Here is a 70,271-nt window from a genome sequence, read left to right as displayed (position 1 = left end):
TACCTTCATACAGGTCTACAGTCTGAAACACGTCAGTTGTTGTCACTCCATAGTTTTCCGCTGCTTTGAGGAACAATGCTATTTGTTCCATCTGCTTAAACGCCGTGCTGGAGGGCTTGGCGCTGCGGATCGGCTTGTTGGATGCATGCAGGCTGTTGATGAGCTCACACAGCACCTAAACACAGAGGAAAGGCAGGTCCCTCTAAATACACTCTACACAATGTGAATTACAATGTTGTACCTACGTGTACGCAAGCCCAACACTCACACGTCCATCCTTGAGCCAGTTTTGGATTCCAGTCTTGCCTGGCTCAGGCTGGCCGACGCCGGGGCCGCACTGGGCGATGATCCACTCCACCAGCCTTTCCTCCAGTTCCGGGTCGTATTTCTTTTCAATCTTACTCTGTACCTCGCGGGTCAGGCCGTAGGCAGGACCTCTGTTTGCCATGCTGATCCTGTTGGGGGGTAAAGTTAGTGTTAGATAGGCGGGTGGCAAAGCAAACTTTCCTTTTTGGCAGCATATTGTGTCCTTTTCAATATGGATATTTAACAGATGTGACAGCGTTCACATTCAAGCGCCTGGCCTGCAGTCAAGACAAACAGGGTGTTAATCACTCTCTTCCTCATGCGTGCATGTGTGCGGGAATGTGTTTCTGTTGTGTGCTCTGCTTTTTGTAAGAAATGTAAATTCTTACAAAGATTTGCTTCATAATGAAGACATTTTTCAAAAGTGACAAAGTGTTGGCTTGTGCATACTCAGCTGGCTGGTTTATTGCCCAGAATTTGGTAAGTTAAAATAAAAACCGGTTTAAGTGTTAAACAGTCATCTAGTGCTGATGACTGTAACACGTAAACCTGAAAGTAGAAGTAACACATCTTATCTGGTTTGTTTAATCACTGTAAAAACCCAAAGTGTAAAAATAGCAAAACATCTCATTTGTCCACAGTGGTGTGTAGCACAAAACATATGCGTGAACACAGCTTCACTGTGCTTGATGGCGTGGTGCTGGAATCGATGAGTGGCGAAGAGCCCGATGACAAACAGTGCGGAATGACTTTTGGAGTGACGAGGCAGCAGAGAGAGAAGCGGAAGGTTTTGCACCGTGTGTGTTCAGTTGTTTCCTACCGCAGCTTTAATTAGTGAGCTTTGGACCTGCAAGCCCTTTCGTTACCTTCGGACAGAACCAGGCTAGCTGTTTCCCTCCGTTTCCAGTCTTTATGCTAAGCTAAGCTAAGCAGCTGCTGGCTGTAGCCTTTCATTAATAGACAGATATGAGAGTGGTATCTACCTTCTCATCCAACTCTCCACCAGAAATTGAATAAAAATTAATAGAAATTGAACTATTCCTTTAAGGCTAGAGTTAGACAATGGGAAAATAAGTCAATGAAGAGTTGAGGAGAGAAGTGTGTATACTGTACATATGTGTCTACTTTTCTATAGTACAACATGTGCTCACATCTTAAATTACTAACTAGAGTATTAAACAACCGGCGATTGAGGCTTTGTATTTCCACTATCCAGACCATGTGCGTGTCAAAGGACATTTTGAGATTTTATACAGTGGAAGTTGAAAATGCGAAATGTCTTCAGGAATTACAACCCTGCCATTCTCTGCAAGTAATTATGGTTGGCCTGTTTCACTTATTAATGCAGTATGAGCTTCCTGTTGGTTTCAGCAGAACCGCCCCGCTCCCTGCATCCTGTTTGCTCATTCATCTGTCACTTCCTTCCTTCCTCCCTCACAAAGGTAGCTATGTGTATACAGGACTCGAAACAAAACAACACCACTGCTCACCATGGGAATGGCCTTAAAGTAAAAAACAAAGGAACCCTCCATCAGGCCTGTTAAGTCATGAAAGATGGTGCGTGTTAACCGCCACGCTGCAGTTCTTGCTCTCACAGATCTGAATGTGAGTTACACAACGCAGTGGCATTTCTGAATTTCCAGGAAAGCAGATAACATATGGAGATGTTTATAGCTGATAGGAAAATCCTCTTGCTCTTACTTTTCTTTACCTCCTGCTCAAATACATGTGCACAAATGTATGGTGTGAACATGTTTTGCTGCTTTTCAAAAAGGCTGCAGATGCCGTGTTGGATTGTGTGCATCTGTGCGAGATCTGTGTTGTATTTTTGCAGGCAAACCGGATCATCATAAACCACATGTATCCCTCGAGGGCACAGCGGCATACCTATTACATCCCTTGCGAAGGAGAGGCTTGTCAGTTTAACACAATACGTGTTGATAGTTTGACGAATCATCTTTGTGTCTAACAGCCCCACACTGGAGCCCGAGCAGCTACATATCACACTTGCGCCTCTGTTCATTGTCTGAGGTCGCAGTAGTTACAAGGGCATGTGGAGGGGAAGTGTCTTCCTGTCCGCTGAGTTATTCCAAAACCAGCAACAAGTCTGCAGTAAATACCTAAGCATCCGAACTCCTGAGCAGTTTCTTTCTCAATCGCACGAGCTCCATCTGTCGTGTCAGGGCTTGCCCGGAGAGCACCCAGCTGCTGCTGAAAACATCAAGACTCTGCACGCAGTGAACAATGAGGGACGATGAAGTCAGGGAGTCTACCTTCTCAGATTAACCCTCAGCTGAACATGCACTTTGATCTCTGAACCACACACGTCAACCCACCGATTGGATGTCAAAAGATTAGGTCATGCCACTCTGCACTGTGCCTTTCAAGCATATCGACCATTTGCAGGACTTGACTGTGATCGCAACTGTAAAGTAGACTGAAAACTAGTATAATAGCCGTTAAAGCAGAGTGTGTGTACAGAAATCATCTGATTGGTAGTCGCAGGGATTACATCTTGTAATCATAGAGTCACAGCTACAACCCCCTACAAAAATCAAGATCTCAGTAAACAGCTGTGAGGTTTCTGGAGATTTCCAAATATAGAAAATAAATGTCATAAACTGGTTGATGCATTGCTGATACATGCCTCGCCAAAGGAATGTTCAATTACTATATTTGTAAATGAGCGATAGAACTGAGCGTGTTTGTAATGTGTCTAAATCTGTGGCAATGAGATTATCTTTGTACAGCTTTTATGAATGAGCCTTTGCTGCGTGTATGTCAGTGCTCAACATGTCACCATGCATCATATTAGCTTTCTGGCCTCTATAATGTGACTGTGTGACTCTTGCCATGTCATGTCAAACATGAATTTTGCTAAATTTTCATATCTGAGCACATGTGAGCTTGCCCATTAACCTTTGTGATGTAAGCACAATGGATCTAAACTGATCTAACGAGATCTCAAACTAGTTCACAGGATTATTCCTTCCTGTTTTTTAACCTGCTGTTGACTGACTGACAGACTGGTAGTTCAGCTGTATCACTGAAGACACAGAAACAGCCCAAACACCACGTGCAGTCTTTAAGTTATCTCACAGTTCAAAGTGCTTGCAGGCACACAAAACACACCGCGGTCCACATATGTGACGAACACATGCATGAGGTTTACTGCCATATCCTGAACTCAGAGCACATATTAACCTAGAAAATGACATATTATTAGAAAGCACCGGCTAAATGTTGATGAGAGTTTGTCAGAGATTGGACCTGTAACCCCTGCCCCACCCTTCCCCCTAAAGTTGACCTGAAAGGTAGATAAGAAACAGGATTTCATAACACAGGAATTTAGAGACTGCTGGGTCATCCTGAAGACATCTAATTTACACAGAAACTAAACATTAACCCAGCGTTTAGTCTGTGTGTCAAACATGAGCAAGAGGGAAGGAGACCGAGAGCGAGGGTGGGGTGCACGATCCATTACACTTCTTTTTTTCATGCTTCCTGCAGTGAGTTAACCACAAGCTTAAAGCAGCAAAGAAATCTTTTGACCGACAAACCTGAAAAGTGAGACGTATGAATGAGGCCAAGAGAAAACAAGAGGAACAGTGTTTACTTACTTTGTGTGGGAGCTTTCAGGTGAGCACAGGTGGGTTTCGGGCTCGTGTTGCTGTATTCCCGCTCTTCTTCTTCCTTACAACACAGTGCAGAGTGCACTGTACAGGATTGCCAACATAAATACAGCAAACACCCTTGTCTGTAATATATGACTTCACCGCATTCAACTGAAACAAGGAGAGAGAGGGCGGGGGCAGGGGGAAAGACACGCCTTCAGGTCCTCGTATTTCACTCTCCCCTTTGCTCGTTCCCTTTTTCCTCACTGAAATTGTAATTCCTTATTTAGGAGAAGGACGGGAAGGAAAAAGAGGACATGTGACCGGAGAGTTTGGTGTGGTCACTGAAAAGAATTCTCCAAATTTCTCCCTCCACCACTAAAGAACGAGACAGGATTAGGAGGGAGGGATGATAAAATCCTCGAGAACAGTGCAGTTTGAGGGAGCACAGGAAGGGAGTAACAGTAATTACAGAGCAGTGGGGCACATGTAGGAGATTATTTATTGCCTTAATTCAAACTGGTGGTGTTTGTATCTGAAAGTGAAACAGGCAGCAAGCAGCTGTGGAATGTAAATCTCCTCCTCCCTGCTCAGTTTCGTGTCAAGAGACAATAAAGAGGAGGTAGAGGAGCAGTTCATGACGTGTCGTTTTTTTTCATAGGTGAACATGCATATAAATTCTGACAGCTGGAAGAAGGCTTTTGTCCTTGTGCACAGGATCTGATTTTCAGCACAGAAGCTGCAATCCGTGACCTCAGAGGCGTTCCTGCCATGTCAGCCTCATCAAGAGGAGCAAGACAGGATCTGGAGCGGCCTTGAGATCGAACAATGACGTCAAAAGTGATAACACTGTGAGTTGGCAGCGTGTGAAGTCATCGACTGAGCCCATTGGTCATGAATACGTAGGCGTTAAGAAATGCTGGGACATGCTCTCCTCAGCTACGTTTTATGCCATTTCAACTGCAGGACAATCACTTAGGAGTCTGATCTTTAACCACCATGACATCTGGGTTAATGATTGTCTCAACTTCAACGTAGTTTCGCTGCAGTAGAGTACTTCCTCTTTCCTGCGCACAAGCTGTACCTGCACGTAGTGCCAGGAGCAGCCAGATGCCAACAGTGTCACCAGATTTTTTATTCATTATGTGAGCTTGTTTTTATTTGCATTACAAGTAAATAATATGCCATACAATCAGTCAAAATAGCACTAAATGGAGAAGAACAGTAATCCTAATAATTATCCATTATTTTCTTGACAGAACTGTTTGCTTTACATGTCAGAAAAAAGCTGAAAAATGTTTCTTCACTCCAGGGCAAAAGTTGATATTCACAATGCTTGTTTTGTCTGACCAAGAGTCCCAAAGATATTCAATTTACTATCATAGAAGCCAGAGAAATCATGGCATATATTCAAAGGTGAGGAGCTGGAACCAGAGAATTTTCGTCATTTTTGCTAAATTTGTAAATTAAAATGTTCTGCTGATCGGATATCCATTAACTGTTCTCTGTTTTGCAATGAACAGCAGACCCTTTAATTGGACTGAGACTCATCCTTTGGTTCTTACACTGATGCTTCTATCATATACATTACAGCCGTGAATCCTGTAAATAATCATACAAATGACCCCTGTTCCTCTTAATCTTCTGTGATTATCTTTCAAAATGTATCCAATTCAAGTTCGCAAAAGTGTATTTTATACTTCTCCTCCGCTACACTTCAGTAGTTGTACTGTCATTGTACTTGTGTCTTCTCTAGTTTTATTCAAGTAAAGAATCTGACGGCTTCTTCCACTACTGGCAACAACGCACTTCTATGAGTGAACTTGTTGACACGCTGGGAGGATTAGAAGGGTGTAACATGTAGGACTGCTCATGTTCAACCAGATGACAGATTACTGTGTGTGTATGTTTGTGTGTGTGTGGGTGTGTGTGTGTGTGAGAGAGAGACAGAGAGAGAGAGAGAGAGAGTTAACATAATCCAGCAAACATGTCAATGGCGAAAATACACACAGATGAGAAATTCCACATGTGGTTGAACTCTGCGAGAGGGGAAAACACACCCAACTTTTCTTTTTCCACCCTGAGAATTTTCTTTAGCCAAAGTAGCAGTAAGCATTAATCCATTTTCTCACTGGAGCCAGCTGTATCACCTATCCTGCACCCGATGGTGTCATGTCCCCCCTAACATCAGTTAAACTGGTTCTTGTCATCAGGTTTGGCATCTCCTCCTCTCCAAGTGCTACGTTCGTAGGAAGTAAGAAATATGGCCTGTTTGCAGCTTTTTTATTCCAGATGCTGATCAGCCTCCCTGTGAGTCTCTACAGGCTGTTCCTGCACCACAGCAGCATCTGGTGGCGCAGGGGGGCAGATGGCATGTGACATCCACTATTTGCGTCTGCTGTGGTGTAGCTGTAACAGCTAAAAGCAGAATAATTTTCCACACTCAGCGTGCAACCTGATTTTGTTCAACAGGAGGACAATTTGACATATTTTCCTCACTGTCCTTCTGAGCCAACCTCGTCCCGAGAACAGACTTTACAGATTTCATTTTATTTTCAGACGCACACTGGTGGGTGTTGATGACTGAGCGGAGAGCTGCTAATTGAAAAAGAGCTGCCTGGTGGACAAAACACTGTGATGTCACCAGGGTGTAAAATCTGAAGCTGTTACACAGCAAAATAAACTTAACAGATGGAGAAGAGTAACTGAGCATGAAGGGGGACATCAGAGAAAAGTGGTGCAGGTTTTTGTTGTTTTCAGCCTCTGGATGAGGTTGAAAACTGAATAATTAAAGTACAAACCTATTTTGGGTCTCAAAACCAAACCAATATCCATAAAATCCATCTCAGTGGTTTCTGACTTTTAGTGAGTTATAAATACACAAAGTAGAGTGGGCTGTCTTTGGTTAAGATAAATAAATGTCAAAAAAGATTTCAGTATGTCTTTCAGTGTGACACAGCACAGAGCATTTACAGTCATTAAGTCACTTTATTGTGTTTTTAGCCATTTTAGCTTGCGGCTCCAAGGATGGCAACGTCTGGACAATACACATGATCTGTCAGTCGGTCAGTCCACCACTTTGATCCAGACTGAAATGATCTCTGTTGGCTGGATTACCATGAAATTTGGCAGGCCTGCAAACATTCATGTCCCCCTCAGGAATGAATTACATTAGACACTGTATTTTTTTTTAGCATTTTTTTATACTCTTTGTATATAATGTACACAGCCTTCTACAGTTGATTTTATTTTGTATCTTTTTATCCATTGTCTTCTTCTGTTTTCTACCCCTACTTTTTATTTTGCTGTTGTAACAAGATCATTTCTCCGGTGTGGGATCAATAAAGTCTTATTAGTGGCACGAGGCAACGCATTAGCCACTCGCCTCTATAGCTCAAAGAGCTATAGAAGGCGAGTGGCTCGAGCTCTTCCTATTGTGTTCCCGCGCGTTTTTTCTTCCCATTTTTCATCTTCCGCCAAAATTTCGGCGCGTAACTAGTCCCACAGCTTTGAGAAAACTCTCGCAAACCATATATCAAAATGTGCGGCTCGATCGGGAATGGTGTGCTACGACTTTTATAGCTCTTTCGTCGATAATTCGCAAAGTTATACGCAAAAAACTGCGAAGAATTTCCCAAAAGAAGTGAATGGGAAATTTCCTCAAATTTCATCCTTTTTCAATTGTCCGCTGCTTCACCATACTTTCTCCTAGAGACTTCATTCAAACTTTAAAACGTAGATAATTTTGTCGGCTCAAAATGAACCTTGGCACATTTTTTGATATCTCTTACAGTTTTCGAGCTATGACCATCTGAAGACCATAAAGTTTCTCAAAAAATGCTCAGAATTTCTCCCTCTAGAGTGGATGACATCATCACTTAGAGTGAACAAGCCAGTGAGAAATTGCCTGAAATTTTTTTCTAAAATTGCTGTAAAATCCAAACAGTGAATAGGAGACACATAATTTTTTAAAGGGTTAGCCCCCACCAGATTTAAATAAAGAGGGATCTTGCACCAGCTGTCCTGCTCTGCTGCTCCATTTAAACCCATACGATCTCCTGTTTTCTGAGTCTCAGCCTGCCGGAGTGTGTCTTTTTAAATCAACCCTTTAGTCATTTTTCTAAAGAATATCTGGACATAAAACACACGTACATCTGGCCCAGACTTGTCCGCATCTCACAGTGTAATCGTTTTTTGATAGCAGCTACGGTTTTGTCACAATCACAAGTTGTTCGGAAGAAACCGACAGCGAAAAAGTAGCTGTTCAGGAACAGGTAAAAAGTGGGAGAGGTAGAGAGGTAATTATCAGCAGGTGGGGCAGAAGTTACACACGCACACACTTACACGTTCAGACACACATATACCAGACACATCTCCATGTCGGAACTGGTTGGGCTGCTTGTTCAAAATACTTGGGACAATTTGATAAATGTGTAGTTCAAGCAGACACACACATACGCAGTCACACACAACGACAGATACATACACACAGACACAGTCACACACAAATACAGTTAAATATACACAGACAGCCTCATATACATAGACAGGCACAATACCGTTAGCTCTATTAGCGCCGTTAGCTCTGCTAGCTCTATTAGAAATGTTAGCACTGTTAGCTCTGTTAGCACCGTTAGCTCTGTTAGCACCGTTAGCTCTGTTAGCATTAGCACTGTTAGCTCTATTAGCACCGCTAGCTGTTAGCTCCATTAGTGTTAGCTCTGTTAGCATTATCTCTGTTAGCTCTGTTAGTAAAAGGAAACTTTGGATGATAATAGAGATGGTTCATTTCCATTAAATTCATTCATGTTTATTGATTCAGTTAATAAGACCAGATGCCCCCTGGCGCCACTGTCAAAATTTTGGCGGTGCCGGAATTGTCTAGTCTTATCTCATCTTATCTTATTTTATTAAATCTGATGAACCCTTAACTTCCATCTAGCACCATAATCAGGTAAAAGTTCAAATGTGTCCTAGACTTTGGTTTATGACCAAGTATCTGCAGAACTTGTGAGATTCCCATCATCTCAGATGCACTTTTTGTTTCATGTTGATGAAACTAGCTAAGTTGGTGAACATGGTTCAGCATAGCTGCTAACTTCAGTATGTTAGAAGTGTCATAGTGAGCTCTTTTGCATACTGATGTGAACGTTTTGCTCTGTTTTGTTTGGTACGAACGAAACAATTAGTAAATGAAATTCAAATCTTCTATTGAAGATTGGACCCCTGTGGTAGATGTCACTTTAGAACATCAGATGCAAAGATAATTATGTACATAAAAAGTGCCTTACATGTGATAAAAGAAAGAAGAAAAGGCAATTTGGCTTTGTCCTTCAACTTAAAATGCCATGATGCTAATATTATAAAAAAGAGAACATGTATGTACACGTTTTACTCTAGTTGAAGCTTTGCCCACTTTATGATTATCAAGAGAATAAAAACATTAAATCTTAATTTTTTGGACCCGAGCCAGCACAAAGATGCTGCTGCTCCTTTTAACCTTTGAGAACGTATTGCCTTCATTCATTTGGCATTTGACTGAGGTCCTGATTGTGTTTGCATATTTCTATAATGGCTCCTGTGGCCGAATGCCAGCTTGAAACTAAATGCTAATGTTATTGTGTGTGCCGCAGGTCCTTGAAACTAGGTCTCTACATACTGAGTAGTGTATAGCAGAATTATTTTATTTACTTTGTTCCAAACCTTTCATGCATATAACACATCCTTCCACAATCTTGTCTGATGGAAAAGCAACAATCGGGAAATGATAGATAGAAAGAAAGGATCTCTGACACTGTCTGAAGCTAACACAACATGTACGATGTTGTATTAATAAAAAGCCAATGCCTAGAGCCAGTGTGCAGGTTCATCTCTTTATCTAGACATTTCATGCACACAGCCACATCATACTGGTGAACTGTGGGAGGTGTGATAATGAGATATATGTGGCTGAATAAAGAAGTCTGGATTAAGACCACAGGTGGTCCAGCAGTGCCTGATCATTTGGGACAAAATACAAGTTAGACACAGCAGGGAACTTCTGCTCAAATTTCTCTTTTATTCACAACCTTCTTTCAACCTTCCAGTGTATAGAATTGTTTACACTTTTTTCATTTTAGCCAAGGAAATGACTACTGATCCCTAATGTAGAGAAGAAACATTGTAGACATGATTTGATGACTTGATGACAGTCTGATGATTGCTAACCAACATCAGGGTGATTTGCATGGCTTGTTTTCTTAAATGGGAGCTGTGGTGTGTAGTTTGGTCCTCTTAGAGGCGCTGAGTCGCAGTGTGACCCTAACCACTAAACAGACAATTCACTCTGCTGACACTCAGCCTCTAAACTGTGACCCCTGAATGTCCATATAAATCTTCTGCTGTACGCCTTCCCCCATCTAATAATGCTATGAGACGAGGACCAGCTGTGCAGAAAAAAAGCTTCTGCCCTGCAGTGGACATGTTCAAGGTGGAGAAGGCGTGTGTGAGTCACTCGGGACAGTAATGACGTAACTTCTCGGTTACATTCAAGCATTTCTTCTTCAGAAATGTGACTGCATGCCTAGGTTTTTGTAAAACGCTGCATTTTAAAGCAAAGTCACACCTGCAGTGGGAACATCCGCATCCTCAGCTATTCTGCCACTTGACTTCATTGCACACAGCTGATGGATGCCAACTACATGCAATCTGGTGCAATTACAAAATAAGATTAGGCTTCCACTTAATTTATGTGACCTCTGTTTATTGATCTGGGAGGCAGAGGTGCATATGGGGGATGGGTGTAGACGGAGAGACTGTGAGCTGGAGGTATATGGGCAGATGTGTGTTTTTAGGTGTGTTTATATGGACAGATTGTGCTGCACAGGAGACATTTGTCCGTATGATTGTTTTGAGCATAATATAGGGCATGCAGTATGTGCATTCCTGTTGATTGCATGCAGCTCTACGTCTGGTCTGTCCTTGTGTTTCTAATTCAGCATTGCACCGGCAAAAATGATAATATGAGCATCTGTCTTCTGTGTGTTATCTTTGGCCATAGGGAGAAAGTGCTCTATTAACAGCAGGTGTTAAACCTGATTGTGCCATTTTTACTATAAATCGCAACCTCAAGAGATGGGTTACGAGATGAATGCAGACACCTCCTCTGCTCAGGTAGAGGAGCTTGAGTCTATACAGAGTGGGTAGGAAGTACAGTACCGTAATGATATAATGAGACCAAGGTGGGATCACTTACAAGCATTACTTCCAGAGCTGTTAAACTGTCTGTATCTACCAACTAAAAGGATGTTAGCGCTCTAGTAAAATTAGATTCACAAACCCTGTTTGCATTACAGCAGTTTGACAGAAGAATTCACAGCCGTGCAGGAATGGGAAAACAAAATCAGCATCAAATGAGCCACGACTTCTCACATCATCAACCCTTTGAAAGCACCAGGCAAGTAATGAAGTAGTGTCATGTGATGTCAGGATTGATGGTACACAAACAGAGACTGTGGTGCGTCTGTGATTGGTGCGCGGCTACTTTGGGCTTCCAGTGGATGACTAGGTGTTCTTAAGCGGGATCTTTAAAGATATGTGGGATACGGTTGTTTCCACCTCTCATGAAACTAACTTGGCCTCGGTTGAATTATGAGAATAAAAGTATTAGAGGCAGATTTGAGCAGCTGAGTTTGTTGCAGTGTTGGCTGTTGGTGGGGGTATTTTTGAGACATGTACACCCCAAATCTGTCTGGTACACAGCAAGTTTCCAAAGATGAATTAATCCAGTAAAATGGCACAATAGTCATGAGTGGATCTAAGAGTGGACACTAAAGAAGTCCCAGCTTTAAACGCTAATATCAGCAGACAAAACTCGCACATTGTCTGCTCCATATATATCATATTTCCAGGATTATCAGCCGGGGAGAGTGAGCTGTCAAGGCAGCATCAGCGGAGCTATAGAAGGAGATAATAAAAAGCTGGTGAGCTGTTGACAGAAGATGTCAGGTTTCTGTCAGCACTCTCTTTGAAAAAGGCAACAAAATCCTTTGTGGTGAGAGAAAAGGGAGGAATTGGGGTCAAAGTCAGTTTAGGAGAGAGAAGAGGGTGGAGAAGGGCTTTGAGCTTCTGGATTTTAACTTCAGCTGCTTTGGCAGATATAAACAAGGAGGAAAGGCAGCACTGAAAACAAAAAGGATCAGTGTGAAATTCAAGCGAGATCCAGGTGGAAAAGCCAGTGCAGGTCCTACATGAGTGCGGACAGAGAAGGTCAGAGGAAGGCAGGAGGGCAGAATGAAATGTGGAGGTGGAGGAAGCAGTGGAAAGAGAGAGGAGTGAGTCAGGTGGAGAGGGCCAGATGGAGACTGAGAGAGAGTAAGGGCAGAGAGACTGTGCCAAACAGGGCTATCACATCAGGAGACCAAGTTACTTGCGGAGAGCAGAATGGAGACTGACACAGATTGATGGCCCGAGACATTAAGAGGCTAGAAGTGGAGCAGGCTTCAGAGAGGAATAAGCCACCTCCAATTTCAGCTTTGTGAATGAGTGAAGAGGCAGAGAGCGAAATATCCGAGGAGCACGGGAGAGGAATAATGAAATGATTCTTCTCCTATTGTGCTGTCTTATTACTGGGATGGTAGTGAATCAGCTCTGGAGAGTAGGTCACAGAGCAGATGAAAATTTGATGAGGAGGCAAGGGTGAATGCCTGTGAATAGCCAGTCAATGCCAATCAATCTGGAGACACTGATTCACCCTTACAGAGGTAAAGTAGTGTGCATATTCTTTTCTAGATTAGATCTATTTACAGGAGGGTGAAGGTCAGACAAAGATGGAGCGTTACAGAAAGACTCTCACAATGATGATATTACAGAAACAGAGTACAAATCTGCTGCACATGTTGCTGTTGTACAGTAAAAGCTGCACTGGAGTCAGTTTAATAGAGATGCTTGATTGTGCTGCTGGCTTAGGGACAATAAACCAAAACAAAAGTCACATCTGGTTGGTCAGAATGACAAAACAATCTCTTAAACCAAACTGTGATGGAAAAAGACACTGATGGTGCAGAGAGTGTCTCGGCTAAAAGGAATCCACATGTAAGGGGGTCTGACATCACCCGCCTCTATTGATAATGAAAACATTTTCTAAAAATATGTCAGTCAATTTGATTTTTATGTTGGAAGCAAGCATCAGCGGCAGATGACAAAATGATGCAGACACTGATATGCAGTCGTCAGGATAGCGGGGTGTCTGCTGAGCAGCACAGCGCTCTGTTTGTGGAGAGCATGAGGAAGGGATCTACTGACTGTGAGTCATAATACTGCAGGGCCAGCAGTTTGGATACTGACTGACTGGAGCAAAGGAGCTCAGCTAAACACAGGTACAGCAAAGGAAGAAAGTGTAGAGGGGATGGTTAAAAACTGCTTATTTTACGGCTCATAAACAGCTTAAATATTTATATTTTCTCCTCCACTCCAGTGGAAATTATTTGAGTGGAAGCCAGCATATGGCTCATCTGTTGGGTTGCACCAGCTTGTCCATCCATATTCCAGTGGACAGCGTGTGCTCACCTGCTTTAAAATACTTTGCACGGCAGGGCGCTACATGTCTGTGTTCCCTCTTCGGGAGGGGGGCATCTCGTTAATGTTGTTCATTTGTTGTTGTAGTCTGTCAGCCCCATACTAATGTACAATTTTTTTGTCTTTAATTCAAAATTCATAAATCTGCAGTTCCCCTAACCATCCCTGTGATTACACAGTGCGGTTAACCATCTAATCTGCAATGCTTTTATGCACGAGTGAGCCAGTGAGTGAGTGGCTGGAGTTATGCATTTGTCCAAAACTTAATGGACTGTACTGAGTGCACAAATGTGGAGGTATGAGAGTGTTGAGTGAAAGCTCGGTTTATAACTTTGACCTGAGCTCTATGACCTGAGCATGTAGAAACACCTTGATATCTCCTCTTGTAGGTGGTGCAGTCAGGGTATCAGTGCACAACCCCGACAGATCAGATAGAAGAGCATGAAGTCCATAAACTGAATGTGAGTGCTGTAAAAAACAAGCCCCTCGTACTGTGTGTGACGGGAACATTTTCCACTGCACTAAATGAACTCTGACTTGATCGAGATGATTTTCACTTCATAATGTTCGTTAAAAATATTCGGGTTTGTACTTTCGATAAAGTAATCTGAGCGTGGAAAGTACAGTGCTAACAGTGATTTCAACTTATGTTTTTTATTGAATGGCATGTATTCATTGGAAATAAATAGTATAATTTATCAAATACAAATGCTAAAACTTCATACTAGACCAATAGTTCCTGCTGTATTATTTATTCTTTACATCTAATTATTGTGAGTCGTCGCTATAGCTCAAGATATCTCTTTAATTATACTTAACCTGTCATTTAGCTCGGCGTTGCGTTGTAGCTGCAGCGCTGCAGCGTAAAGCGCAGCACAGCATGTTTCTAACTTTCTCTAACCGAGTGTGTTCTGCAGGCTGACGTGCTGCTGTGGAGCGACAGCGGGAGAGATGGTGCAGTGCTGTTTCTGCCCTTCACTACTGTAGCCTCTGTGGTGCTTAACATCATTAATGCCCTCCTGTCACCACAGCAACCGGCCTGGCTGCATCCTCAGAAATGCTTTTGTTTAGACATTTATTGACTCTGTGTGTAAGTGAGTGTGTGTGCATGTGCGGTTGTTGGAAGCTGGTTGATGTGAATGTGCAGAGAGTCAATCATGGCTACCCACATGTCAATAAGAACATAGTGTGGCCTTTAAGTGAATGAATAACCACAAAATTCATTACTCTACATCCTATCACACAATCAACTTTATGAACACACCTCTCCATCATCCCTGTCCCTCTTCCTCTGGTCCCACTCTGCTTTCAGTGTTCCCCAGGACACGGCCGCATGACGCCTGCACCGACTGAAGGTTTAATAACACTAAAAGGTTCACCGCCCCCACACATCTCCGTCAGTAACCTCGCTCATTACTGGAATTATCAGGTCCGCTCTAATAACTTACCTGCCTGTGAGTCACGTTGAGCCTGATAAACAGAGTGTGAGTGTCAGAAGTATTTTGCTGTAAACACTCTGTAGAAACAGAGTTTTCAGTTTTCAGCATCAATGAGCAAATATTCTTGCATAGTTTTCATGATAACTTTACGTTGGTCGGTAGTTTTATGACATGGAAGTGAACAGGTTAGATATCTATAATTCATCAACAGAAAGTCAGAGAGCGCATTAATGTATCTCTCAGAGATGTATCATTTCTCACTGTTGAATAATACATATAAAAGCCAGCTTTGAATCTGTGCAGCTGACACCACTGCATTGTACTCTGCAGACTGTGTTGTGTATACTGATGTATTCTATACTGCACATAAAAGCTACTGTGTGCTTTCTGCTGCAGTAATACCACACTGCCATCTACACCGTGAGCTGCGGAAAGTAAAGAAATACATTTACTCAAGTTCTGCACTTCAAGGTCCAGCGTGTAGGATTCAAAGGGGTCTAGCAGTGAGGTTGCAGATTTCAACCAACTGCTCACCTCACTTTTCCTTTCTCTGGCTGCTAAAACATGCAAAATTTCCTCTCTCGAGCCAGTGTATGGTTTGTCTGTTCTGGGCTACTGTAGAACCATGGCAGACTCGATGGAAGTATATTTAAAGGGCTCATTCCAAAGTAACAAAAACACAAGGATCCTTATTTTCAGATCTAATGAAGACATAATTGTAAATATTATATTCAATTTCTGCCAATAGATCCCTCTAAATCCTGCACACTGGACCTTTAAGTACATTTTTGAAGTACTTGTACTTTACTTGAGTATTTCCATTCCCTGCTACTTCATACCTTCACTCCATTTTGGTGTGAAGTATTTGCTACCCAACTGTATGTAAAGTAGATCAAAGTAGTTCCACATTTGAACAGCTAAAACTGTAAAATGCTACCTACACGTGCATTACTATTAACAATCCAGCTATAAATAATATACCATAATGCAACACTCACAGGGGAAATTTTTCTGAATAACAAGCACTTTTACTTTTGATACTTTCAGTGCATTTTACTGATGGTATTTCAGTACTCTTCTCTCTGCATTTTGAATGCAGGACCTTCACTTGTATTTTCACATTGTGATGTTGTGCATAGAGTGCAGTGGCAGGGGTGGGAGGCTTGCTTTAGTTTGTGTAACTGTGATACAGCTATTTAACACTTGCCTCACGGCATCCTGATGAAAGTCAAGTGGCAGCAGTACGTAGTAATTATCACTTGTTTGTTAAACACAGCACAGGCAAAATCTGTTTGCATAATAATTTATTCACATATATTTTTCACATACTATATATTATTATTGCTTCAGTTCTGGAGCCTTTCGGGTATTCACTTTCAATATTCCCACAGTGGGATTCTATCTTCTTATCTCTTTATATTTTTCATCTTCATGCATGCTAAGGATTACATTTCACAGGAGCAGGATGCAAATAAATAAAACAGTCTCTTTTTAAGTTACATGTCATAATCTATCCATTCTATTAATGCTTCAGTAACATGCCTTTTTCAAAGTCCATAGGGGGGGAAACACTTTTCGGAACATATAGTCTCCATTAGAGGGTGAAGGCTTAACAAAGAGCACATTAATAATACATATTGTTAAAGCTGGCAATCTATGATTAATCTTCATTACCACCCAAACCCATGTTCCCCCATCCATGTGAAGCCCATCTATACAGTACAACATAGGGAAAAGGCTTAGTGTAATTATTACATCTCATCTATGTACAGTAACTTTGAAATATGGCACCAAATCTGCTTGTGAAAAAAGGCTTGAGGTTACACGTTAAAATATTTGTGACTACAATACAGTTTCCTGTTTATCTGAAAAACATCTTGATACAAGTCCATTCAGCCCCTTAAACAGCGATCACACTTAACAAAGTGGAAACAGTGGCACAGTTTTCTTGACTGTTTTCAGCGGCTTATGAGAGTAAACAGCATGCCCTGCAGGCATCGGGAGCATTGCGGTGCGTAACACAGTGTTGGAAAGTAAATCTAGCTCATCCTCAATGCACCATGTATCGCGCTTTGAACAAAAGCTCCCTGGCAATGTCAGTCTGAGTGGCACCTAATGCAACGTAGAATATAAAGAAGAGTGACAATTTTTAAGAAAAAGCTTGGTACGCTGACACTGTGTTCCAGTTTATGCTAATAGTTTTAGTGCTGTTGGTTTTTGGGTTTGACTCGATGTAAGTTTCTTAGAACATGTTTAAAAAGGTGCTTGTTTGTCCGCCGAGTGACTTTACTCGAAGATTATGGACAAGGAGTAATAACATTATCTCTCTTTCTCAGTAGCTCAGATTAGCTTAGCATTCAATTTTTTGACTCAAGTCAGAGATTGGCTTTTTTTTCCCACACACATGCGTATGCATGCACACGCTTAAGCTCTTGCATATGCACACATAATTGGAAAATAAGGGGATTATTTCTGACCTACAGCAAAGGCAAATAATGAAGAACTTCAGATAATTCAACCTCAGACTATCTTTACAGTATTTTAATATTATTAGTAATTGCTCAGTATTATCTGTTGGGTTCTTTGAAGGCAGCTAGTGTCACCTAGGCAGAGCAGAACTCTCCATCATGTAAGCTTTAGGTGTAAGCTTTGTTGCAGCAACACAGTTGCCTTTTTACGAAGGTGATTCTTGTCTCTTGAAGTGTCAAAGACTCTACTTTGTGACTTGATGCTTCATCATGACTACACAGAGTCTGTCTGTGCTCCTGAATAATAATGCAGTGGTGAGTTTTGTGCCCTAATGATTGGGGGTCCTGGGCCAGGGAAAAGCTCTTCTCCAAAATGTAAGAGGTCCTCGAGCCCCCAGGCAGAGAAGCCTCTGTCAGACGTAGGCTGACTCACTGGACTGGGTCCTGCCCAGGTTTGGGGCCTGGGACAGGTGTGAAACATCCTTCTTGCGCACTTCGCAGATGGACTTCCTTCGGGCCTGCACCCCTCGGATGGCCGTCTTTATCTTCCTCCAGCCAAGGTGGTTGAGCTCAGCCAGGTTGAGCAGCACACATATGCCACTCACTGCAAACATAAAGACCAGAAACACGGTCTTTTCTGTGGGACGAGACACATAACACTCCACTTCCTTCACACATGGGTAGCGGTCACACTCAAACATCCCTGGCACGTTGAAGCCGTACAGGAAGTACTGCCCGGCCAGGAAGCCGATCTCCAGCGCGTTGCGGAACACCACCTGGATGACGTAGAAGCGGGATATGCCTTCCTGCCGTCGCACTTTTGCGCTCTTGTGTGTTTGAGGGAGTCCCCGGGGTCCGTTGGGGATCTCCTTTACCTCCAGGCAGTCGTGATCCTCCTTACTGCTGTCAGGGTGCACCAGGATGCCGTTGATGTTGCGAGAGTGGAGCTTGCGAGCGTGATGGTCATGATGGCGACCGTGGTGACCGTGACCATGGTGATCCATGTAAGGATGCAGGAGAGAGTAGCTTCGGTCACGTGCTTTGGCAGACTGGTGAACAGAATATGTGATAAAGCACAGGCTCGGCGTGCACACCAAGATGATCTGAAAGACCCAGTAGCGGATGTGCGAGATGGGAAAGGCCTTGTCATAACAGGCCTGGTTGCAGCCGGGCTGCATGGTGTTACAGATGAACATGATTTGCTCATCCTCGTACACCTTCTCGCCCACTATGCCTACTATTAGAATACGGAAAATCACCACCACCGTCAGCAGGATCCTGCAGAGAGACAGAAGGAGAAGGAAAGGGCAGGAAGGGGAGGGGGTGAAAAGGAGACAGAGAGCATCAGTTAATGAGGAGCGCATGTACAGAGATTCAGGAGATATTTGGTATGATTTATTGTAAATTGATTGTAAGTCTTGGTTCAACATAATCTAACTGGTGACTAACTGGTGAAGGCGTTAGCCCCTTCCCTTCCTAAGTGCCTAAGTATGCATTTTGTGTGTATGGACATGTTCATGCATGAATGTAAGTGTCTGCACATGTTATCACTCAGCTGCTGTGACAAACAACACCGTAGGATGGTGGTATTGCGCTCTAGATGGCATGCACACATGAGCTCAGCGATCATAAGAGACTGAAACAGGTGATTTCACACTCATCTTCACTGCAGAGCTGAAATGGAACAAGGATGTACATGGACAGTGTGTGTGTGACTGCACGTACATGCTTAAACAGTGATTGCTATGCATTGAGTTAAGGAACAGTGTTGTAAAATTCACTGTTTCCGATAACATTAATTCTTGCCTTTCATCGTCTTCTGTCATAAATCTTTTTATTGTTGCCTGATTAAACTACTGTGCATATGACCTCAGCATTAGGCACCATATTATGGGTCAGACAGTGCTGCAGTTGAAGAGCTTTAAGGAATGTGTCTGTTTAAAGAGCAAGGGTCATATAATGAGTGCTGATCATTAGAAATTGGGTGCTGGACCATATATGCTGAACTATACAGGTGGAGTCCTCTACAAACTGTGGGAGCTCCCACTGAGCATCATTAGCACATTACTGCAGTTAGAGAGAGTGGTGTCCAGGGGCTGGAGGATCTAGAGAGTAGTGCTGCTGCTTTTCAAGGCCTCTGAGAGTCTGGTGTGCTGTACTGTCATCTTCTGGTGTCGATCCAGCATGGGCACTGCAGAGGAGGACTGGGGCTTTAGGGCTGCACTGTCAGCTCTTTTTAATGAGCAAGGAAAGCCTGCACATCATGGGGCTCCCTGGTATTTATGCCACAGTGCAAAAGATGTGCATGCTCCCTGCATGGAGGAGCCAATTACTTAAAAATAAAACTTTTTTTCCAAGCAAGCAAGAGGGCCACCCAAGGCAACTAAAGGGACAGAGATAGATGGGAGCTGGCCCCAAGTGGGTTAGGACAATTGGGATGGATTGCAGTATGACAGCAGCCTTTAGTTCAGGTGATGTAAGGTAATATAATTCCTGTGGATTTAAAAGTTGCTTTTTGTTCTGCTGTTTTTATCCTCATATGAAATGAGACTCCACGGTGCATCTTTTAATGAGGACTCCACACCCGCCTTACATGGCGAGTAACCACAGCAACCAGCAAAAGGTGAGGATCTAGAAATGAGTGCAGGGTGAGAAGAGGGGTGTGGACACTGAGGTACAGCGGAAAACACAGCCTAACATAATGAGAGACATCTGAAAAGTTACATTTGTGTTTCCTTGGGGACAGGAAAAATAAATGTCTTTGAATGAGGCGATGAAGGTGACAGCTCATGAAAGCAGAGGTGAAGGTAAGAGGCCTACATGTGTTCACGTGCAACAGACTCAAAATAGAGCAGCGCGCCGCTGCAGGACTGTTCCTGCTCCACCTGCGAGTGCATGCCTGTGTGTGATTTTGTGTGAGAAAGACAGACATGAGGACACAGAGACAAAGAGGGAGAGTCATCCATGTGTATGACTTGTGCAAAATGGCAAACATGTCCGGCCGTCAGTGCTCGGAGCAGCTGCGAACACATACGCTACACTGACTTTCAGTATGTTCGGAAATACAACGGAATAAAGCTTCTCTGCACCTTTCGGTCTTCCAGAAGTTCAATGCAGGTTGTGTTTGTAAATTATGTTAAGACGTTCAGTCACTTTCTGATCCTTTGCTGTGAGCTGGATGTATCTGTCTTCACGGACAGCAGTGGATTTGACTGAAGGGCTGATATTGATGGCTCTTTGCACCGCAAGGAGTCATTTGACGCATGCTGCTCACTGGGATAGAAATCTGTGGTGGACGCGGCTCATTTATATGCAAATATTTGTTTAAATAACATAAATATCAAACTAGCTCACGTTGAGTGTCAGTGTGAGAATCTGGATGCTGATTTAAAGCGACGGAAACAGCACATCTGCATTCACTCTCTGTTTCTATTCAAGGTCTCCTTCTTCTCATGCCAGTGATAATTACTCCATCGTAACAGCATTTACTAAATGTCACTAAGTCTGCATTGTATCCACATTTCTCCATAGTGACGCAAGCTCACCTCTGTATAAATGGTTTGTGATCGACAGGAAACAGGCTCTTCATTGGCAGCATGCACTTTCAGGAGTCCAGGTGCATTTTGCTTTATTTCTGCAGACTTTCTATGCATTCATTCATGCTCTCTATTTACATGTAACCTCTTTCACTGAAAATATTATAATTTACAGTTTCTTTTAAAAATGTTTTTTGGTCGACGGACCTGAAAGAGACAGTGTGTGATGTGAAAGCCCCACATCAGCACTTTCAATTGGTTTGCTCAGCTTGTCTCTACATGACGTATAAAGAAAGTAAAGTTGCTATAAATAAACTCGCTTGGACACAACGGAGGGTAAGGGGACTGAACCTGAATCTCCTCCCAACATGAGCCCACTGGATTCACTGTGGAATCACCCTGCGTGATGCATCGCTTCACACAGACCAAATCTATCCGGACGCTCATCATCAACTCAAGTCCAAAATGTGACGTTCTACTTCAACATATGAGATACATAAATCCAATTTCTCTAATCTAATTTGTGTAAATGATTGTGACAGAGGGGATTAACAACAAATCCAGACTGCTAATGAGAATGAGCAAGCAGCTTGTTGCTTGTACAGGTTCGTTTCATGCCATGTATTTACATCCACCTGAATGCAAAGGTCTGTTATGTAGACCTGGCTTTGTGCTAATATTCTTAACGTCATGTTGTTGATATGGACTCAAAGGATCAACCTTTGATGTCGTTCTGAAATGGGACACATCTTGCAGTTTTCTCAGTGCAGCTTTGTTCACCTCAGTAAGACATTTCAGAGTCAGTACTTAAGGGAAATTACTGGAAAGTACTGTACTGCAGGTATTCGGTATGACTTGTTTGTTGGGCATTTTTGTGTTGTTAAGAAAATTCCAAGACATTGCAAGTATTGAGTGTTGTGCTGTGTGTGTTTGCAGGTCTGCATGTGTGTGTGTGTGTGTGTGTACTCCACTGCTGGATAACAGGATAATCAGCACGGGGCAGATTGCTGCATTAGCAGAATGCGGTGGACGAGGGTTATCTGCAAACATCAGTGTTTTAAGTCCTGCAGAGTAACGAGCCAATACTGTACGTTAGAGCAGATTGGGCAGGACAGCTCAGATGCCTGAACCTGCAGAATATTCAATATCCACCATAAATGATGAAAAAGGTTTTACATTTTTTCAGTGACTCTAACCTGAGGACAGAATAAAAATGAGGCCACTTGCTGAGTTGCTTCCAAATGAAATACATGAAAAAAGATGTAGGCACTACATTGCATTTTCAGTCAATGGTGTCTTCAACCCAAAGTTCCTCACCAGTCATCCTTCATCACCTGATTTAGCTGCTCCCATCCCAGAGGACCTTCCCTCAGCTAAAACTACTCATTACATGTGTGGAGACTTTCTAAATCCGAAACCCTGTGCCGGAGATGTAATAAAGACTTAATAAGACTGAATCTGTCTGTATCCCTGGATCAGGCTCACGTGTGGAAGTTCTCTCATTTTCATTTTTTTTTTTTATCACTGACAGCTGGTTTTCTCATGAAGTGCACAGACCAGCTAATATGAAGGACATTAAGGACTTGATACTTCACTGCAGGCGAACTATACAAACTGATCTGCAGGCAGCTGATCGACCTGTAAGACTGTGTGTATAGTATAGCCGCTCGTCAGCTGGTTTGTCTGGGGTCTGTCTTTCCCAGAGGCTTTCACACACACACACACACACACACACACACACAGACACACACACAAACACATACATACGTTCATTCATACAGCAGCTGCTGCCGCCAGCCCCCAGGGACAACAATTGCCTTGAGCGCAACAGCAGATGGATTGGTAAACACACACACACTTAACTCTCACACACACACATTGCGAATATAAATGACCCTTTACTGTATATGAGTCAAGAGCACCAAAATGTACAAATGTGTATATGTGCACGAATACTGTCGGTACACAGACAGTCCTGGGTAAGTGCAGTGTTATCTGCAAAGGGGCCCTGAGTAAAAATATTCTTCCTGCCCATACGCCCTCAATAATAAGCTCCACTGATTCCTGATGGCAGCACATAATGAATAAAGACCTTACCAGGCATAGAAATTAGGCAGCTTAATTATCAGAGTGCAGACATTTCTCTCCTCCCGCCCGTCATCCACTGTTCCCCTCTCAAGCTGTTTTAATAGTTTTAGGTCTTGCCCACATATCAGGCAGACGTGCCTGAGGTACCACTAAGAGTCGGTGTGACGAACACGTTAATATAAGCTAAACTCTTATACATATCGGAAATATTTTACTGAGAGTATAACGCATAAATGCCTTGTGATTTCAGCCCAAAATCATAAAGGCCTTTTCCTTTGTTTCCTTTGCGCCACAGCACAGAGTCGACATGCAGACGCATCATTATCTCACTCGCAACTTCCAGCCTCCAGCTGCTTTTCATGAATTGAGGAGGAAACAGAGAAAGGTAATTGGGGGAGACTCTACAGGTAACTGCTTCAATTATACCTCGGCTGAGAGAGACTTTAACTGGATTTGAATCAAGATAATACCTTCAGATTAAAATGGCAGAAATTGGCTGTGCTAAAATCTTCATCTGCAAAAGGTTCCTCTAGTGTCTTTTTTTACTGAAGCAGAACTCCTTTGCTGAAACAAATGGGAAACACAACAACGGCCCAAAGCTGGAGGATATTGTGTTTGAAGACACTCCACACACAACTTTTCCATTAAGTCACTGCACAGCCTAACCATGCGTGGTGATGATGCAGCGTACACCAGATGCAGCCTTCCTCCATCCCGTTTGTCTTTAATAAGCCATCCAGAATTACCCTTTCATCTAAAAAAGATCTTTTCATCTCAAGTTAAGCTAAGGGAGGTGAACATTATGCAAAATTATCTCTCTCAGATAATTTGAAAGTTGAAACCCTTCAGATGAACGGTATCAGCATTTCCCTTTGGTTCCAGCAGATTTTGCTGAATGCATCGATATGTGATGTAAGAATATTTCATATATCACACTGCGGCTGTTTGGAGCAACGACAGGTTCTGCATAATCAAAACAAATATAAAAATAAAACCAGGGGATGAGTTTAAATTCAAAGTCTAATACAAAGTATGATACAAACCGTGTTTGCAGGCAGCCTTGTGTTAGGTGGAGCTGCAGGAAATACATTTTTAAGTGAATCACCTCTTTTGGCTGCACTGCATTCTGGTCTTTTGAGGACAAGTGTCAGCCGCATCTCTGCCAGCCCCGTTATGAGGACAGTTAATGCTGAGACTAGAGAAAACCCTTTCTCTTTGATTCTAATGGACTGAGCTGACATTTTTCTAAGATTAACTGGAGCTGTGTTCTACTGTACCTTTACAGCATATTTGCTAATTATCTGTTAGAAAACAAAAGACCAACACCAAAGGACCCAAAATTCAAGGTGCACCATTTTTGCAGGGGTTTTAGGGTACATTTTCCGTAATGCCTTTTATATTTTTCCTTCTAAACAATTTCTGTCATAGTGGCAGCTCAGCAAACTGAGCACAGATTTGTCTGAATGTTTATTGTCAGTGGAAGCCTCCTGAATTTGGGAGAATACACATTCATGTTGTTTCATGTTGCTCAGCTCTCTGGCAGATGTGCTACAAACCTTATAGAAAGCATCTGCATCTTCCAGTTGTGGTTAGCTGGAATCACATGGCTAACCTCACATTGTTATGTCTGCTAGAGTTGTTGTGGATTTATTAAGATGTGAACAAATCACATAATGTGGGCTTTTAAGAGCTGTTGTTAACATTGTGTGGAGTGGATGTGATGCAAAGCTGTGCTCATAAATCTAATTTGATTACAAAAGAAACAAGTGTCTCAGCGTTCTTGTGCAGTTTTCACGTTTCTTAGTGTATTCATATAGCTAACAGTTAACCAGAAGCACGTGGGGCTGACACGGCTTCACCTCCTCAGTCATAATGGTCACTGACTCGGCTGACTAGGCATTGCCCCACTTGGCCAGCTTGTGTAAAACACAGAGTGAAAGACGGAGGGTTCAAGGATGTAGAAAGAAATCTGATGTGACGCGAACATGAAATGTTTAAAGTTGTTTTTGTTCTGAATGAAGCTTCTGTCAGTAAAATTAAAATTACACTATTGAGAATAAGTGTAATTAATCTAAGTAATAAGTCTTTAATGTGAGCAGTAAATAAAGTATGTCTTTACTAAGGAATTAACCACGGCAGCTACAATTTCACATATTGGTGTTTTCATTTCACAGTTGAAAAGTTTATCCGCAGGTCAGTTCCCTAATTTTTCAGTCAATATCAATGTTCTGCGCTAAATACAACATGTTTACCTTCAGTTGTACATACTGACGTTATAACCGAATGCATCATTGTGGAAGACACATGGAATTTAACTTATAACTACTTATACCTAAGGCAAGTGGCCAATGAGTGATGGTGCAACAGGCTGCAGGAGCTTGTGTGCATACAAAAGCTGATTAGACTGTGATTGGTTTGTGAGGGAGTGCAGTTTTCAATAAAACTGTGCAGCAGTACATTTATTTGTGTAGCTTTGAAGCAGTATGAATTGTTTTTTGCAGGCGGGCTACTAGGGGGCAGGCTGTAAACATAAAACTGACATATAATCACCCTATAAAGATGATATGTCCTTTACACATTCAGCAAACACAGAGCAGCGTTAGCATTAACTGGGCTTCTGTTTCATGACACACAACAAATGTAGCTCCGACATTCACTTTCCTTTTAGCTCAGTTTTTGGACTCGACCGATTGAGTTAAACTGTGTTCACCAGCTAACCGTTAACTTTGTCTTTCTGTCGCTTGGGTCTGGACGTCAAGTGTACAGAACAGCTTCAAAGCAGAAAAGCCGCTGTGGGTTCATTGCTACATGTGACCCCTTTCACGTTACACTTCGTTTGTTGATCCATTTTTAAGAGAAAAACGCTGATTTGTGCAGTTTTAGAAATGATTATTTTTACAACATGACCCACTGTAGACGAAAGGTAAGCTGTGTTGCTGCTGCTGTCATAACATGCAGGGATTCATGCAAGAACATCCAGATCTGACTGACGCTTGTCTTAATCCAAGAGTGAAGAGCTCTTAAGACCACCAGCTCTATTTAACACCTGCTTGTCCTCGTGGTTTTTGCATTCCTGCAGATTATTCGTATTTCTGCCAACGTGACGCAGCCTGGCTGTCACTGATAATTGTTCCTAAAACTTCCTTCCTGGCTGTGAGTTGCTGTGTTGCACCATAAACTGAGTTTGACAGGTTTAATTCCATTTGATTTGCCATCCATCCTGCTTTTTTCTCTTCATCTGGAGTGACACAATGTAAATTTTAATCAGGGATATTTTAAAAGTACACTATAAACCGCACTAGAAAGAAAACATGTCAACAACTATACTGCACTTTCCTAATGCATGAGCTTACTGTAGTCATGTACTAACATTATGAGCATAACTCATTGCAATTAAAAACGCCCTCTGAACATTAACAAACCACTAAGGCAATTTAAAATAGATTTTTTTTTATTTGAATAAAAAATTAAGGAAAATGTAATGCAAAGAAGGTGACATGCATAGCTGGACATTCTCTTTATTTTTTAAATCAATTTTTATTTAATCTGAATCAAATAAATGTTTACATGAATTAGTGCATTTGATTCTCTGATACATGGATCTATTTGTCCATTACAACAAACCCACAGATGATCAAAAAGTTTGACTATACTATATCTGAACCACTCCATAACTCAATATGCAGACAGGATTATAATAGATTTCTAAGACTGACATATTCATATTTGTTGGATACATCTTTACTGCAAAATACACCAATCACCAGTTTACAATCAAATCCCTGTGTAGTCTACTTGTAGCTGCCTTTATGATCTAAAAAAAACCTGCCAAAATTGATACCCCTTCATATAAATACTGAGGAACATAACAATGGTCACACTTCTGGGTTTAGTAGAGTTTTGGTACTAACAATCGGCTCACAGGCCATAACAAGTACTGAAATCCTGCCTCAGCCCAATTAAGGGATTCTAACTCGTTTGGGAAAATCACTGAAATAAAGAACATTTAGGCTATGTATAGGGAGACATTACACGCCCGGTAAAGCTCATACACACACCATCGATGTGTTGCTGAAATGAATAATAGCCTGCGCTGAATGGAAGCTGAGCTCAGCTTTACTGGCAAAATCCCCCTGTCGAACAGTGTAATCGATTGCATTCAACATCGGGGATTGCTGCACAAATAAACTAATGACAACTCTAGATGTGCAGAAAAATGGTTTAATTTGAAAGACATTCCCGCTCCTCGCCACAGGATGATGGATTACTAATCCTGTCCAACGCTGAAATATTGCTTCCACTGTTTTTCTTTGCAGCACAATCTTCCCAGACGGTATGGATTTTATCCCGGGCCCCTATTATCAATGATACATGAAATATATCCTGGTTAGCTGTTAGACAGGACGATGCCCTCAATTAGCTTTCCTACATCTCAAATTATTTTGGGAGAAGTAGGGTGCCCTTCTCAAAGTAGGGTACCTCCTTCCTGTGGATATCCTGACCTATTTAGACAAAGAGAACAAAAATAAGTGCACCAAAACTACAGGAGTGCAGAATTTAGGGGTAAAGAGGCAGACCCTATTTTGCTTTTAGAGACGACGAAGGATGAAGATATATTTGGTTTCATCAAACCTTTCAAGACCATCCACTGAAGTGCTGCTTTTTTTTACCATATAAACAGAGTTACAGAGCAACAAGGTATTTTATACACCACTTTGTCCATTACATTAAAAGGCTGGTAAAATCTGCATCAATTTTTAATGAATGACTTGACATCCGGTGCAACTTGCAACAAAGGCCACATAACAAGTATTTATAGTGGGGAGTGATGATGTTAAATAATAGCTAAAAAAGCAAATAAAAGGTAAATGGATATAGATGTTTTCTATAGAGTATATATGAACAAAATTCTCTTCTTAAAATAACTTTTATTCAGATTCAAATGCAATGTATGAAATGTAATGCAAAATACAGAGTGGTTCCACTTGCTTCAAAAACAAGAGATCTTCTGCCTCTTATTAACGGTGCTGTTTATTCAACCAAACTTGCATCGCTGTGTTTGCATAGATGGTGAAAATTGCATGTAATTTCCCTCTGGATTGCAGAGAGAAATTACTTGTTACGAGTGCTACAGTGAGAATGTTACGTTCAGACAAATGTGAAATTAAGAAACACAAAGGTTTGAGTGTTTTTACAAATCCTCATCAATGCAAAGGACACATACTGAGTTTGTGTGTGCAGACTGTTTCCTCAGCAGCACGGTCAGTCAGCAGCTCTGACACAGATTCTCAACACTGAACCTCTGCAGAGGGAAAACTTCTCTTCCTTCCTCTGTCCCCCCACCCCACCCTGCTGGCACCCTTTTTGTTCTGCCTCTGCAGCTCACATCCTCTCCTCCATCCGGCAACCTTTATTATTTTATCTTCCTTAGATCACTCTAGCCGCTTCATTATCTCTGCCTGTTTTTCCCTCCGCCTGTCTTTGGCACTGACCTCACTACAGCATTGCAGTGCAGGGGAAGATTCATCAACACATTTCCTCTCTCTCTTCCTTCCTACCTGCAAGGTGTATAACTCAAACCCAAAAGCTTCATCCTTTCACGGTAGAACACATCTTTTTACAAGACACACATAGAGTACACGTACACCTGAGGTGAGGTTTTATTGTCCTTAACTAGAAGCATGCATCATAGACTTATGTTTAAATGTCACATAAAGTGTAGATAGCAGAATATTTGGGGTTTTATATATTGAGAAGTTCAATGGAAATGTATGTAACTTTATCTAGGGAAAAGAAAAGTGACATCTCACATGGAACAACCTGGTCTAGACCAGCAAATAAACACAATGGAATGGCCATGTTAGACAAATACCGCCCCCCAACATTCAACTGTTTGCAGTGTTGTGTGGACAAATCTTTGTTTTTGTCAGATCGGCAAAGTCTACACGCTGCTGTTTGTCCCACTGGATTAAACATGTCCTATTTGCATGAGAATGTACATATTGTGAAGCTGTTTAAATGTCAGTCTGATAAGCAAGAATAATAAAAAGAGTGAAAGGAAAAATAAATTAATAACTGATATGACATTTTAAATTGCAGAAACTTGGCTATTTGTACATGATCCTGTTGTGCAGTGCTACACCAGACCTGCCAGCAGATCTCTGTCTGTCAGTTGAACATCAGTCGACATTTTATGATCTACAAAAATGTGTAAATGCATGTCTGTGTAAATTAATCATTGTGTGTACAACATTTTGAGAGATACATAAACAACTGCAAACATTATCAAGGCTGCTGCTGTTATATTTTACACAAACACACCAGTGTATCGTCAGCATATCAACACAGAAACATCTTATTAATTTTTAGAAGTCTATAGTTAGCATGATCATCTGTCGTTGCTGTGTACCAATACGCTGCTTTGAAAGTCAGTCAACAAAGTCTCTGCAAAGACATATTTGTAGAAGTGTTGTCTTCAAGTACACAAGTGCAGGTAATTGCACAACAAAATGTAATCGAATTAGCCCAAAACCCTTTGCAAGGATATTATATCTATCAAGTATACCTATAGCCCTGGTTGTGTCTTCACTGTTTGCAGGCTATATCTGCCCATCAAGAACAGAAATGTAATTAATTTCCTTAATTAACACACTGAGTGAGATACACTGAGACACTTAACGGCTATACACAAAATGTCAGTTATCTAATGCTGAAAGCCCCAGGGTCATTATAACTGTGAATATACAGTAAATTTGGTTTGGGCGAGAGAATGAGGTCAATGCAGCCTTGACAATGATTTCTTTCACTGTGTAATCATGATAACAGTCATTGGTTATCCATGCACACACTGTACATTGCCCAGTTAGAAGTCAGGCATATGGAAATCACAATACACAACATTAATCTTTGAATGAGTCATATTATGCAAGCCACCTGTGGTTAGTCAGAGGCACAGAAGCAACTCTCAATTGTCTGTCTCTTTCAAAGACCATAATTAAGCTAACCTATGCCACTGCGTAGAGTTGGTCCTTTACTATTTTTAACACTGTTACGTATGCCTAGGCTAATTATCTATCCTATGCCAGGGCATAGGTTAGCTTAAAACCTACAATTAAGAAACAGCTTAATTGTAGCTGGATTAGACAGTCTAGACATCCGACAATGCTATCTGACAGTGTCTCATGGTGGAACTACATCCTCACTTTGCAAGAGAGAGGGCTGGCACTCAAACAGATGACTGACATGCAACCATGTTCCAAAGTTTTGATGCAGGGGAGACTTTTCAGCCTTGGGGAGACATCACTGTTCTGTTCTTTGGAACCGCATCCTAGGAACTGCAAGCGCACACATGCAAACTCTGTCAAATAAAAACTACACACAGGCTGAACATCCTAAATGTGATGCCATCTAGCAGTTGCTGCATGCTCCGGGCCACACCCTGTGAAGTGCAGGACTTCACAATGCACAACAGTGCAACGCTATATCACAGTTGGTTGTGTTCACAAGTGCAACAGACCACACCGGACCACACCCAACTGTGCTGTTGGGTGTGGTCAGTGGTGCAACAGACTTGAACCTTTCAACCCATAGAGGTCAGTGCAACAATTTTGACTCCAGACATGATTTAGTGTGGAGTTGCTCATTAACAATCTAGGAGGCATCTTTACTGCACAAAATTGTGCCAGTGGTGAACAATTCTCCAACTTGCTGGTACATCCAAAAACATCATTCTGATCATTTAAATGTTAAGTGTCATTAATTTCCTGACCATGCAGACACATGCTTAGGATTACGAATCAAGACTTTATCTTTAATAGTTTTTGTGTTATTGCTAACGTTACCTAGGAATTTCTAATATCTAAAAATGCCTGTGAGTCTGTAAAAAGCCAAGATCCAGACCAAAAAGTTGCTACACCCTAACCCAGGGTCCCTCTGTCCACCAAACTGTATACGCATTCTTCAATAAATTTTATCCTGCAAACAAGCTACGTAACAGGGACAACACTAAACTCGACTTGGCATGGATAAAAAGAAATTCAGGGACCTACAGCCTAAAAACTCACAAAATACTGCACAACGTGATTCCAAGGACAATGTCTCCTGACTCGCATAGTATAGACAAGCAGAGTAGAAGGAGGGAACCTCATTGGAAAGCAGCTAATGTTACAGCTAATGCCCTGGGGTCAACTAGAGAGCCTTGTAGGACAAACACAGTCTGAGGGAAGCCATAACACATATAGGGATCATTTACAGAGCATTTCACTGTATTCAGCACAGTAGCACATGGCTGATGGGTATCACACAAACTACTCAGGGCCTACTGTACAAGGGATTTTTGTTTTTACTTACTCATATTATTTAACTCTCAAATTTTATGTCATTTTGGGTGTTTTAACACAACGGGTAATTCTATCTAAGAGATTCTACCACATGAAGAGCAAAAACTGGTGCATATAGGACTATTCTAAATTGAGAAAGCGCTGCTCATTTTACTTAACGTATTTTAAGTATTCAGGGAACCCTTATTAATGTTCAACCAGTGAAGTGCATGATCAACAAATAGCTCAAATTAAGCAAAGGAAGCCATTACATCATCAGTGTTCGCTATAACTTTTGAAAGAGGTAGCAGACAAATTGAGAGTTGCTTCTGTGCCTCTGAAAAACTGTAGGTGGCTTACAGTCAATGAATCATCCAAAGATTAATTTCCAGCATTCTTTGTCCCCTGTGCTCACAGGGCATCGCTGATTCAGCTGCCAGGACTGGATTTTAAAGCTGCATTAAGTGATTTTTTGACCACTAGGGGGCGGAAAGACTCCAGAACAAGTTCACAACAGTTAGCAATTAGCTTATGAAGTTGTTATGGCTAACATGTTAGCAAACAGTTGCCTACTTACAAATCCAGCAGAAACAGAGCAACACGGACATCCCTTTGGTCTCCTTTGTCTGGCCACCTGTTGAATGTAATCCCAGTATTCACTGGCGTTTAGCCCTTGTTTGATCTTCCAGCTCACGAAAAAAATGCTTGTCTCTTTCTGGCTCGCTAAACGTTCAAGTTTCTTCAAGAGTTACTTCGGCTCTTTGCCATTTAACGCTGGACAGCTAGCATACAGTTAGCTTGTTTTAGCTTCTGCGCTGGGAGCGGCTGCCCGCGGTCATACGTGAGCCGACATTGTTTTGGTGTTGCTGCTCCCGAAGCCAAAACAATGAGCTGAAAATGGCTGAAAGCTGTATAGAGCTTCAAAGTGAGATTCTCAGTGATACCAGCAATACTACCAATCCCATAAGCAGGAGGGAGTCGTAATTAAATGGCACAAATTATTGCTTAATGCATCTTTAAATCAAGTCAACATGCTCGACTGTGCAGGTTTTCATTCCATCTGAGGACTAGACCAGGTGATTTCACTGATGAAGGCAGAGGAAGAGCTCACTGAAATGACTTGGTGTAGTGTTTGGTTGGAAGGAAAATCTCCATCGCACATGGTTTCAGATCCCTGATCAATAGAAATTGTGGTACAATGCGGCTCACATCATCTCTGTCGTTCTGATGCGGTTGGTGTCGCTGATTTTGAAGGATAATGGCTCTGTGCATGGTGCACTAAAGGCACGAGCCAATTTTCACTCCTTTTACTTGCACCCAGAGCAAGACACAAACATCCACACACACTTGGAAAAAGCCACTGGAGCAGAGAGAAGGTGAGGCCATGCCCTTGATGCGGACTGCCTGAGGTCCGGGTTAATGAGCACAGCAGTGCAAGTCAAATTCATAGTCTTTGTGGCTTTGCTTTTTTTTTTTCTTGAAAGTTAATTTTCAAATCACAAATCCAGGTTTCCAGGCTAAACCACTTTGACTCGTCACTTCTCCAAATGAGAATCCCAGCGTGACATTTGGATTGTGTTTAATGGGTGGAAAACTCCACTTTTGCATTTAATTAATCCCACACAGAGATGATGTGGAGCACATTTTTCACACGGATTTTACAGCATGTCTCCATGGCATGTCTCCACTGCTAATCAAACTAAAAGCTCATCTGTTCAACCCTCCACCACGAACCATTCTCACACAAAGCATGAGAAGTGGTCCGATCAGACTCTCACTACGGTGTGTCTGCCGAAAAGAACAAACTGCATGAACTTGCTTTATTTTTTCATTTTCTGTCTCAAGTTCACACAGAGTTCAGAGCCATTTGCTCCCCCTTTGATTCTACCTTCCACACCTGCTTGCTCACCATCCTTTCATCTTCCGCACCTCTGCTCTCCTCTCACTCCCACTCCCCTCTCCTCCTTCTGTCCTATTGGTCTGTGGCCAACAGCATCAAGCGTTATCTATCAATAACTGAGCTATTAGGTAGTATCAACACAGGAACCTCTCTGAATTAACCATAATGCCCAGTAAAGCCTGCTATTGATTATGTGCAATTAGTTTATCCCTTAACTCATGGTGAGTGTGGAGGATAAGGGTGAGGAGAGCAGGGAGGAGGAACGGACGGGGGAGGCAGTGATGACTGTGGGGGACTGTAGAACAGAGGAGAGCACTGGGACAAGCCTGAGGAGGGGGGTGTCTATAGGGATGCCATCAACGGATATAAACAGAATAACATGTACTGTACGTAAAATCACGCAGCTCAACAGTCTAAACAAAACCACAGACACAGAGCAAAGCTCACTAAATCAGTCAGTGTCTTACCTTCCGATCATGGTAGAGTGCTGCTGGACAGCCGCCTCCAGCAGCCTCTCCAAAATGGTCCATTCCCCCATGGTGATGGAAAAGTGGCAGCGCTGTCAGAAGGAACAGGACTAGAGGGACCGACCCCTCTTTCTCCGGCGGACTCCTTCTTCTTCTTCTCCTTCTTCTCAGGACCGGCCTGCGCTCTTGTGGACCTGCCGGCCAGCGAGGGTTCACCCCGGCCCCCGTCCCGCACCGGCTCCCTCTTTGACCTCTACTCGCTGACCTGGCCTCTCGTCAGTGCGTCTTTGACTGTGTGTGTGAGTGTCCTCTCCTGGGCCTGTCCCGCTGTGCCTCTCTTCCTGGTGGAGGAGAGGTGCTGAGCTGACTGCCTCCCCCTCCCCTTTCCCTCAGTCTCTTCCCTTCTCCCCCTCCCCTGTGCGCTGATGCTTGTCCTCCCCCTGCCGCACCACTCTGTTCTGCGCTACAGCATATGCTATAGCTCACTGCATGACAGCCATGATCACCCTCTCTTTTCCACTTGCCTCTCTCCGTCCCCTTGCTGTTTCCTCCTCTTCCCCTTCCTCCTCTGTCCCTGCCTTCGTCCTCCACCCTACCCCCAGGGCACTCCTTGTACTTTACCTGCACTGCCTGCCATCGGTGCTGCTCTGCGCTCGTCCTTGCATTGTGTAGGATCTTTGCCTTTGCTGCACCCTTGCTACTCTAACCCAAACACACGGACACACACACTACATAAAGCTGGTCCTCCTTGGCTCACCTCAGCGAACAGCACTGGAAACACACACACTCTTGCACTCGAGGACAGCTCTGAATTCCACTCTCCCACTTCCTACTGAGGACTGCAGATGCACACCAGCACACAAAGCTCCTGCCTGCTGAATGTCATTTTATGACTGGAGGAATGGTCGCTCCCACAGCTCCGAGCGCTACAAGGACCCATAAAAACCTGCATGCACACACACACATACACACACACTCAGCGCTGCACACGCAAACACGCTGCCACCCAGCCCCTCAGTAATAAATCAGCTGCCTTGCTGCATCCAGTGAGGCTGAACCAAGGCAGTGCGCTGCAGACCTGCTGTCCTGTGTCGTCCCCCTGGCTAATTTCAGCACAGTCCAGTGCCCAGAGTCATGTCTGCCGCAGAGAGCAGGGATGAAAAGCTGTCCTGTGAAGCCTATTTCTGGGCTCCATCATCTTGCATCCCTCTCTGTCCCTCCTCCTGCTCTCCTTCAACCTCCACGCTCTTCCTCCTTCCCCTCCTTTGCTCACGCTTGTGTGCAGATCTCAGTCTTGCCAACTACCTCTGTTTCAGTGTTCAGTCCCCATCTCTGCTCTGTGCTCTCCCTCTCTGTCTCTGTGTCTCTTTCTCGCTCACGGAACCGCTCTGTCTCTGTCACACTCTGTGAGCATGCAATACCACCCCCCCTCCTCCTCCTCTTCCTCTCATAGATCTGCTCTCTCTCCTCCCTCTCGCTCCTTCCCTCCCTCCCTCCGTCCTCTGGTAAATGTGCTTGGATTGCTACCCTGATCGCTGCTTCACTTATGCTTGCAAGAATGCCTCCCACCGTACTGCTGTGTCTGTTCCTGCCTGATGTTGCACAGAAAAGGAGGGATCTAGCCGTGCCTTCTGCCCTTCTTCACCGCAATCCTTTGTTCCAATCTGGAAGCTCGGCAGTGTTTCCCATACTCCTCAAATGCTCTCTTCCTCTCTTTTCTCACTCTCTGTCATACATCATCCAGCCCATGCTTCCAGGAGGAGGATTACAGGAGAATTGTGTCTCTGCTCCACCCCATCCCCCATCTATCTCCTCCCTTTCTCCATCTTACCATCCTGGGGATGACAACACACCTATTTTACCCTAACCCAACCCTCATGCCCTTTCTGCAATTCCTCTCTCCTCATCTTCCCTTTCTGTTTCTTATTCTGCCCATTTCACCCCCTCCTCTATTACAGCCCCCATGCACTCTCTCCCTCTCAGGAGAGATGAGCGCTGTATTGTACTTTGCTGTGACATTGAAAGCTGCATTCATTAGATTTATATTAAGGTGATGTGGAAAAGGGATCATCTCCCTCCATTACGCACACAGATTCAGGCAGATGTATGGCATGTAATTAACGCGCTCACACACTAATACAGCGCGTGTGTATGTTGATGCAAGGATACATAACAAGAGAAAAGAATCTCAAGTGGTTTCCTTTTCCAAGATGTGAGTCATAGGAAGGTTTTTTCCCATCTAGAGGACTGAGTCAAGTTTTACAGAAGTAAATGATGCAGTGGCATGACATGAGACCAGCTCACCAGAATGAAGTCATGGCTCGAGGTGACAAGTTCAGTTCATTTGTGCTGCGCTTTCCTTTAGTTACGCCTCTTTGATTTTGGATGATGCACTTTTCTGGTTGACAGCTTATTTGCTGGAGAATAAGGTGCATGCCTCCGGGCTGCTTCAGAAAATCTGATACCACCTCAACACCCTCACATCCCGTGCTGTTATATTCCTGAAAACAGCAGTGAGGTGAGCGAATTCATGATCACAGCTCTTACACAACAACCTCTACAGTGTATTAGTAATCGATCTATCTTGCTGTGTGCATGCAAACACAAGAAGGTAGATTGCCACATCCCTCTGTGCATGTGTGTGTGTGTGAGAGAGAGAGAGAGAGACTGAGTGGGGGAGACAGAGAGCAAAAGAGGATTTTGTTAGATCAGCATCTTCAGCGGGGGGACTTGGGGTCTTTCCCTTACCAAGGACATATAGTGTAGGAGCGCTGTCGAGGAGAGCAGGGAGGGGAGGCGGGCAGCGGAGAGTGATGGCTCCAGTTTGGCAAGGCCTGGGTCACAAACAGAGCAGATGAAGCGCTGGCATCAGCCGGTCGCTGCACCGAGGAAAGCGTTCAGAGCTGGATGGCACATGAGTGAGAGCGAGGCGCAGGTGTGTGTTCAGTGACCTAGAACAGCCGGTTCAAGCATGTTTAAACATGCATACTGTACTCACACACTTGAACGCATCATCATATGTATATTTACATCGATGATAACACAAATCAATTCATATTAGTGCAATAGTTGGGGTCCTAATGGAGGGAAAAGCAAAATGTGTGTTTCTACCACTAGAAACTGCAAATGTAACATCTAACGTGTTTACATTACATTCTGTAGACATCCAACAATTTAAAATATGCAAAATTTCTTTTCAGTTTGAGCTCATGTTTAATCTCATAATGATGCCCACAAAAACATACTTCATATATGTTCCTATGTACTGCATATGTCTAGTATCTAAGATCATATGTGTATAAGAATTACACAAGTGTGAAATGATGCTCACAACAAGGGCACTTGATAAAATATGGAAATCAGAGGTGATTATTAATAAATCTGAGTATTATCATGATTAATCGTGATTTAGTTATTCAAATGAATAGAAAGTGCAGACCGCAGCTTTGCCAGTACCTCAGCAAGATCGACGCTATTTCAGTTCATAGTATATCACAGTGGTGCTTTTCTCTCTTGAGCTGAATAGTAACACAATGTTGGATATATTATACAAAATATGTATTATGCAAAATATTAAGAGGGCCATTGGCACTATATCCTCACACAATCCATATGACTCTTTTCTCAAGATTTAAAAACAATATTTATTATTTTCATTTGTGTGCCTTAACTTAGACTTCCACGTTTCACAGCTACATGCTGCTACCCATAACTGTGATTTCATTGTGTTCACAAAGACAATTGTGCCAGTTGGCTTGATGTTGAAAGGTTGCCAGCAAAACCTGGCATTAATATGGCCAATATAAGACTGCACATGCAGAGATGTCTCAAAATCATCAAAAGCTAAGCATCCCTGTCTAATATTATACGTCAAACATCGTACATGTGTTATATACATGAAGTTTACACTGAGATACTAGAATGTAAAGGGATTAGACAAGGATACATTGAATGTGTATATATATCTAGTAAACTGGAGGCGAGTTAGATAGATTTTATATTCCTATACAGATGCTTAAAAACGCATGTAACTAATAAGAATGAACTGCACTTCACAGACCATTTACAGAAAAACCTAAAGACTACATATTTGTGGTCGGTCCTTCATGTTGAATACTGATTCATTAAGAAAACCGATACTTACAAACTTTAGAATGTAATTTCAATCTCAGTATTGGCTATGGTCAGGCTCTCGGACAGCTAATCATTGAGATTATCATAAAGGTTGCTTAGTAGGTGAAATAATGCCACTGTGGCAAGTAGTTACGCCCCCTTGTGGGGATACAAAGATACAACACGCGTCAATCACAGTGAACTTCTTTTGGTTTAGCCATTAGTCGTCTGTTTGTATACTATACGTCCGACTAACGAAATAAAGGTGGCATATAATTTATGCATTTTCGTGTTAAAATCTATAGTATGTTGCTCTGCCACAGGGCTGCACCTTTTTATTTTGCAGTTTTTTCCTCACCAGTAGAGGGCAGCATAATAATATGCCTGGCATCCCAAAGAGTGTCAACTTTGTACATGAAGAAGAAGAGTAAGCCAGGGTGGCTAGCTGGTAGCGGTCTAGATATGTTAGAGAACTGACAGCAATGCTAAGTTGGCCGCAATAGTTAGTGAGTTATCAGAAAGTGTCTGGAGGCTCAAAGGTGGGATTTTAGAGCACGAAACCCCGCCAGGTGGCCTGTGTAGAGGGTTGGCAACCCGATAAAACGTTACGGATCCCGGACCTTTAATATCTGACAACCGCTGGTTAGCTAGCATTAGCTGGCTAGCTGGGGAGCTCCCGAAAAGTAACGTCAGGGCTTGCTTCATACAGCCATGTCGGCGGCCGGAGACTTCGGAAACCCTTTAAGAAAATTTAAATTGGTCTTTCTCGGGGAACAGAGTGGTAAGTCTGACGCTAAAGTCAAAAACTGGTGGGATGTAGAATCTGAATTATGCTCTGTAGGAGATGAAGCTTACACCAGAGTTTGATGGGTCGGTCGGGTGATTAACGTTAACCAGTTAGCTAGCTAACATTAGCTGCGTAACGTTAAACTTGGTACAGTCATAGCATTCCGACACCGTAACTTAACTGCTTGCCCACGCTGGATTCATGGAAATGCGATCCATCCTCTTCCTGATGAGACAAGTCATGCCTGAACTGACTTGTTCGCAAAGTTGCGTGGCGAGCTGTGATAACATACTATTATCGGAGAGAGTGGCGGCTAACGTTAGTACAAAGTTACAAGTGTCAATTTAAGTGGTGAGAAGAGTGGTCAACATTTTAAGTAACGCTAGCTGTGAGACGGGAAATTTCATTTCAAAATAATGATATCAGATGTATTTGGTCTTAATATTGTAGTTGTCAATGTAGTTAGTTGACTAAGTCACAGGAGACGAGCTGTGGTTGCTGGTGTGTTCAGAAGAATGACACAAATCTCAGTCCACAAAAGACATTGCTGTAATTACAAAGTGAGGTGAGTTTGACTCCCGGGGGGCACTGCGGACAGGTGGTACAGCCCAGTTACCAAACCTGCTCAGTAACATTCCTACAGTCCCCCTACTAATTTTCCCCTTTTCCATCCAGGCTGAACACAGGGTGTACTTGTTCTGGAAGGGAAGAGGCAGGGCAGGGAAGTTGTCGAAAACCATAGATCCATACTTCCAAATTATGTAACTGTTGTCAAAGGTTAAAGTGTGAGGTAGTTTATTATGTTGTCCAATCGAGTACTTCCACGGTGTTTCCTCAGTTGTGTGTTTCTCATGCCAAAAGAAAGCACAAAGCATAATAAGAATTTGGGCCTTTGTGTAAAATGTGGATACATCGATCCAACTATTTCTCTCCCAGTACCTCAACTTTAGATATTTATTGATACTAACTACTAATATCACACTAGTACTCGCCTTAATCCAAATCTAAAGTCTGTGTGCTTCACTGCATGGAAGACGTGGGATCATTTTTAAGTATAATTAGTATGTATGTATGGCCAGGCACTGCTGTGGTGCTAAAAAACAGTTGGCAGCCCACACCTAAACACCTTACTTGACTCCATGAATATAACACTGTAGCACTGATGCTGACTGATCGGTGCGTGCATAGTGTAGAAACAGGATATGGTTGTGTAGAAAAGGTTACAGTTTCTCCTTTGCCAGTGTTTATTTTTCGACAGGTATTGTGTCCAGTGATTTGACTCTCCTCTACACTCAAGATAAGACAGGCAGACTTTGTTTGTCACACAGTCTGCGATAATTTGTGGGTCATTGTAAAACTGTAAACAGCAGTGTTGGCTTCAGCCATGTCATCATCACTTGATGCTCAGTGTAACTGATAATGTAACTCGAGCTCAGCAAAACAGTCCCAGCCAGGGGAGCGCTGTCCCAGTGCTTTAAAAAAATGCATGAGTGTCTCTCTGACGTGTCACAAGTGATGTTTTACTAGTGAATATCTGCATAGTTGAAAAACATTTTATCAATAATTTTACAGCTGCCATGTTTAGAAAATGTCAAAGAGTGCGTTAAATGACATAGATTTTCAGCATAGATATGGAGCACCAAAAATCCTCAGAGTTGGTTAGTTCGGGGCTGGATACATCATGGCAGGAAGTTTTAGAAGGGAAATAAATAGGGAACCTGGTTCCCAACCCAACTTGTCTCTCAACATTCCTCAACCCTTCAGCTTCTCCTCAGAGGCTTCCAATGATTCGGCACCACACCTATTAATGGACAATAACTTTCAGAGGGGAGGGGGAGTTACAGGACAGACTTTAGTCTATTATAAGGGTTCTTCATCTGTGTGTGTCTTATAGTAGGCAATCCATTCTTTTATGTTATTTGCTAGTATTTCATATTGTCAGCAGAGTGATACGTCTGTCAGACTAATAGAAGAGTACATATAATATTGCCATGCGCACCTCGTCAGAGACTTGTTCACCTGTTAAATGTAACTGAAGACGTTTTCACTATTTGTGTGTGAGCGTGCCCCCTGATTAACCTTTTAAACTGAAGTGAATGTGAATATTGCACTTACAGTACTTATTGTTTCTGTTTGTTTTTAGTGGGAAAGACGTCACTGATCACCAGGTTCATGTATGACAGCTTCGACAACACTTACCAAGTGAGACGAACACCTCCACCTGATTTTATCACCAGTAATAATGTTCATGTTATTCTGAGACTCTAATGGATTACAGTTTTGCATATTTAACTACTTGTTACCCATTTTCAGGCCACAATAGGAATAGATTTCCTGTCGAAAACCATGTACCTTGAAGACAGAACAGTAAGTTTGTTTTTGTTTTTGTTTTTTTGTTTTTTTTTTATTAGTGGTGTTTAATCAGTGTGGGATTGTTGGTTGTCTTTGTCTTTTTCCTGATTCCTAGAAACTGTCGTAGTGACTTTAAAGTTTTGGTGATGATAATATCAAGGGGCACTCAGATACTGATTGCTGACACAGTTAAGTTATGTTCTTTCTAACAAGCACACGCAGCATTTATACTGCCTTCCAAGTGTGAGCTGGATGCCGTACCTCCTGGACCGTCCTCCTTTTCTTTGTTTGTTTCTTCCTTCGTCACAACATTTCTTCCTCTCCTTCCTACCCCCCCATCTGTTCTCTTCATTCATGTTTTGAAATTGAACACCTTACTTGATCAAGAGAGGAGGGCTGATGACAAGTGAAGGGTGATTATTTCTTTCTTTACCCGCCCAGGCCCAGACACCATGCACTATGCTCTCTCTGTCTTCTCTGTCTTTTCCCATTAGTCTGACTTTATTTACTTTTCTTTGAATTTACTTTTTGCCACCGTAACTTACCTCATTTCTGACCTCGTTTTTTCTTTCTTTATTTTCATCCCTTCTGTTTTTTTTCCGCCTTTTTGCCTCTTCTTTTATTTTTCCTCCCATCCCCTTCCCCTGCCTGCCCCACAGATCAGGTTGCAGTTGTGGGACACGGCGGGGCAAGAACGATTTCGGAGCCTCATCCCAAGTTACATCAGAGACTCTGCTGCTGCTGTCGTAGTGTATGACATCACAAGTAGGTGGATTGCCTATTCGCTTTGATGTTTTATTAACATGCCACATTTGCCTCATCCTCTGGTATGTGTACAATGCTTTTTAATGTTCAGAAACAAATGACAGTCTCGTCATCAACAGTCGTTTTAAAAATCCTACAAGTCCAAAGGTATACAATGGACTTGGTCAAGATTCAGACAACTTGTCGTGATACTTCCTGTCATAAACTCAAATGTTTTCACAGCGGAGGCTTTTTATCTCTTGAATGTTGATGTCGTTTTCCTGCCTCTCCCTCATCTCTCTTTCAGACGTCAACTCCTTCCAGCAAACCACAAAATGGATTGATGATGTCAGGACAGAGAGAGGAAGTGATGTCATTATCATGTTGGTGGGAAACAAGACAGACCTTGCAGACAAAAGGTAATTTATTCCTCCCTCTGTGTAAATGGATCCCTCCTTCAAGAGCATACTAATGAAGTCATTGATTGTTGCTGCTGGCCTGTCAATAGTCAATAGTTCCTCAGCCTTTTGTAAATGTCAAAGCTTTGATTGACTTTTTTCATACTCCATGCCCTTTTTCTCTTTGTTTCAGCACACATTGTTTGAAGATATTGATTTTTTTTATCTCTTTCATCTTAAGCAGATTAAACTCAGAAATAAATTGTTAGTTTTCAGCTGTGATGTTTGATAATATTTGATCTGAAAGTGTTGTGTGATCCGCTTTAACCTCCTGTTTCGTGAAGAAAGTTGTGTAACGTCTTTCGCTGTGCTTCTCTTAACCCCCTTATCTGCCACAGGCAAGTATCTATTGAAGAGGGTGAGCGGAAAGCCAGAGAGCTAAATGTAATGTTTATTGAGACTAGTGCGAAAGCGGGCTACAACGTAAAGCAGGTAAGAGTGTGTGTGAGTCGTGCTCTGTAGTCCTGCTGCGAATGCTGCCCCCTGAGCTCCACCTCCAAAGGTTTCTAAATTTACCAGCAACGGGTTCTTAGAGTCATCACTCATTTTCTGTCCAAATTGAAAGTCTGCCGTCCGTGTTGTGGCGCTCAGCTAAAACAACGAACAGCCCAAAGGTCTACTGGATGACTTTTGGTCTCGAGCAAAGGTGGCAGTAGCAGCAGGAAGGGGCACGGCTTGTTAATCCACTTCAACATAATCACAGTCTGTATTTGTTTTTTCCCTTGTCCTCTTGTCGCTGTCTGTGGTGGTATGTGCGTGTCCCTGTGGATGTTTGTGTGTTGTGCGCGGTGACTCGTGGCTCATCACAGACAGATAACCACAGAGGAGGGAGAACAGAGAGCGAAAGAGATGAATGTTCTGTTTATTGAAACAAGTGCAAAGACAGGCTACAATGTCAAACAGGTAGAGCGTGTGCAGCTTTGTGTGTGTGTTCATAGTGCTTATGCTCTCTTCTGATCGACTCCTATCTCACACACGCATGCGTGCATAAAGATTTAAACATCAGCATCCTCTGGTGGAAAGTGAGGTGTGTGGATTTGTTTTCCAAGCTCTCTCCCGCCTGCTAGAAGTAATGATTAATATTGGCCAACCTTAGATGGTACAGCTCTACAGGTGGGTCGGGGTTTGCAAACCAGTACTCCCCCACTCCACTGATCAGCACAGTGGCAGTATTTCTGTTGCTGTGAAATCTGCATGTGTTTCAAGTCTAGTTCTATGTGATGCTGTTAAGTCGGGTGTGGACATGTTGAGCATCATCATACGTTCAACAATATCCCCTTAAAAATCATTTGCATCAGTCGCTTAAAATGCTCCAAGCTCTATCAAATGGAAGGTCTCAGTAATGCACAATTGCACCATCTTTTCAATCCACTTCTGCAGTGAAAAAATATGTCCTTGGAGTAGCTCAAACACATGCTGATAAATTCAAATCACATTTGGAAAAGCTCTGATTGGCATCTTCCTCTGTGCGAGCTTCAAGTAAACCTACTAAATCATGTTATGGGAATATACACAGCACGTTGTCTTGATTTCTTTTTCTGTTTTCGCCAGACTTCTGAGTATATTACATTGTCTGAGAATACATCTGGTTCTCTTTGCCTCCAGCTTTTCCGTCGTGTGGCAGCCGCCCTCCCTGGCATGGACACTACACAGGACAAGAGCAGAGAGGACAGTATCCTTTGTGTGCACATGACAGTGTGTGTTTCGGACATGAAGAGATTTAGGAGGTCTCTTTGCTCTCTTACAGCTAGTCCCTGCCCGGAGGAAAATCTCAGGCAACACTGTGACATCTAGCTATTGTTGTTTAACCCAAGTGTCCCTTTAGATTTATTTTACCAGTGAGGGGACATATTGTGCCCCAACTTACTGACTATGTTACTGGGTATAATCTTAAAGGAGTACTCTATGGAAAATCTGTTTTGTGATTATAAAATACTCATCACCTCTAGGCTGCAGTCAGCTTGCATTTTACAGAAGTATCATCTACGTCTACCTAATCCAGCATTACTTTTGTTGTATTTGGAAATAGTGGGAGAGCGAGACCTCTTTCTTTCTCTGTGTTAAAGAGCAGCTAACTCGGGTCTGACAACCATCCACCATGTTAACTTCTCCTTTTACCTGTTGGTCTGTAACCAACACCATGTTTGCCATCAGAAACGCTCTCTGCCTCGCCTCCGAGTTACCTATCCACATGATGCCAAGGAGACGATGAACCAGATGCAGGGTAGCTTCACTTGCTAGCTAACACGCAGCACAAACTTTACTCAGTTATCTGTGTAGATAAACAACTGACAGTAAAAAACGTAGTGTTTTGGTACCCAGCCCTATATGTAACATAAGCCACCTCTCACTATTGATTTGTATGTTCAGTTTCTATATGTGTTTCATACTACAAAGATAGATTTTGGTGTTAATAAGACTATTCCTTTAATCTTATTCTTTTAACGTATTTTGTTGGTTCCCTGAAATGGATGACATGTAGGGCTGAGTACTGAACCCCAATACGTTTGTGGGACTGACTGACTGCGTGTTACGGACACATTATATGGTTGTTTACTTGCTCTTTGATCAGATAGTATCGGATTAAAATCAAAATGTGGCCAGTTTTAGAATTTTTATTTACACAAAGTTCTTAACAGACATTGCTTACGTTTTGTGACATAGGAGGCTGTGTGTTATGTTAAACATATTTTTTCCCAAATTTCCCAAATTAAGGTTTGAAAAAGTACTTTTTTAAACTTTAGTATCAAAACTCAAATATGAAAATGATACCAGTATTGAAAAATATCGCCAATACTCAGCCCTAGTGTTCGCAAAGCTCTGTAGGTTGTATTTAACTCCTCAAATAAGACTTAATCTAATTTACAACCTTAGTTTGTATGTATGTTAGTAAGTATAGCCTAAGAACTTGTAAAAGGTGCATATCTACAAGGAAACTCAAGAGTTTCTGTGTTACATAAACAGTTTAAGGTTTTTCATTTTTACAGCTTTTACATTTAACTTCCTGTAGGGTTTAAAAGTTGTGAGCTGACACAGTGGCTGATGGTTTGTGGTAAACCTGGATTAAACCTGGATTCAAATGATCATTTAGCTCTGTACCTTGTCATATCCTGTAGTAGAAAATAAAATGTCAAACAGCTCTGTACAAAACTTGAAAGTGTTAGCTCTAATAACTTAAGCCTTGACAGCAGTTTTGTTCAGTTCTATCAACCTGTCATGTACCTACGTTTTAGAGTTGCATTTTTCCCGTTCTGTGATGTTCCTTAACTCCTAAACCCTTCAGTGATTGACATTAAGCTGGAGAAGCCACCGGAGCTACCTGCCAGTGAAGGCGGCTGCTCCTGCTAATGCCTGCTTATGTCATTGCTAAATATTTCTCTGACCGGCTTTTTCTCAAACCCAGTCGGTTTTTCTGTATCTGTACCCTTCACTGCACCCGCCTCTGTTCCCCAGCCTGAAAGAGAACACTACATCCGTTATCCTCACCATAGTGGAAACCTGCTCTCTCATTGGGACAACGTTGTGAAAGTCATAAATCACTTCAATTGATTATTTGCACTGTAACACACATACATCGAAGCAGTATTCAAGGCTGGAGCTCAGCCTTCTTTACTGGACTACGTCATTTCAAAAACACCAAGACGATGGCCAGAGAGTAGTGAGTCACAGCAGGTTTGTGTCTGAAAATGAGTTTTTTGGCCCCAGCTGAACAAAAGAAAATGTGTGTTTTAAGAAATGAGTGAGAATATTCTTTAAAAAGCTAACCATTGCTTTAAGCTTAATAAGCACAGTGTGGATGTTTTGGCGCATTTGTCAGTTGACATAATTTGTGCTTTTGTGATTGATTGGCAATGATTCCTTCATGAAACTGTTCTTTAACTGTCTGGAATACTACATGGAAACGGTTGCAGAGTTGTGTTGAAGTAAATCAGTTGGGACATTTCAGTATTGACACATATCCTGTCTACACCCACGATGCCGCTGAAGCTGAAGGTGGAAGTGGCAGCAATGAGTTGATTTTAATCTGAGCGTGTGCTCTGCAGTACCTGCACCAGCAGAGTCACTCGTCTCCGCATCATCCACCAGCATGACAGGACAGTCTCAGACCAGCACAAACACAACACCATCACTACACCATCCACATTACCGTCCTTCCCTCCTGACCCTGGAGATGGGTAATTTTTACCTTGGCTTCCATTTTCTATTACCTTTTTATTTGGATAGATCTTTAACTTTGTTTTTTTCTAAAGACTACTGTTATCATAGATTGAAACTGTTTCTCTAATGATAATGTTTGAGGAGGATCTTCTTGTATATTAAGGGTCATAATCATAAAACCCACCATAAACATTAGATATGGAGATATATGCCTTTTGGAGTTAAATTGTAGTGGGCCTCCTCAGTTTTGGGTTTATCTAGTTAAGTTTGGGATGATTTATGAACACTTCAAGACTTCTTTTGCTTGTTTTTATTTTTTGGCATTGATCTTTTGTTAGTGATTATACTACATGTGTATTTAATCCACAATGACTTGTAATATTTATTTCTGTTGGATTCATGTTTCCTTTTTTTATGGCTGTTAATATCTTCATTTTTGGTTTGAGCCCTGAATCGCTAATGAAATATGCATCCATCTGGACCGCCTTTAACAGAATCAGTAGAGAGGGTCTGCTGTTCCCTCTGCCACCTGTAAATGGCAGTTTGATCATATTGATAATACCGTGCAATTTTTGTGTGAACTTGTGGAGGAGTGTCTGATTTGTATAGCATAGTAGTCCTTAACGTTTCTGTCTGGAATGGTTTTAAATGAAAGAATAAAAATACACTTGTCACTGCTGCTGGAAATCATCAGTGTCTTACTGACAACTTTAAGAGTCAGAATTCAGTGATTTGCAAGCTTTTTTTTTCGGGGAGGGGGACTGTAAGTCAGACTGTAAGGGCCCTAAAAGCCCAGGTTTACCATTCACATGATTTGATTAATTGCATATTTTAAAAGGAATAGCAACATTAAGGTACAATACCAACTCAGTTGAATCATGCACCATTACCTAATACTGTGGCCCTGTATTTTGGAGGGGCCCTGGGTCAAAATAGTAGTCATAAACCTGCGATTATTTCAGTTTGTATTCATCTCAAAGGAATTGGTTCATTGTTGTAAGTCTCGCGAGAATCTCCCAAGCAGCTGTTACCCTGGAAACCAAGATATACAACCGCAGTTTGTGGGTTTTAGTTTTGCTGATTTTGCTGAGCTCTGAGTCAGTTTTAAACGTTTAAATCCATAATGGGCAGCGACTACTACGAGACGCTGGAAATAAACAGAAATGCAACATCGGCAGATATCAAACAGGCGTAAGTTTTTTCTTAAACATCATCCGCTGAGTTAGCTAGCTACTAAATAGACGTTAGAACTTGAAGCCACTCACACGTTTGGTATCAGGCGTGTGCTGCTTATTTCCCTTCGTTTCCCTCTGTCGTCTGATATAGATATCGACGTCTCGCATTGAAGTTTCACCCGAGCAGCAACAAAGAAAAAGGAAGCGACGAGAAATTCACTCAGCTGGGTGAAGCCTACGATGTTCTGAGCGACCGTGAGTACAGCCAGGGAGGCCGGATAAGGGGTTACTGCAACCCACCATGGAGAAAAAGTTTGCATATTTTGCAATAGCCTATTTAATTAGTGCTGACGGTATAGTTTCCTTTTCAGGTAGTTTATCTCTAAGAATGGAGCTCAAACATACCTGCTCTTGTTTATGCTGCTGAAGATTGTGAGGAAACTACTATAAATCTTGAAGAGAGGAAAACTTGTTTGACTGACAAGTAATCTTAGTAAAATGTGACTAATTAAAGCTAACCTACAGTGGGCATGTGCTGTCTTCTAATAAAGACTGCATCATCCGGCAGAATTTATAATATCATCCACCTTTTAACAAAGTACCAATATTTTATATTGTTAGTATTTTGACAGTTTCGATTGACTGGCAGGCTGCATCTATAAAAAATATCTATGTTTTTTGTGACAGCTCGAAAAAAGGCAACCTATGATAAGTTTGGTGAGGAGGGTCTAAAAGGCGGTATCCCACCTGAGTTTGGCAGCAGTGGGGCCTGGTCATCTAAATATGCCTACCATGGGAAGCCAGACAAAACATTCAGACAATTCTTTGGAGGCGACAATCCATTTGCAGGTGAGAAAAACAGACCATACGGAGAATGTGCTGCTTAGTCAAATTTCTTACTAACTTCATGAGCTCTATTTTCCTTTTTTTTCTTTTTTTTTTTTACTAGACTTCTATACAAATGATGCACCACTTCAGTTTGGTGGCCTGCAACCACAACTAGCGAAGACACAGGACTCTCACATAGAGAGAGACCTTCACTTGTCCCTGAATGATCTCTTCCACGGATGCACAAAAAAGATTAAGATATCTCGCAGGGTAAGAGCTACTGCATGTGAGGCAACTATCTTTTCTCACCCCACAGCTTGGGAGTGGTTAAATCATTAATACTTCCGTTAGATTAAACCAACTAACTAATGGATCAAAGCAAGATCCAAACAAACACAGTGAATGAAATACACTGAGCCTATTCATTTTTGTTTTATTGGTTTTACAGGTTATGAATGAAGATGGACACACATCAAGTATCAAAGACAAGATCCTGACTATAGATGTGAGGCCTGGATGGAAAGAAGGCACACGAATCATTTTCTCTAAAGAGGGAGATCAGGTGAAAGATTCATACAAACCATTTTCATCTGTAATAATGGTCACTAATAACTCACCAGTCTGGTGTCCATGTTGCAATGTGATGGGTGAGTGAACTCATCAGTTGGTACGATGTTTTATTTTTTATGCTTTTAAGCCCTTTTTCCTTAATGTAATTTCATGTGGAAATTCCAGCAGTCTTGTCAAAGATTCAAATTAGTTAACTGACTTCATTCAGTCTGAATAAGAATTACAGGCCTGTAACCTGAAAGAGGGAAAATAAAAAAGGGGATTTATGCTGTAATACTGTAAAGGGGATTTGACTTGTTGTTGTTCTACTCCTTCTTCTGACCAGATGCTGCAGTTTAACTAAGTTCAGGCTTTGTCATAGTCTCCAATGGCCCTTTATTTCCTTGACTTGTGCAAAATATCTCACAAAAATGTGTGCTTTGGTCTGAGTTTTGGATTGTGGCCCTGTCCCTGGTGCTTGTTTGCCCAACTGTTGCCCCGTAGAGTTACTTTCTTAGTCAATGGGCTTCATTATAATGTTAATGTTTTACCTCATCGACTTTATAGATTTTTGTAAAGATATTCTTATTCTGAATTTGATGCCAGCAACATGTTTCAAACAAGTTGAGACAAGAGCAACAAAAGACTGGGAAAGTTGTGGAAGGCTCCAAAAACACCTGTTTGGAACATTCCACAGGTAGTATCTAACAGTTTGTGAGGATTCTGCTTTCCTCTGGATCTGCTGCATTTCACCAGTAGGTGGCCTCAGCAGATCTCTTTCAAGGTGCTCGCATATGTGTTGAAAGCGCACAGTAATGAGGAACCTGGTCTCCATTACTTCTTTTTGTTTTCTTTATATGATTTGGTCAATTTTGGAAATGACAGTGTGTGCAAATGTGCATAAAGCTATTCTTTAACAAACTATGCACAGTAACAACTTATTACTCAGCTATGTTTTAAGGAAAGAGCCTGACTAATCATCTTGCTGTATCTCACTTTTACCTTTAGGGGCCAAACAGCATCCCTGCAGATATTGTGTTCATAGTGCGACAGAAGAGTCATCCTCTGTATGTTAGACAACTCAATGACCTGATCTACAAGGTGCCGATCTCTCTGGAGATGGTGAGTCATGTTAATGGCAGCCAGAATGTTAGATTTCATTATTAGTCATACTTAAAGATTTAGCTTTAGTAGAATAAACACTTAACCTTTTGCACAGGCCTTGACTGGTTTCTCTGTGGATGTGGAGACACTTGATGGGAGGCTGCTCAGTGTTCCCATCAACGACATTGTGCAGTAAGTGCTTGTCTATATTAAGGCAAAAGTGGAATATGAAATGACATTCATGTATGATACCATACTTTGCAATCATATTCATTTCACATTAATCTCCAACTCTATTCTAAAAGCTGGATGAAGGATTTGAACATCAACATCAGAGCAGGAAGAGACAAACAGGAAATTCAAGGACTTTATATAAACTGTACACTTGCACAGAGACATTTCTGGGTTTCATCTACATCAGTTAGCATTTTCCTGTCTATGATTTGTTTGTCATGTCACACCAGCCCTGCCTACAAAAAAGTGGTGACTGGAGAGGGAATGCCGCTGTCCCGGGACCCTTCCCAGAGAGGAAACCTCATCATCACTTTCGACATCCAGTTTCCAGAGAAGCTCTCCGCTGAGAGGAAGCATCAGATCAAGCAAGCTCTCACTTATAAAGACTGATGCATGTGTTGCTATCCTATGACTAACGATTAATGTGGTTACATTTCTGTCGGTAGCAGCACAGTTTGTGTAACTTTACTTTGAGTTGAAATATACACTTTTGGCAGAAATTTGTAAACAACACAGCTGTGATAGAAATCAGCCTTCGACAGACAGCAATGGTTACAGTACAGTTGTGCGGTTGTGATTCGCTGCCATCATGGCACGTTTCAGCTGCTCGTAGGTTACAAACATCACCACGTTCCAGGAGCCCAGGCGTAAGAAAGATGGCATGAACCTCAAGAGCAAAAAACAAAAAAAAAACCAACATGATTGATTGCACTCCGTCCATATGAATAGCTTTTTTTATGTTTAGTTTACAGCTGCTGGTCTCCTCCTCCTGCTCTATAAATGTTTGATTTATATCCTCAGTCATTTCAATATTGCCCATGCAGTCAATGCTTACCCCTTATAAAAGGCAAGCGGTCCCTCTTTGGTCATCATGGCAGCAGCACAATTGAGGACACTGCTGTACTGGCCAAGAGGAGCGTTCATATATCTTGTCTTGACCACATCAACAGGAGAGGCAATCACAGTTGTGCATAATCCTGCACCAAAGGCTGATACAAAGTGGCAAGGCAGGTTATCTGTGGAGGAAAGGCTCAAAGTTACAGCTCCATAGAGATCGTGTCTCTGCACCATGTTGTTCTGCAGCCATTGTTTTACCTGTTAGTGGAGTGGACCTAAGCAGTGAATCCTTGATGAAATCATATGTCACCAATTCAGTGCAGTTAACAATTGCATTCCGTGCAATGTTTGGAGCTGTACCTGTGTGACAGCGTAATATAAAAGCATGTGAAAAGATTTATCATAAGAAATGAAAGGATACGCTGCAAGACTAATACTATCCTCTTAAGATCAAGCTACCTTTCCACAGACCATGGATGCCTTCTTCCTTAGCAATGGTCTTGTAAGCATCAATGGTACCACAGTAGCGTCTGGCATGTCCAGGTGACCTTGCCTGTGCCTGGAAGCGGACTTTCACCACATCCGTAGGCTGAGCAAAAGCAACTGCCATGGCACCAGTGGTACACCCTGCAAGCAACCGACTGCCAATACCAACATCTGAACCAGAGAGGAGGGAGATGTCAGGGCTGGTCGGTGCAGGATTCCCAGATATATAGTTAGTAGACATTCATAGATACTCACGATCAGAGCCTTTAGTGTAGAACTGTTTTACAGAGTCATAGAGACCAATGCGGACAGAGGCGAAGCTCATCTGCCTCTGTAGTCCTGCCACCAGTCCACTGTAAAGGCTCCTGGGCCCCTCTGTGCGCACCATGGTGGTGATGGTGCCAAACACACCACGATACTTCACTGCAGACTCTTTCCCTGTAGCTGCTGAAGCTCTGGCCTCTCCTTGGATCTGTGCAGGTCGTGATAGGCAAGATTAAGAGAGGACGGGGGACTTAAGTATAGTTTCTTTGGGTAATGGAAAAAGTGCTTAACGGACTCAGAACGGACTCTATTGTTTAACGTTTAACAAACCTACAGCTCATAGACAGTGTGCTCACATATGTACACATGCAATATCAGAATTTGATATGTTCATGGGAAGTTTAATATTCGTAAAAGGTTGTTTACCTGCAGCCGTACTTTGGCTGTGTCCAGGGGGAAGGTGAGCAGGTCAGCGATGCAGGCCGCAGTCCCTGCTCCTACAAACTTCACTGCCGCTGATGGAGGCACATCAGCAGGTCCAAATCCAACCATTTTCCAGAGTTATTTTGATCAATAGAAGGACTGAAGAGTAGCTTATTAATGTGGCCAGGACAAGAAGCTCTTCCAAATTCTGAAATGGAGAGATCCCAACATTAAACATTCCATTAAAAAAATGAATGTATTTTAGCAGGCTTTAGCGATGCTAAATGAAAGACAGCTGTTCAGTGTGTTCTGTGCAAACAGGGAGAGGCTGGGCCCATGTGCTAAAAATGCTTTGCAAATTGAATAGCACAAACATAGAATTTCTCTCATTCTACATGTCATTTTTAAATCAGAGTTTAGCTTAGTAATTCTTACCTTTACAGGAGTGGTTTAGGACAGAAACATTAGCGACCGTGATTCTCTAAAGGTGTCCCTCTGGCTGAATTTTGTCCCAGCTATAGATTGGTTTCCTTGTTTTTCCATAGAAGTTTTTTCAGAAAGAATGAGCCTTAAAATCATACTCCAAATCCTGGAAAAGACAGAAATGAAATCAAAAACAATAGCAGCGGAACAGCATAACATAAATATGCTTAGAAAAAAGTAATTGTAAAGATTTTGGTTGTACCGTGATCTGATTGGTGGAAGTTAAAATGCCTGGTAAAATGCCCCTCCAAACGTCCAAATGAATCAGTGAATGAACAGCAAGCAGTAGTGGGGAAGAGACTCGCCTCTTTAAGTACTGTGGCGTTGTTACATCATGGCATGTGTTGTTGTTGAGACCCCTCCCCCACCATTCCATCTATATGGGCTGCCTGTTTGTCAAATGGACAGACAATAAACCTGTCTATGTGACAAACAGCCTGTGGGTGTATTTGTATGATTTCTGTTTGCCTGAATTTTGTATTAATGTTTTCTCTCTGGCTTCTTGAAATAATCATGCTTCCTCTCTACTGTGTCCTCAGACACCAGCAATAACAACAACAAACATTAAAAACCACAGCTCTGATTGATTAGACAGACTTAATATACTGAGAGTTGACTAAAATGTGAAAATAGAAGCTTGCACTGCAGAATTGTTTTTTCTCACTTGCTAAAACTACATAAGTCGGTCATCTGTTTAAGAGTCTGTAGGCGTACATACAATAACATTATGGTACACAGAGTACAGACTTGAGGAGGAAATGCTGAGTCATCCTGAAAATACAAGAACACACAGTACATCTGCAACTGAATCAGATCCGTAGGTTCAGACACTTTAAGATCTCACCACAGCTTTTTGTTTGTGTTCCATGTCCCATTGTTCCTGCAGTGATTAATAAGGCACTAGATCAGAAGAGGCTGTTAATGAATTCTGTACAGTTAGTCAAAACTACCACAGGTACGCAATTTTTTGTTTGTTTGTTTTCAACAAAAACCTATTTTTGGAAGTAAATGTACTGCAAACACGGATACATTTATATGCAGCATAAATGGATTCATACAGGACATATTGTTTGTTATTGTGAGTGGCACCACTATGGCAGAGAGGATAAAACATGCCTTTTCCCTTCTTACCATCCTGTGTGTGTGACGTGTGACGTGTGATGGAAGAAAAGTGAAAAATGGGCTGTAGGGGTGTTCAGGGTCATGTGGCACTAGGTGGTGAGCGCCGTGCCAGTGACTCCACTGTTGCTGAGATCTGAGAGGTTTGATTTTTGAAGCAGTGTGTGTAATACGGGACAACTTGTACTTGTTTGTGATATGAGTGACGGATTGGATTGCAAATTGCAGTGTTCTGAATGAATGTTGTGGGTACATGTTGTACATGTAGTTGCATGATGGCCCTGTGTCTCCATGCAGCATGAGGAACAGATGATTCTGGAAATCTTCCAGGCCTAATGAGAGCGCTCTAAACTAAGCCATTTATTCAGAGGCCCAATGCAAGGACCTTGATTTCTTCCTCAGTTTTTTGTAAGAAGTTGGATCACTTCACAGCTCGGCATTCAGGGCTGCTCATCTGCTGAAATGTTCAGATGAGTGATTTTTTGCCGTAGCCGCTGAGAATTCAAGAAGAAGGCGTTATGATAGGAGGACATAGGTCAGGTCAGTGCGTAAGACTGGTAACCTCCACAGATGTACAGAGCCTAAATACTATGCTGCATGTGAGGCAGGCATGTTTTGCTGAGAACTGCCTTTCCCACATCAGACAGAAAATAAGGTGTTTCATCAAATATGAATTTACACATACACAAAGAAGAAATATAATATTTCATTAAATTATATGACATATATATTCAGTAATGTATGTGAATCTAATTGATTGTAGCATTTGCCCAAAAAGTTTGACATGTTGTGCACTGCTTTTTTCTGCCACAGTGAAACTGAACATCAACCAACTTAAACCCTAAGGTCCTCCACTTCCTGTTTCCACCATTTCATTAAGCAATCTAATCTACTGCTCCACTTCAATCACTCTATGATTGATTTGTTTTGTTTTGTTTTGTTTTCAAACTATATTCCAGGGTTGGCTGGTGGCTGACAACTATCAAAGGAGTAAAATTCAGTAATAGACAAAGAAAAAAAATAATTTAATTTATCCATTTTGGCTTTATTTTGACATTCCAAGACATTTCTGACTTATTGACCAGCAATAAATCATGCTATTTACAATAAGTAGCACAAGAATTAATCTAGAACCCCCTGACCACATGCACAAACAACAGTAAACATTGTAAACAATCCACAATAGAGAAAACTATGTACGGAACATGGAAATGGTCACTGGAGGTGAGTCTGTCTATTGCTTTCATGGAAAACTTACCCTATATAACAAATAAAATTACACTGTAACCTTATTCAGATTTTCTCACAGCTCATTCTTGTAAACATTAAAAATCCATCTTCGAAGCTATGTAACAGCCAGCTGATCAAGGTTTTCTATGTGAATTAGGGATAAAAACACAACCGTCTGGAATAAACTTTCACATCCATCTTTTACACCTGATGGATGCACTCACCATTAGTGCATAAAATGTCTATTTATACTTGAATCCTTAAGTTCTGGTATTGCAACAATGCCCTCAGTGTCTGTGTGCATTCAGGAAGTCAACGAGCTACAGCTTCCTTCCACGACCTGCCACCCACAGGCCTCTTTTTCCAACCACTGGTCACCACTGCAGCATGGTGAATGTTCAGACCGCTGCGTCTGACAAACGGCACGGTCAAAACGGCGACTCCCAGTACTGTTGTGCCCTGCTCATGCCTCTTTTAATTTGTTCATATGTCACAAACATTACAATGTTCCAGGACCCCAGTCGCAGGAAAGAAGGCATGAACCTAAAAGAGACAAAGGAAGGACGAGTTAAGGAGTGTCAGGTCTAACAGGTTATTTCATCGCTGTTCGGTTCACTGTAGCCTAAGCATGTGTTTACCCTTTATAGAAGGCGGTGGGTCCTTCTTGTCTCAGCATGGTGAGAGCACAGTTGATAGCGCTGTTATACTGGCCAGACCCTGAATTCATGAACCGTGTTTTGACCACATCCACAGGGGAAGCCACCACTGTCGTGCAGAAGCCTGCGCCGAAGGCAGCGGTGAAGTGGCACGGCAGGTTGTCTGCAGGGGAGCAGAAGCCACCATATTTGATATTTGGATTTGGGTATGTAAGAAATTGGACCAGACTCTGCAGTTTTGCAACTGGTCTGCTTTGCCACCTCACCTGTCATTAGGTCATACGTCAGGATGAGTTCTTTGATCATGTCATAGGTCACCAGCTCTGCACAGTTTACAATGGCATTGCGAGTGATGTTGGGCATACAACCTAGAAGAAAGGAGAGGGTGGTCTTCACTACCAGTGGAGGGTTTTTTTTAATAAGAAGAAATAAATATTATGTAATTTATCAAAAATTTGAAGTAAAAACAGCACCTTTCCAAAGGCCCCGTACTCCCTCATCTCGGGCAATCGTCTTATAGGCATCCAGGGTGCTGTTGTATCTCCTTACACCATCAGCCAGTCGTACCTGGGCTTGGAAACGCACCTTCACCACATCTGTTGGTTGTGCAAAAGCCACAGCCATGGCCCCTGTGGTGCAGCCCGCCATGAGCCGAATCACAATCCCAGCACCTGTGCAGCATCCGTGTATTAGTCCCAATGAAGCAGTGGGAGAGATGCAACCTCGCTCATAGAACACAGTGATACTCACTGTCAGTGCCTCGAGTGTAGAACTGCTTCATGGAGTCGTACAGACCGATTCGGACAGAGGCAAAGCTCATCTGCCTCTGTAGTCCTGCCACCAGTCCACTGTAAAGACTCCTGGGCCCCTCTGTGCGCACCATGGTGGTGATGGTGCCAAACACTCCGCGATACTTCACGGCACTGCCCCCCTCAGCTTTCTGAGACTCTCCCTGAATCTGAACAACAGGATGACATTGGAGGATTGTTAGCAACAAACTTTCAAAAAAGCATTGATTAGACATATTTGGAACAAATGTAAAAACATGTCAAGCCCCCTTCCGCATTGTACGTCACACCTGCAGTCTGACTTTGGCTGTGTCCAGAGGAAATGTGACAAGGTCAGCTATGCAGGCTGCGGTGCCCGCACCAAAGAACTTAACTGCCGCAGAGGGCACCTTTGGGTCTTTGGGTTTCATGCCAACCATTTCTGCACCTGGATCAATGACATAAGGGGAAAAATCTGCCCTTAATGATGTTTGCCCTGGACATCTGTGTATGTCACACACCAAGCACACACACAGAAAATCATTACTGAGCTTAGCAAGACAGGTGCACACAGAATATACAAATATGTATATGTAACATTTTGATTTGCTCTGATTATAACATCTACACAGCTGCAGTAACTGTGGTAAAAACCTGATTTTACCTAGTAATACTGATTGCACTAATACATAAAGTGTTCATTCTAAATATCATACCTGTAAGTGAAGATAAAGAAAAGCTTCAAGTTTCCTCCAGAGGAACACTAGTTTTTTGAAGGGGCTCTGTAGTGGAAACACCTTGGGCCATAAACTCTGTTAAAAGTGAGCCAGCCAGCATACCACCACTCACTGAAAAAAACAACCATTTACATTTACCTGTGAGCAAGCAGAAATTGTACAGGTGGTTTCATGCATTTCATTCATTCTTTCATTATAACTGTGTGAGGCATTCTGCTTCAGTTCAAAGGTGCAAAAGACAATCAAGCAAAAGTTTAAATAATTTAAACATATTAGACATATTTTTTAGTCTACTACTTAAATATGGAGCGACATAGGTTGAGTTTGAACCATTGACGATGGTGTATGCTTTTTAAAAAATCACTCTTGTCTTACCTAAATTACCTAAATCCTTTCTCCAGGAAAATTAAAATCCAGCACAGAGCACAGAATGTATAATCCTTTAGGCAGTTAGTTCCTTTAGTGTCCTCGTCCCATGTTGTTTGCTTTCTGTTCACGCTTGAAGAAGCTCCACCAATTTATAGGCACCCCTTGCACATGACCATTTGGCAGACTCACTAGGAGTACATATTTGTTATGTGTACCCCGTGTTTACCGGTGTCTGCGAGACACAGCCGGACATTTGAGCACTTGTTGATCTGCTCTAACAGTGTCATTATGGTTGCCTGGTATGGACTCATATTCTATGAGCACATGTTCAGGGAATTTCCTGTTGTTTCACAGCTAATTTCACTGTGAAACTTTTTAACATTTTGAATTTATTTCAACTTTTAAATCCAGACTTTACATAAAGTTTCAGCTTGAACACATGGGGATACCAGCTCCTATTACTACACTGACCTCAAGGAGTGTACCTCATGTTTCTATTGGTTGGTGTATGCGGCCAATCAGACAGAGAGGCCTGTCTGGATTCCCTAAATGTTTTCATGGGGCATTGGATTAGCTAAGAAGAGTTCTGTGGGAGACATTTCAACTACATGGGGCTCAACTGGAGTCCTGACGGCAGCATCCTAGGCTTGATTTCAGCCTGGGCACTTTGCTGCATGTCATCCCCTCTTTCCCTCCCCTGCCTTTCCTGACTCTCTCCAGCTGCCACTATCATAATAAAGCAGAAATGCCCCAAAAAATGCACTGCATCCCTTTCTCAATGTTAGTGCCCCACAACAAAATGCAAAACTAGTTTAGGAGTTTTGGGAATTCCTTCATCCCTCCTCCCTTCAAGTAGTAAAGTTACGAAATCTTCCAGGCAAAGGACCCACCATGCTTCTCAGCCAATCCATACAATGAACGATGGTGGGTGGATTCACACAGCATCTGTGTGCAATCATTCAAGCCAATAGCATCCGTCCAGGCAAACGAGCAGCACCCAAAGAAATGGAATGCATAATGGAAGGGTTAGAGAGGGGAGACACTTTGTCAGAGGGGTGTTGGAGGCCTGTGCTTGCGTGCCTTTGCACATGTGACTTTCCATAGCAGCTCCATATCAGGGCCCCCGCAAGCTTACGTCAAGTCAAGTGGTTGACTGTGCAAAAGTGTCCCCTCTACACAATGTTCCACTCGCCGTTACATGTGTCAGGATGTTGTTCTATTCCCAAAACTGTGCCGCTGATTCTTTACACTATCTCATGCACACCAGTGTTTTCCCCATAGACTGCTGCTTCACCTGTTTGTCTTAACAGTACCGATGTATCGTATGGTAAACTGAAGAGAAGTCCTGCCTCTGCAGGTCATCTGCACCTCTGACACGTTTCCTTCTATTCGCACTCTCATGACTCATAAGTCACACATATGTTGACTGAGGCTCATGTGGGCCACAGGTTGTGATTTTGGACATTGTGGAGTGGATAACTAGCATTACATGGACAATAAAGCTTTTCAGTCAATGTTTTTGTTTTTGTTCTTTTCATTTGCATTTGTAAAGCAAAAATTTGTGAGAGCTTTACTTTTTACATTAAAATACATACACCTTATACATTTTCGTTTCCTTCTTTATTTCTAATTTCAAGGCAAAGATAGGAAACGGTTCCACCTTAAACCCAGCAGAAGAGGGGAGCTGCTTTCACCACCTGCTTGGCCCGGTGCTAAAAACAGGTTCCTGAGAACTCCGCCTGAATAACCTTTGCACACACAGTCAGGCCAGTAAACAACTCGCTGGGCTGGCTTCAACCAGCCTGCAGTGACCTCCCTGGCAGCCCCGGAAAATGAAATTGAGCAGGCAGACTCCCGTCACCGTCGTGTTCTCCTGCACTTTGAATACCACGAAAACATGCATCAGTGCTGTGAAACCGCTAATCTCCATTACGCTATAAATAAAGTCAGCCGCTGCGTCACCTGAAGGTTAGTGGAGCACACAAGTGTCGCCCACCATGTCTTCAGTCACAGAACCATTTGCATGCCTTAATGTTATTTCACATAATTATTAGGTAATGGATGAAGGTGAGGTCACTGAACCAGGATGACCTTTAATTTCTCTGGGTTCAATTGTTGTTTTGAGTCTTCATTTGATTTTTTTGAAATATTCACTCAGTATTAAATCCGATCCACTTGTGTCATAATCAAGCTTTTAGGGTCTTTAATCAACCCCATCAAAAGCTCTGGTTATTCATTTTAACATCCAGTATTTCACAGCACACATGAAGAGATCTCTCACTGGGACGACAAACCACATGCCAGGAACGACTCAGCTGTTTGCTAATTGTTCAGACTTAGCTTTGTTGGTCTCAAAGCTTATGTCAGCTTTCATGCTGTGTTATTCAATTTTGTAAGCTAAGACTGTGGCTGGTGGAGGACATAAATGTGCCTCTAACATTGGGACACATCAAGACTTAATCAGCCTATAGTTAAACACACTAAAGTCAGTAAATACAATGCCAAAAGATAGAAGAAGGTATCTACATCATCATAAACATGCTGTTATCATGGAAACAGTTTACCTGAATGAAGAATGGAAAGTCCATCTATTCATTTTTGGGGTAAAGAAAAGGTTCTGTAACAACTCAGTAGATCTGAGCTGAAGTTGTTTTCATAGTCGCAACCTCAAAGTTTTGACCATCTCCCTGTTTCTGCATTGTGTCTGTGCTGATTGATTAAAATGATAATCACTTCCCAGTTACTGCTTAATCTTTGTCCCAGTGCTTGAGGCAAAACCGTATGTGCCCAACTATGTTTATTCACCTTCACCTATCCCTGTCCTCTCCTGTGCTGGTCACAATCAAATGAACAAGCCTGCAACTGTAGACGATCAGCTGTTGAAACGCACTCTTGAACTCTTTATGTAACTGCATTTACAAGTCACTCAAATGTTTCCTATTTTATAACAGTGACTCAGATTACAGGACTGAAGCTGTGACTTTAGTCTTCATAAAGCTGCAATTCCCAGTGATCAAAACCACACTATAACACCTGCAGATTCGTTTCTCGTCATTATCATTAATCATTAATATGACTGGATATTGAGGTCACCAGCAGCAAACACACTCTTCTGCTGAGTGCTTATATTTCTTTTCTGCACATACTGACAAGCTGCCTTTGAGGGGTTCTCCACTGGTTTAGAGTGCAGTTCCAAAAGGTTGCAAAAATTGGTCGACCTTAATACAGTGAGGCCCAGAAATCCAAACTTTTTGCCCCACATATACATTTGGAAAACACAGGCCCCTCTGCCGTAAATATTTAGTGTCCAAATGCAAGGCGACATAACCCTGATGACATCATTTTGAAGTCACCAGAGTATTTTTGTCAGACTTGAAGCTCCTCCAGAGCCACAGAAGACTCTGTACAACTGTTTCCACAGGCTGAGTGGTCGGAACCGTGATGGATAAGCTGAACTTCATGTGTAAAATAGGTGGAGTGCCCCTTTTGTAAATTGTATTGTGACTTGGGTAAAGAGTACACTGCTGCCACCTTTTGTTCAACAATATTATAAACTAAAATAAGATAACACTTTATTAATCCCATGCCTAGGAAATTAAATTGTTACATGCAGCAAACAATAAAAGATAGACATCAGAGGATCAAAATAGTCAATAAAAAAGGTATACAGAAAAAAATAGACAAAACAGCTATGTTTTGCTACCACCCTGTGGTAGCGCTCCTTCTTGCACACTGGTTGCAACAGTCTGTTGCTGAAGGAGCTGCTGGAGGCCCACACTGTCTCCTACAGGGGGTGAGAGGGGTTGTCCATAATTGATGTCGGCTTGGCTAACATCCCTCTGTCACCCACCTCTTCAACAGTGTCCAGAGGGCAGTTCAGGACAGAGCCAGCTCTCCTGACCCATTTGTTCCGTCGTTTTCTGTCTTGTCTCTTTTTTGTACTCATCCACAATCTCAATGTCCAACCCCTGAATGTTCACCGGTGTAACCTGTGGCACCTTCCTGCAGAAGTCTATCTTTTGTCTTGCTGGTGTTTATGTGAACTAGAGGATAAAACGTCCTAAAATGTGCTTTTGCTGTTGCACTTTTTTTTTTTATTGTTCTTCATGTTAATGTGGAAAATTATAGCATCTGCGGAAAAATCAACTTCAGGAATGTTAAATCTACTTTACGTGAGCTTTATTTCTAAATATTTTCTCACATCTTCCTGAATTTTAGAAGGTAGGGCACACATCATCTTACTGAAGTCGCTGCACAGACACAATCATTGTGGAAATTCCCTTGCTCAACTGAAATCTACTAATCATGGTACTGGGATGTTATAATTGAATTTAAAGGGCAATTACTTCACGATATTGTTATGTGTTTTTAAAAGACAGGATTCTTTAAAATCTTCTGTAAATTCTGAATGTAATAACCTTGAAATTGATGCATTTGTCTCTACCAGGAACCATCTGTCTCAATCTTCAGTGGGCATCTCTCAGCTTTACCATTATTTGCTTTGTTTAGGACAATTAACAAGAACAATTTCCTGTTACTTTGACATCTCCTGCTATGGGCCACATTGTTCAGCAGCAGGGGGTACAGATTACATTAAACCCTCACGTTGAGTAACAGATGTAATGTAGGTATTTTTGTAGTCAGTAGGTGGCAGTAATGCTTTAAAAAGTCCATGCTAACCTGCCAGGAAGTAAAATCAAAGAAGAAGAAGCCGACCCAAAATAATCACAGCAGCAGCGGTGAAGAAGTGCTAGCCGCTAGCTTGTCAGACAAACGTAGCAAGCTAGCATTAGCTGAAATTTATCCAATGCCTAGCTAGCATCGCTGCAGGTGTCGAAGAAAATCATATGCAGCGAAAGAGAGGGAAGGTCGTATCAAAGAGTTCCTGACAAAGACCGACCCTGCTTTCGACAACATGGAGAAACAGTTGCATTTAAACCTGTTAGCTTCCAGACCTCCTATGGCTGGTGGGTTTCAGTCCGGCTCCAAAATGAAAATGGGGTGAGTTAGCTAGCATCTTCATAGCATGCTGTCATCTCTGCTGGCTGCCCAACGTTATATGTTATAATATCCACCGTCGCGTCAGTCGCTGTCAGTTCCTTTGCATTCATATCTTTACAGTTTGTTAAAGGACAGAACAGTTGTGACCGCGTTAGCGCGTTAAGCTAGCTGTCGCTGAGTTTGACCAACATTGACGGATGAAACGCGTAGTTTGGGCACATAACCTAAACACTATATTTTTTTTAAGTAAACTAAATTCATTCTAACAGTATCCATTGGCCTTTTGCTAACTAACAATAGCTCAGATGTGTCAGGGTAGGAGTGAGCATTCATGACACACCATAAACTGTATCTGAAGATTAATGTTAATATTAGATTGAGTAGTAAACAGGTTACATCTTATCATGAGCTGCAGGGTTTGGACCAACTTTACTTTCCATTTTCACAGTGTGATGAAGATCAGGGCTCGTTTCTGCCTTGTTATTGCTTGCTTACATCACCACTTTACAATAGTTGTATAAACAATGTACCCATATATTACATGCCTTGAGCGTGTTGTGTAGTTGGGGTTCACTGAAAGTTTGACTGAAACCGTATCCAAGCTGTCTTGAGTATGTCAGAACAACTGAAACTTCACCAGCAGACATACCCTAAGACATTATCCTTAAACAAGTCCCGGGTTTCTAGTTTCTGGTCAGGTGAATAACCAGCAGCAATTAGTAAACAGCAGCTTGTACATGTATAGCTGCATTTTGTCTGAGGTAAAGACGTAATCATATGAGAAGGAATGACATCGAATTAAATGGTGAACAGTGAAGTTGTGCATGTGGTTTGTTGACTAATACATTCTTGGATTTCACAATTAATTGCTGGCATCACATCTGAATATCCCCGTGTTGTCATAATCATGTCTTATGCTTTAATGATCCTGCTGCAGTATGCAATAACTACACATTTTGCTTGTCCTTTTGATTTTAACACAGACCTGGAAGGAAGAGAGATTTCTCCCCCCTGCCCTGGAGTCAGTACTTTGAAACCATGGAAGATGTTGAGGTGGAAAATGAAAATGGCAAAGATATATCCTTGACTGTTGCTTCTGCTTGCCAGGAGAAAGTCCTGCATGAATTGACGAAACTTTGGTGTGGCAGAGCATTTAAATCTAACAAGGTCATGTCAGATATAACTATACTTGATATCCATGTGCTATCTAATTTCACAATAGAACATTTGAAGGTAATCAGTTCATCTTTATTGTCTTTTGAGCAGCAGCTTCTTTTAACTCATGCACAGCTCTGGTATGTATTTCTTTGACTGCCTTGAACATTTTCAGAATCTACTGCAGTGGTTCCCATGGTCCTGTGCTGCTCCTGCTCCATGGAGGAGGCCACTCTGCTCTCTCCTGGGCAGTGTTCACTGTGAGCTCACATTTAAACTGGCTCTGTGGTCATTGTCAGACCAGTTCAGTTCCCTTTTACAGACACTCTGCGACCTCTAAACTCTGATAAACTGCTGTGTTTATAATACACCCCAGCATAGTGTGGAATATTTAGGAAGCTATTCTTTTATTTTAGTATGTTTGCTTTACCATATTTGATTTAAATGGTTTCTGTACCTGTCTTTGCAGGCTGTCATATGCAGCAGGATCAACTGCAGGGTGGTGGCTATGGACCTTCGAGCTCATGGTAAATATAGTTTGTCACAGGACACAAAATTAGTAACAAGATATATGTTATTTATAATTTAGGAAATTGAGATCTTGATGGAGATTTGTCAGTAGGGTTTGGAAGTACTAGCCTGATTCCAAAAAAGTCTGACAGCAGTTTTACAAAGTGTTCCTGAGCCCATGTAAAAAATATCCTTTATACAATCATGTGTTCACAAAGTGGTGAATCTCGCTCCATCCTTGCTTGTGAATGACTGAGTCTTTTGAGGATTCCACAGCTTCCCAGTCTTTTGCTGCTCCTGTCCCAACTTGTTTGAAACGTGTTGCTGCATCAAAGTCAGAATTAGCAGAAATTTACAAAAATCAATGAAGTTGATGAGGTTAAACATTAAATATATTGTCTTTGTACTGTTATTGAGGTATATGTCAGAAAGGACTAACAAGTTATCACATTCTGTTTTATTTATGTTTTACACAGAAATACACTAAAATGTATAGTCATCCTATGATTCTGTGTCTTTTACTGGTTAAATGTACTGTAGTTTAGTCAAAAGGGGAAATTTATGATAATTGTTGATTCAAAAATATGCTTGCTTTCTCTCTTTTAAAGAAGGTTTTAGTTTCGCTTAATATTGCAGTGTTATAGGGCGTTGAAGTAAAGCAGTGGCCACCTAACTTATTTTGCTGTCAGTAGAAAATCTGAAGGCTTTTAGCAAATTTAACAAAAAAATTGCAGCTCCAATACCACAAATTCTTATGAAGTGAAATTGCTGTACTAAAGTAGCTTGGTCACATCCCTTTCCATCACGCTCCCAACATTGTGTGTGTGGTCAGGGGCGAGTGCCCACCTTTTGTCAGGTCATTCTTTGCTCCATGAGCTTAGATGGAGCAAATGGTGAAACGTGCCATTCTCTCATCACCTGCAGGTGACACCAGAGTGAAAAATCCTGATGATCTCTCTGCAGACACGATGGCCAAGTAAGTTGCTGTGTGTTCAGTGAAGACAGATGCTGGATTTTGTGAGAATCACATACGCATTCACATTTTAAACAGCAATGATTCTGCATGCTTGCAAGACAGACACAGGTTAATAGCTTCTGACTGTATACTCAGAATCACTGATAGGTTAAATAGCTTATCCTTGCTTTTTCTTTCTAAAGGGATATTGGAAAAGTGGTGGAGGCACTCTATGGCGAGAACCCGCCTCCGATCATGATTATTGGACACAGCATGGGTGGAGCCATTGCAGTTCACACAGCCATTGCCAATCATATACCATCCCTGCTTGGCCTCTGTGTCATTGACGTTGTAGAAGGTGAGAGCTTGCACTTTGAATCATAGATCGATATTTTTCAGTTTATGATGCTCAGTTGATTTTACTACTAAATTAGCAGTAAATTAAGTAAAATCAAAATAATGATGAGTTTTCTAATGTTACTGAGTTTATAAATAATTAGTACTTTTATTAATTGCATTCAGGTACAGCAATGGATGCCTTGAACAGTATGCAGAATTTCCTCAGAAGTCGGCCAAAGACCTTTAAATCTCTGGAGAATGCTATTGAGTGGAGGTAAACATCATTATTAAACATTATTAACTTAAACCAGAAGGAGCTTTGTTGAACGTGTTTGTCATTTTTTGGATAACCTTGGAAAATGCATATTTTGATTGTCCAGTTTTAATGGCCAAGTCATGCTTAGACTTTGGATTTTCAGCAAAGTCAGAAACTTCTCCTTCCCTTTTGCCTTCAGTGTGAAGAGCGGCCAGATCCGAAACATGGAGTCAGCACGAGTGTCAATGGGAGGCCAGGTGAAAAAGTATGTCTGCCCTGTTTCTCACCTGTACACTAAGTGCTGCATGGATTTGCAGGTTTGATGTGCTGCATGTCAATTTGCTCTGTTCTGACATTCACAGATGTGAGGAATCCACCAGCAGTCCAGGTGTGTCTAATAGCATTGGTGAAGGTATAATAGAGGAGGAGGAAGATGAAGAAGCAGAGGAAGAATCCAATAAGAAAAGGATGAAGGAAGATGATCAGGAGGTTTGGCTTCTCTTACTCTTTGTCTGTCTGTTGTTATGTGTTTGTGTGAGGTTGAAGAGTATCTGAACAGGTTGATTTCTTCAACACAGATAAAAAAGGAAAGCATCTTTACCTGGCGGGTAGAGCTGTCAAAGACAGAAAAATACTGGGATGGATGGTTCAGAGGCCTGTCTGCCCTCTTTCTCACCTGCCCTGTACCAAAGCTGCTTCTGCTCGCAGGTTAGCTCTCTCACAGTTTCTCACAGTGAACTCTAAATGCACAAAAAGGATCTGGGTAGGCACTTTTTGATGGATTTTCAAGTCATGTTCCACTAGTTTGGATGAATACAAATGATTCAAGATTTATTCCAAGCTATTATGTCATTGACTGCACAATTTCACCCCTCACCTAATCCGTTGTACAGGAGTGGACAGGCTTGACAAAGACCTTACTATTGGACAGATGCAAGGTGAGGAGCTCAAATTCTTTGCACAAAATCTAAAGGGAAGCTTTTTTTTTTACATCCCCACACAGGGGAATAAATGAATATAATACACACAAATACAACATTTGATTGTTATATATGGTAGAATACACAGACCTCAAAAAATATCCATAATCTCACTGTTTGTCCACAGGAAAGTTTCAGATGCAGGTCCTCCCTCAGTGTGGTCATGCTGTCCATGAGGACGCACCTGAAAAAGTAAGGGCTGTTTACCTGAATGTGCACTGTGGACTGTATGTATTGTCCTGTGATGTTGTCTGAACCACTGTATGATGCTTGGTGATGTGCCAAACGTAATGCAAGAGGAGTTTTACTTGCCAAACTAAAAAAAAAGCACACTTTAAGATGTTGTTGTTTGTAGTGTCACTTCTTGGTGCTGTTTGCACGTCTGGTTTTGTGTGCTTGTTCAGTTGTCCCCGTCTGATCCAGATTTAGTTTGTTGCTACTTCCTTAACGTTGTCCTCTGTCATCTGTTGCTAGGTAGCAGATGCTCTAGCAACGTTTATGGTCCGGCACAAATTCACTGAGTTTAAGGAGGGATACCTGTGGTAAGTGAACTTCTTACCAAAGAATGTAGACACTATACAATATTTCAGATTGAATTATTATTATTGGCATTATAATTTTATATTGTTTTTTGTGTAGAATTATAAGAGACTGAAATGTTTAAGTTAAAAAACAAAGGCACTGTTTGTCATAGCAGAGATGTAGATGCAGAATCCACATTGTCTGATTTTTGTAATAATCTTTCCACAGCTAATTTCCAGTTTTCAGTCTATATATAGCCAGCAGCCATAGAAGAAATGTTTCAAGATTCATCGACATCCTCGTACAATTTAACAGCAAATTAAAGAAAATATAACAAGCATTATTATTATTATTATTATTGTTATTGTTATTATTATGCTTTTGTTATTCAGATACTTTGCCTTTCAGCTTTGCCTTATTTTTATTTAAAAAACACTGGGATTTGATTGTACGTTTCCTTTACAGTATATATTTTTTAAAAACTCCGAAACGTAATGCTCTCCTTGTTTCATGTTTTATTTTGAGTGATTGCATCATTGTTGATTATGTGTTTGTAATGTTTGAATTCAAACTATGATTAAAGATGGATGCTGTAAAAATGTCACCCATGCTTGTATATTTGGTATGTGTATTAAAAGGACTTCATGATCATTGTAGATGTGGTAGTTCATTTAACATGACATCATGTAGTAAGATAAATGTAATTATTGTTTAGAGTAAGTGACAAATGCATGATGAAATCACATGAGTATTCACACTAGTTTTCTGCTACCTGCTTACTCTCTTACTTATTCTTCACTTCGCAGTTGTGCCACCCAGATACTGTAACACACATTGATCAGACATGAGAAATGTTGTAATGTGTTGAGACTACAGAGCTTTTGTTTCCACGACCAGCTGACATTCACTTACTGCTGTAAAGAAGGCAACACGTTTTCTGCTCAAGTTCTACTTGTCACTTAGCATTTGAAGAGAAGTGACCATCGCTGACACCAGAGTTTGATTCAGGCAAACTGAGATCTACGAAGTGTCTTTTCTTCAGCCCCACTTCATGGTGCAGGTGTTTGTTTTACATCACTTCTACAATGAAATTCTGTTACCCAGTCTTTTTTCACAAATGAATGTTTAATAACCACAAGTGTTCGCCCCTCAGCTGTAAATAATGATGCTGTGCTCCTGACTCCCCTCACCCATTTTTTGCATTTTGAGTTCTCATGTGAACGTCTGAAGAAAATTGTCTTCTGTATTTGTTGTATGTCATATGTCTTACAGAATTGTAGCGTCATACACAGCTTTGAAACATTAGCAACACGCAGCTGCATTAAGCATTTCTTTTAAAAGCTCCTTCTTCAATGCGTCCTAAACAGGAGAAACAAGTCCCGCTGACCTGCAGCTGGTGGACAAAAATTCACCACCCAGCAGAGACAGAAGTTGAAAACAATGTTGTTTTCTGAACTTGATGATGAAGATGACATGTTTTTCTTCATGTGCCTGGTGTCCTCCTGGGAAAGCAGGTGTTAATTGTCCCTCCGTGGCCCAACACACTCAGAAATATGTTGCAGTGATGTTCAATGTAAATACTTGAATTATTAATGTGTTTTTAAGGACTGTCCTCCAAAGAATTAAAGTCGCTGAGATCATAATGAGATGAGAGTCTGTAAACAATGATCCACTAAGCCAGAAAGTGCTGGACTCACAGGACAACAGGATAATAACAATAGCTAAAACACACACACACACAAACAAATGAACAAAAACAGTTTATGATATACTACAGTGCCATGGATCAATACCTCTGTGGCACAGTGTCAACTATCTGTGTAGAAACAACCTGAACCATTTGCTTACACTGAATTATTTCGTGAATATGAGGCCACACACTCAGAATCACTGCTGAAATTGACTTCTCATTCAGCCTGTCAGCCTGAGTCTTAAAGCCGTCTTTTTGTAGCAACAAATCAAAACAAATCTAGCATTTAAAAAAATTCAATCTGTCAATCATACAATTCATACTGATGGAGGAGCTGTCCACTGTGCTGTACAGACGGGGTGATGGAATGATGAAGACGTGCTGGTCAGAACAAACGAGACAAGAACTGCAGGTTTGTTTAAAGAAGACAAGAACAACCTTTTCAGATGTGTTTCAGTCGGTCTAGTGAAGGGAGTGTGTATCACTTTCAGTCGGTCTGTCCAACAGGCCGGAAAACCACATCAGCACCTCACAGATTTCAGTAAGATTTGATGGAAACATTCATGTTCCCCAGATGATGAAACCTAATCATTTTGGTCATAGTCCGACTTTCCATTCATCCAACATTTAAGTTCATGACCTTTAATACTACTAAGCAAAATCATGTCAGGTTTTCTGCATTTCAGTGTCAAAGTCTACAGCTTAAGCTGATCAATGTAATGTCAAGACCAACGATGTAGAGCAGAGCCCCACGAGTCTGTGCTGAAAATGGCCACTGTGCACAGGATAAACCAGTTCTGGTTTAGGTCACAACAATGTTCTTTGTCTGACCCGCAGGCCAACTGAAATGCACATTATCATCAACACACTTTCATCGTAGTCGGTGTCCAATTATTTTTTTCAATTGTCATTTGCGGCTGAGCCTCCATCGGGCTGCTGGAGAAGAGTCGTTATAGTAATTACTTTATTGTCTGACATGTAATTTCAAAGTGGTCATATGCAACCTTCAGGTAATTATATAGAAATGGTGGAAAACTAATTGAAACAGAGAATAGAGCAGATGGAGATCTGAGTTCTCATGTGAACGTCTGAAGAAAATTGTCTTCTGTATTTGTTGTATGTCATATGTCTTACAGAATTGTAGCGTCATACACAGCTTTGAAACATTAGCAACACGCAGCTGCATTAAGCATTTCTTTTAAAAGCTCCTTCTTCGATGCGTCCTAAACAGGAGAAACAAGTCCCGCTGACCTGCAGCTGGTGGACAAGCTGATCAATGTAATGTCAAGACCAACGATG

General features: G+C 41.8%; 6 protein-coding genes across 8 annotated transcripts in view; 3 read left to right on the top strand and 3 right to left on the bottom strand.

The window, feature by feature from the left end:
• Nucleotides 1-4,083, bottom strand: part of LOC121617262 (transgelin-like) — a 5,799-nt gene extending 1,716 nt beyond the window's left edge. Inside the window, exons 1-3 of the mRNA XM_041952379.1 lie at nucleotides 3,927-4,083; nucleotides 269-455; nucleotides 4-175 (exon numbers count right to left, since the gene is read on the bottom strand). Coding sequence (XP_041808313.1) covers nucleotides 4-175; nucleotides 269-448 — 352 coding nt within the window. The 5' untranslated portion in view covers nucleotides 449-455; nucleotides 3,927-4,083. The remainder of the gene's footprint in view (nucleotides 1-3; nucleotides 176-268; nucleotides 456-3,926) is intronic.
• Nucleotides 4,084-17,795: 13,712 nt separating this feature from the next.
• LOC121617261 (gap junction delta-2 protein-like) lies at nucleotides 17,796-33,762 on the bottom strand. The gene is made up of 2 exons (XM_041952378.1): nucleotides 33,692-33,762; nucleotides 17,796-18,660 (listed from the first exon to the last, which is right to left on the bottom strand). Exons 1-2 carry the CDS (start codon nucleotides 33,760-33,762, stop codon nucleotides 17,796-17,798), a joined length of 936 nt encoding a protein of 311 aa, XP_041808312.1.
• Nucleotides 33,763-38,242: 4,480 nt separating this feature from the next.
• Nucleotides 38,243-46,981, top strand: rab6a (RAB6A, member RAS oncogene family). 3 transcript variants are annotated; one of them, XM_041952045.1, is made up of 8 exons: nucleotides 38,243-38,585; nucleotides 40,735-40,793; nucleotides 40,905-40,958; nucleotides 41,603-41,708; nucleotides 41,995-42,106; nucleotides 42,955-43,048; nucleotides 43,751-43,817; nucleotides 45,429-46,981. In XM_041952045.1, exons 1-8 carry the CDS (start codon nucleotides 38,516-38,518, stop codon nucleotides 45,491-45,493), a joined length of 627 nt encoding a protein of 208 aa, XP_041807979.1. In that variant the 5' UTR covers nucleotides 38,243-38,515; the 3' UTR covers nucleotides 45,494-46,981. The 3 variants fall into 3 exon arrangements, 2 of the variants coding, with proteins under 2 accessions (XP_041807979.1, XP_041807978.1); XM_041952044.1 differs by lacking the exon at nucleotides 42,955-43,048 and adding an exon at nucleotides 42,484-42,577; XR_006007371.1 differs by lacking the exon at nucleotides 45,429-46,981 and having other exon boundaries at nucleotides 42,484-43,048; nucleotides 43,751-43,805.
• A 445-nt stretch (nucleotides 46,982-47,426) lies between these two features.
• dnajb13 (DnaJ heat shock protein family (Hsp40) member B13) lies at nucleotides 47,427-51,291 on the top strand. The gene is made up of 8 exons (XM_041951684.1): nucleotides 47,427-47,494; nucleotides 47,630-47,733; nucleotides 48,166-48,327; nucleotides 48,428-48,576; nucleotides 48,755-48,868; nucleotides 49,864-49,977; nucleotides 50,075-50,151; nucleotides 50,424-51,291. Exons 1-8 carry the CDS (start codon nucleotides 47,427-47,429, stop codon nucleotides 50,581-50,583), a joined length of 948 nt encoding a protein of 315 aa, XP_041807618.1. The 3' UTR covers nucleotides 50,584-51,291.
• LOC121617540 (thylakoid ADP,ATP carrier protein, chloroplastic-like) lies at nucleotides 49,843-57,678 on the bottom strand. The gene is made up of 14 exons (XM_041952733.1): nucleotides 57,571-57,678; nucleotides 57,175-57,306; nucleotides 56,770-56,906; nucleotides 56,442-56,649; nucleotides 56,165-56,362; nucleotides 55,958-56,059; nucleotides 55,674-55,854; nucleotides 55,471-55,578; nucleotides 52,207-52,339; nucleotides 51,772-51,988; nucleotides 51,490-51,687; nucleotides 51,289-51,390; nucleotides 51,029-51,209; nucleotides 49,843-50,860 (listed from the first exon to the last, which is right to left on the bottom strand). The coding sequence occupies exons 3-14, from the start codon at nucleotides 56,896-56,898 to the stop codon at nucleotides 50,746-50,748; spliced, it is 1,872 nt and encodes a 623-aa protein (XP_041808667.1). The 5' UTR covers nucleotides 56,899-56,906; nucleotides 57,175-57,306; nucleotides 57,571-57,678; the 3' UTR covers nucleotides 49,843-50,745.
• A 4,610-nt stretch (nucleotides 57,679-62,288) lies between these two features.
• Nucleotides 62,289-67,931, top strand: ppme1 (protein phosphatase methylesterase 1). Its single transcript, XM_041952452.1, has 14 exons — nucleotides 62,289-62,565; nucleotides 63,549-63,642; nucleotides 63,888-63,980; nucleotides 64,190-64,247; nucleotides 65,155-65,206; nucleotides 65,389-65,543; nucleotides 65,708-65,798; nucleotides 65,980-66,045; nucleotides 66,143-66,269; nucleotides 66,359-66,488; nucleotides 66,674-66,718; nucleotides 66,888-66,952; nucleotides 67,235-67,302; nucleotides 67,511-67,931. The coding sequence occupies exons 1-14, from the start codon at nucleotides 62,480-62,482 to the stop codon at nucleotides 67,512-67,514; spliced, it is 1,134 nt and encodes a 377-aa protein (XP_041808386.1). The 5' UTR covers nucleotides 62,289-62,479; the 3' UTR covers nucleotides 67,515-67,931.
• The last annotated feature ends 2,340 nt before the right edge of the window (nucleotides 67,932-70,271 follow it).

This window comes from Chelmon rostratus, chromosome 14 (assembly GCF_017976325.1).
Source record: "Chelmon rostratus isolate fCheRos1 chromosome 14, fCheRos1.pri, whole genome shotgun sequence".
NCBI classification, from domain to species: Eukaryota; Metazoa; Chordata; class Actinopteri; order Chaetodontiformes; family Chaetodontidae; genus Chelmon; species Chelmon rostratus.
The sequence above is the reverse complement of the archived record's forward strand: the minus strand, read 5'-3'. Positions and strand labels throughout refer to the sequence as shown.

Coding starts and splice junctions, on each gene's coding strand:
- LOC121617540 (XM_041952733.1), bottom strand. CDS start 56,898: ATGGTTGGCATGAAACCCAAAGACCCAAAGGTGCCCTCTGCGGCAGTT. Junction 52,340..55,470: donor CAACAGTACTGGGAGTCGCC/GTTTTGACCGTG, acceptor ATCAAAATAACT/CTGGAAAATGGTTGGATTTG. Junction 51,391..51,489: donor CATCCATGGTCTGTGGAAAG/GTAGCTTGATCT, acceptor GCTGTCACACAG/GTACAGCTCCAAACATTGCA.
- dnajb13 (XM_041951684.1), top strand. CDS start 47,427: ATGGGCAGCGACTACTACGAGACGCTGGAAATAAACAGAAATGCAACA. Junction 49,978..50,074: donor TGCCGATCTCTCTGGAGATG/GTGAGTCATGTT, acceptor CCTTTTGCACAG/GCCTTGACTGGTTTCTCTGT. Junction 50,152..50,423: donor CCCATCAACGACATTGTGCA/GTAAGTGCTTGT, acceptor ATGTCACACCAG/CCCTGCCTACAAAAAAGTGG.
- LOC121617261 (XM_041952378.1), bottom strand. CDS start 33,762: ATGGGGGAATGGACCATTTTGGAGAGGCTGCTGGAGGCGGCTGTCCAG. Junction 18,661..33,691: donor CACTCTACCATGATCGGAAG/GTAAGACACTGA, acceptor GTCTCTCTGCAG/GATCCTGCTGACGGTGGTGG.
- ppme1 (XM_041952452.1), top strand. CDS start 62,480: ATGGAGAAACAGTTGCATTTAAACCTGTTAGCTTCCAGACCTCCTATG. Junction 65,544..65,707: donor TGTCATTGACGTTGTAGAAG/GTGAGAGCTTGC, acceptor AATTGCATTCAG/GTACAGCAATGGATGCCTTG. Junction 66,953..67,234: donor ATGAGGACGCACCTGAAAAA/GTAAGGGCTGTT, acceptor ATCTGTTGCTAG/GTAGCAGATGCTCTAGCAAC.
- rab6a (XM_041952045.1), top strand. CDS start 38,516: ATGTCGGCGGCCGGAGACTTCGGAAACCCTTTAAGAAAATTTAAATTG. Junction 38,586..40,734: donor CTTTCTCGGGGAACAGAGTG/GTAAGTCTGACG, acceptor GTTTGTTTTTAG/TGGGAAAGACGTCACTGATC. Junction 43,818..45,428: donor GGACAAGAGCAGAGAGGACA/GTATCCTTTGTG, acceptor TAAACCCTTCAG/TGATTGACATTAAGCTGGAG.